At 40.2% G+C, this 71,672-nt stretch overlaps 5 protein-coding genes across 12 annotated transcripts; 3 read left to right on the top strand and 2 right to left on the bottom strand.

Moving 5' to 3' along the window:
• The first annotated feature begins 5,896 nt into the window (after positions 1-5,896).
• On the top strand, positions 5,897-7,085 carry LOC138901483 (uncharacterized). The gene is made up of 2 exons (XM_070189252.1): positions 5,897-6,035; positions 6,622-7,085. The coding sequence occupies exons 1-2, from the start codon at positions 5,897-5,899 to the stop codon at positions 7,083-7,085; spliced, it is 603 nt and encodes a 200-aa protein (XP_070045353.1).
• Positions 7,086-19,950: 12,865 nt separating this feature from the next.
• On the top strand, positions 19,951-20,580 carry LOC138901482 (uncharacterized). The gene has a single exon (XM_070189250.1). It carries the CDS (start codon positions 19,951-19,953, stop codon positions 20,578-20,580), a length of 630 nt encoding a protein of 209 aa, XP_070045351.1.
• A 9,094-nt stretch (positions 20,581-29,674) lies between these two features.
• Positions 29,675-37,770, top strand: LOC104104378 (ras-related protein Rab5-like). 6 transcript variants are annotated; one of them, XR_011412000.1, is made up of 8 exons: positions 29,675-29,937; positions 30,217-30,294; positions 30,386-30,553; positions 31,093-31,141; positions 36,828-36,901; positions 37,036-37,129; positions 37,207-37,341; positions 37,564-37,770. XR_011412000.1 is itself a non-coding variant. In XM_070188271.1 (8 exons), exons 2-7 carry the CDS (start codon positions 30,232-30,234, stop codon positions 37,327-37,329), a joined length of 549 nt encoding a protein of 182 aa, XP_070044372.1. In that variant the 5' UTR covers positions 29,700-29,941; positions 30,217-30,231; the 3' UTR covers positions 37,330-37,341; positions 37,564-37,770. The 6 variants fall into 6 exon arrangements, 5 of the variants coding, with proteins under 5 accessions (XP_070044373.1, XP_070044372.1, XP_070044371.1 ...); XM_070188271.1 differs by having other exon boundaries at positions 29,700-29,941; positions 37,229-37,341; XM_070188270.1 differs by having other exon boundaries at positions 29,705-29,937; positions 37,229-37,341.
• Positions 37,771-51,648: 13,878 nt separating this feature from the next.
• On the bottom strand, positions 51,649-52,693 carry LOC104104377 (uncharacterized). Its single transcript, XM_009612443.4, has one exon. The coding sequence runs from the start codon at positions 52,691-52,693 to the stop codon at positions 51,887-51,889; it is 807 nt and encodes a 268-aa protein (XP_009610738.2). The 3' UTR covers positions 51,649-51,886.
• Positions 52,694-53,641: 948 nt separating this feature from the next.
• LOC104104374 (uncharacterized) lies at positions 53,642-59,006 on the bottom strand. Of its 3 annotated transcripts, none has more exons than XM_033658221.2 (6): positions 58,615-59,006; positions 58,404-58,520; positions 57,852-57,955; positions 55,841-55,985; positions 55,636-55,764; positions 53,642-55,425 (listed from the first exon to the last, which is right to left on the bottom strand). In XM_033658221.2, exons 1-6 carry the CDS (start codon positions 58,615-58,617, stop codon positions 54,016-54,018), a joined length of 1,908 nt encoding a protein of 635 aa, XP_033514112.1. In that variant the 5' UTR covers positions 58,618-59,006; the 3' UTR covers positions 53,642-54,015. The 3 variants fall into 3 exon arrangements, with proteins under 3 accessions (XP_033514112.1, XP_009610736.1, XP_009610737.1); XM_009612441.4 differs by having other exon boundaries at positions 58,404-58,536; positions 58,615-59,005; XM_009612442.4 differs by lacking the exon at positions 58,404-58,520 and having other exon boundaries at positions 58,615-59,005.
• Positions 59,007-71,672: the final 12,666 nt, after the last annotated feature.

The following is a 71,672-nucleotide window of genomic DNA, read 5'->3' as shown; positions in this document are numbered from 1 at the left end:
TGCGGAGGTTCATTGCAGGGTAGCACTCTGGTATCCAGGACACTATGACCCGAGAGGTTGAGATGGGGACTTCTTACGAGCTAGTTGTAGAGATAGTGCAGAGGATTGAGGGTGTTCAATAGCTGGACAAGCGGTTTCATTATTCTGGAGGGTTCAGTGGTGCTCCATCTGGGGTCAGAGGTCAGTTTGGGATAGGTCAACCTAGCATGACCACATATCCAGCACCACCGCCTTATCGTGGCGCTCTAGTGCGGCCCTAATTCAGCACCATGTCAGAGAGTTCCTACCGCCCACCAGCTATTCAGAGTTCCTCCAGTGGGTATTTAGGTCATCAGGGTCAGACTTCAGTTCAGCAGTCCTCCGTTTCGAGGGGTTGTTACAAGTGCGGGGATCCTGGCCACATGAAGAGGTTTTGTCCTAGACTTCGGGGCAAGGCAGTACAGCAGGGTCATCAACCAATGATTACAGCACCAGTTGCCGCACCAGCTGGCTCGCAAGTACGGTGCTTTACAGCATGTTTACCCAGTACTGGGCTTGGTGCTTTCCGAAGAAGCGGACCTTTGTCTGAAGAAGCGGTGCCGCAGGTTCGGCCCAAGGTCCGCAGAAGCGGAATCACTGGAGGCAGTGAGGTCTTTTAATGTCGGGATTTAGGCCATTTTTGACTCATTTCTTTCACTTCGTGGGAGATTTTGGAGCTTCTTTGAGAGGGGTTTTCACCTTGATATGTAAGGTAAGTGATTCGTATCCAATGTAAGTTAAATACATAGATTATGGATATATTTTAACCTGTAAAATTGTGAAAATTTTGGGTTTAGTTGAAAAGCCAAGGTTTTGATAAAAAAAAAAAGATTTAACCATGAAAATGATTATGGAATTGGGAAAATATTATATATTTGAATTCGTGAGGTTATGGGTAACACTTATCTTTAAAAATTTCCGAAATCCAGGCACGTGGGTCCTGGGGTGAATTTTAGGAATCTTCGAATTAAGGGCGGGTAATTGCCCTAATAGTTAAATTATGGACTTTTGAGTATATATTGTGTAGTGGGGAGCCTTGACAGAAGCTAAAGCGCAGGAGTTGGGGGTCAAGCTGGTAACTATGGGGGCTTGGAGGAGTAGTGGGGATGCAAGTCTATGTGGACCACGACTACGTAGTGCATTAGGGAAGCCGCGAGAGAGATATTAGCGGTCTTAAAGGGTTACTCTAGTGGTCACAAGAGAGACTGGTGGTGGAATGGAGAGGTGCAAGGAACAGTGGATACTAAGAAAGCAGCGTATCTGAAGCTAGTGGAAAGTGTAGACGGGAGGAGAAGAGGGAGAATAGGGAGCATTATAAGTTGGCTAAGAAAGAGGATAAGCTAGCAGTTACGGCAGCCAAGACTATAGCTTTTAGTCGTTTGTATAACGAACTCGAGGGCCGAGGTGGATAAGAGGTTGTTCTGGTTAGCCAAGGCACAAGGAATAAAGGCGCGTGACTTGAACCAAGTGAAGTGCATCAAGGACGAAGAAGGTAGAGTTTTGTTGGATATGGGGCTTATCTGTCGGAGATGGAAGAACTACTTCCATAGTCTCTTGATCGAGGAGGGGGACATGAGTATTGTACTAGGTGATTTGGAACTCTCCGGGAGTCGTTGTGACTTTGGGTATTGTAGGCGTATTAGAGTTGATGAAGTTGAGGGGGCTATGCGTAAGATGAGCAGGGGCAAAGCGACGGGCCGGATGAAATCCAGGTAGAGTTTTGGAAGAGTGTGGGAAAGGCAGGCTTGGGGTGGCTCACTAGGTTCTTTAATGTCATTTTTTGAACGAAGAAGATGCCTGAAGAGTGGAGGTGGAGCATGATGGTTCTTGTATGCAAGAACAAGGGTGATATCCAAAATTGCAATAATTATCGGGGTATCAAGCTGCTTAGCCATACTATGAAAGTCTAGGATAGAGTGGAAGAGCTAAGGGTGAGAAGGAGTGTGACTATTTCTGAGAACCAGATTAGGTTTCTGCTGGGGCGTTCGACTACAGAAGCCATCCACCATGTTAGGAGATTGATGGAGAAGTATAGAGAGAGAAAGAAGTACTTGCATATGGTGTTCATCGACTTAGAAAAGGCGTATGATAAAGTTCCGAGGGAGGTTTTGTGGAGATATTTTGAGGCTAGAGGTGTATATGTTTCCTATGTTAGATTGATTAAGTACATGTATGATGGAGTAAAGACCTGAGTGAGGACGGTGGGTGGGGACTCGAACCATTTTCCCTTTATGATGGTGTTGCATCAGGGGTTGGCACTCAGCCCATTTTTGTTTTCTCTGGTGATGGACGTACTGACGCGCCGTATCCAAGGGGAGGTGTCGTGGTGCATGCTATTTGCAGATGACATTGTATTGATTGATGAGACGCGAGACGGTGTGTACGCACAATTACAGGTATGGAGGCAGACCCTGGAATCTAAAGGTTTCAAGTTGAACATGACCAAGACAGAATACTTGGAGTGTAAGTTCAGTGGCGAGACTCAAGGTGGGGAAGGGGAGGTGAGGCTGTACTCGCAGGTCATCCCTAGGAGAGGGAGTTTTAAGTACCTTGGGTCTATTATTTAGGGGGATGGGGAGATTGATAAAGATGTCGCATATTATATTGGGGCGAGATGGATGAAATGGAGACTCACTTCCAGTATTTTGTATGACAAGAAGGTGCCACCGAAACTTAAAGGAAAGTTCTACAGAGTGGTGGTCAGACCAACAATGTTGTATGGGCCTGAGTGTTAGCCAGTCAAGATTGCTCATGTCCAGAAGATGAGGGTAGTAGAGATGAGGATGTTGAGATGGATGTGTGGTCACACCAGGTTAGATAGGATCAGAAATGAGGTTATTCACGATAAGGCGAGAAGTGCGGCTTAGGTGGTTTGGTCATGTGAGGAGGAGGAGCATAGATGCCCCGGTGAGGAGGTGTGAGAGGTTGACGTTGGAGGGCCTACTGAGAGATAGAGGTAGGCCAAAGAAGAGGTGGGTAGAGGTGATTAGGCAAGACATGGCGCAGCTTCAGTTGACCGAGGACATGACCCTTGATATGAAGGTATGGAGTAGAGGATTAGGGTAGTAGAGTAGGTAGTCTAGAGTCTTCATAACACTAGTATTAGCATGCAGTCTCGCTTTCTGTTGGTAGTAGGTTTTTATGACTAACCGTTGTTTTCTTTCATTGTTGGTCACCTTACTATCTTGTTGTTTTTTTTCTGCTTTTATATGGCTTTTTGGTACTGTCCCTTCTTGCCTATATTTTCATTAATGTGGTGCTTATGCTATCCTGAGCTGAGGGTCTACTGGAAATAGCCTCTCTATCCTCACATGGTAGGGGTAAGGTCTGCGTACATACTACCCTCCCCAAACCCCACGGTGTGAGATAATACTAGGTATGTTGTTGTTGTTGAGTTTATTTTGAGTTATTTATATAATATTTGGCTAGTTTCGGGTTGTTTGGCACCGAGTTGAGGATTTAAAGCGTATTTGTGGACCGGAAGTGAGCTTTGAGACGAGGTAAGTCTCTTGCCTAACCTTGTAAGAGGGAACTCATTCCCTTAGGTGTATTTTGTTGTGAATTACTTGTGTGGGGAGCTATGTACGCACTAGGGGATGAGAGTCTGTGCGTAGCTATATTTCATGTGATGTCCAGGTAGTCTTAGATTTACATCATGCTTCGTTTGCACTGTTATGTTGTTTATGCAGATTAATTGCCTTAAATAGAGCTGAGATTAAGGATTTTAAGATTTAAAGTCTCCAGTTTAGATTTCTTATTTTTGGAAAGAATTGAAGAATTATATTATAATTTTGAGAAATCCATGTCCACTCGCGTCACAAGTATTTCCAGGAGTGAGGTAAATTCCTCTACTCTCATGGGAGTGGGCCATTCGCCTCGGCAGGTTAATAGATGCATTCATGGTTCATGTCGTTCGACCCTTGGCAGTGCACACAGTATATATTTTGGATCGGGCCATACGACCTCGACATAAATCGTGCGTGATAATACTTGGAGCCTAATTATACTTGACATTATCTTATGGCTTGAGAGGTTATAATTTATTTAATGACAGAAAAATGAATTGGGATTAGTAGGTGATGGTTAAAGAAACTCTTGGAATTTATTATCAGTTAAGGAATCATTTATTCCCTTCTTGGAATTGTGTTATTATCCTTATTATTTCCATGTTTCATATCTGGTTATAATTCCTGCATGTTATTATTGGCCCATATAATGTGTCGATGTCGACCCCTCATTACTACTTCTTCGAGGTTAGACTGGATACTTACTGGGTACCTATTGTTTATGTGCTGACGCTGCACTTTTGCACTAACCGTGCACGATCTGAGGCAAGTGCATCTGGTAGTCATCCCGGCGGGCACTCCTGATACTCCGAGACTTAGTGGTGAGTTGCCTTCCGAGTCCGTTCTGTAGCACATGAAGTCTCTATTTTGTATTTACTTTCTGTCTACATTATTTCAAACAGTAGTTTAGTGTTTTTTATATTCTATTAATAGCTCATACACTTGTGACACCAGGTCTTCCAATTATGCTAGTAGACACTTGATGATTTTCAGTAATTATTTCCCCTCACATGTTCTTATAATTGTTTATAGTTTATTTTATTAAATTTTATCACCTCTTACTTATTTAATAATTCAAAAAATAAATTATTTCTACAATATTAAAAAGAATGGATACATGGCTAATTCACCATTGGCTTGCCTAGCGGCGACATTGGGAGCCATCACGGCCTATAGGAAATTGGATCGTGACAACATGGTATCAGAGCACTAGGTTCACGTAGGTCTCACAAGTTATGAGCAGGCCTAACAGAGTCTTGCAGATCGGTGCGGAGACGTCTGTACTTATCTTAGAGAGGTTATAGGGTGTTAGTAAACCTCTCTTTCTTCATCTCATATAGTGCAGTTGATGTTGTGCTAAGTATCTTTCTCTTATTTTCTCATAGATGGTGAGAACTCGCGTTGCAGATGTACCCGACCATGGAGGGGCTACTCCCCCTGTTGCTAGAGGCAGAGGCCGAGGGAGGGATCCAGCTCATGGTAGAGGAGGAGGATGTCCTAGAGCTGTTCTAGTTATGCCACCAGTGGATCCAGTAGAGGATCCTATTATTGAGGAGCAGGGCGAGGTGCCTGCAGCAGAGCCAGCCCCGATAGATTTCATGTCCGCACCGGGATTCCAGGAGGTCAGAGGCAGTATGCTGCGGTTCATGGATTTTATGACCCAGGCTGGTTTATTTCCAGCAGACCGAGCCACATCTCAGACGGGAGGGGGAACATAAACCCCTACCGCTCAGGCTGCTGGGAATGCAACTTCCATATATCAGACCCCGGGTGCACTACCCGTGGGCAGAGCCCATCCAGTTGCAACAGCTATACCTGAGCCCAGACTAGCTACGGCTGCCGAGCCACAGAAGCTATTGGACAAATGGATCAGGCTACACCCTCGTGTCTTTGGAGGTGAGCGACATGAGGATCCCCAAGACATTCTTAATCGGTGCAGGGACAGACTACACAACATGAGGATATTGGAGTCCCACAGGGTGGACTTTACTACTTTCCAGCTGGAGGGCAGGGCCCGTAGGTGGTGGATGTCATATCTATTCGGCAGACCAGCAGGTTCTCCTCCCTTGACTTTGGAGCAGTTCACACATATTTTTCTGGATAGGTATATTCCACCCTCTCAGAGAGAAGAGTTGTGGTTTCAGTTCGAGTAGCTCCAGCAGGGTCAGATGTCAGTGACCGACTATGAGGCGAGATTCTCTGAATTGTCTCGCCATGCACTTATGATACTTCCCTCAAATGTAGAGAGAGTGCAGAGGTTCGTTGCAGGGTTGCACTCTCGTATCTAGGCCACTATAGCCAGAGAGGTTGAGATGGGGACTTCTTATGAGCTACTTGTGGAGATAGCTCAGAGGATTCAGGGTGTTCATCAGCGGAGCCGAGAGCAGATGCCGCGGGACAAGCAGTTTTGTTATTCTGGAGGCTTTAATAGTGCTCCGTCTGGAGGAAGAGGTCAGTTTGGGAGAGGTCAGCCTAGCAGGCCCATATATCCAACATCGCCGCCTTCTCGGGGTGCTCCAGTGCACCCCTAATTTAGCGCCATGTCAGAGAGTTCCTACCACCCACCAGTTATTCAGAGTTCCTCCAGTGGGTATTCAGGCCATCAGGGTCAGACTTCAGGTCAGCAATCCTCTGTTCCGAGGGGTTGTTATGAGTGCAGGGATCCTGGCCACATGCAGATGTTTTGTCCCAGACTTGGAGGCATGGTAGTCAGTAGGTTCATCAGCCTATGATTACAGCACCATCTGTCGCACCAGCCATCCGGCCACCTATAGGCGGAGGGCAGGTGGGTAGGGGCCATCCTAGAGGTGGAGGCCAGTCAGGTGGCGCTCCAACTAGATTTTATTCTTTTCCAGCCATACCAGATGCAACGGCCTCAGATGCCATGATCACAGGTATTATCTCTATCTGCGGTAAAGATGCTTCGGTACTATTTGATCAAGGGTCTACATATTCATATGTTTCATCTTTGTTTGCTCATTTCTTGGGTGTTCCTCGTGAGTCCTCAGGTACTCCTATCTATGTGTCCATACGGTAGGCAATATTGTTGTTGTGGATCGGATATATCGGTCCTGCATTGTTACTTTCTGTGATTATGAGACTAGAGTGGATCTTCTGTTGTTCGATATGACCAACTTTGAGATCATACTAGGCATGGACTGGTTATCTTCATATCACGCCATCCTTGATTGCCATGCCAAGATTGTTACCTTGGCGGTGCAAGAGTTGCCTAGATTGGAGTGGAAGGGTCTGTCTGCCAGTGCATCTAGTCGGGTTATCTCTTTTCTGAAGGCTCGACACATGGTCAAGAAGGGTTGTTTGGCTTATCTTGCTTATGTTTGGGATACTACTGCAGAGACTCCGGCAATTGATTCAGTGCCCGTGTTCCTGGAGTTCTCTGATTTGTTTCCTTCTGATCTTTTAGGCATGCCACTAGATCATGATATTTATTTCTGTATTGATTTGGCTCCATGTACCAAGCCTATCTCTATTCCACCGTAACGCATGGCTCCCAAAGAGTTAAAGGAACAACTTGAGGAGTTTCTAGCAAAGGGGTTCGTCAGACTGAGTGTATCACCTTAGGATGCACCAGTGTTATTCTTGAAGAAGAAGGATAGGACTATGCGGATATGCATCGATTACCGCCAGTTGAACAAAGTTACCCCTAAGAACAAGTACTCGTTGTCACGTATTGATGATCTGTTTGACCAGTTGCAGGGTGCCAGGGTGTTCTCTAAGATTGACTTGAGACCAGGGTACCATCAATAGAAGATTCGTGATTCAGATGTTATGTAGAAGGCTTTCCGAACTAGATATGGGCACTATGAGTTTCTAGTGATGTCCTTCAGATTGACTAACTCTCTAGCGGCGTTTATGGATTTGATGAACCGGGTGTTCAGGCCGTATATTGACTCATTTGTCATTGTCTTCATTAATGACATTTTGATCTACTCGCGTAGCATGGAGGAGCACAAGAAGCATTTGAGAGTGGTGCTTCAGACCATGCGGGAATAGAAGCTATATGCTAAGTTCTCCAAGTGTCAGTTTTGGTTAGATTATGTGGAATTCTTGGTGCATGTTGTATCAGGTAAGGGTATTAAGGTAGATCCCAAAAAGAACGAGGCAGTTTAGAGTTGGCCTCGTCCTACTACAGCGATCGAGATCAGGAGCTTCTTAGGGTTAGCAGGTTATTATCATCGGTTTGTGCAGGGCTTCTCATCTATTGCAATACCTTTGACTAGATTGACTCAAAAGGGTGCTCCGTTTGTATGGTCCGATGATTATGAGGCGAGCTTTGAGAAGCTCAAGACCGCATTGACTTCAGTATCGGTGTTAGTGTTGCCATCTAGTTCAGGGATGTATACTGTATATTGCAATGCTTCACGCGTTGGCCTGGGTTGTGTATTAATGCAGGAGGAGCGAGTTATTACATATGTTTCACGTCAGCTGAAGCCCTACGAGAAGAATTACCCAGTGCACGATTTGGAGTTGGCCATGATAGTTCATGCTCTTAAGATATGGAGGCATTATCTTTATGGGGTGTCATGTGAGGCGATCAATGTAGCTTGCAGCATTTGTTCAAGTAGAGGGATCTCAATTTGAGGCAGCGCAGATGGCTTGAGTTACTAAAAGATTATGATATCACCATCCTTTATCATCCGGGCAAGGCAAATGTGGTTGTTGATGCCTTGAGCAGAAAGGCAGAGAGTATGGGTAGTTTGGCATTCATTTCAGCAGAGGAGAGGCCATTAGCTTTGGACATTCAGTCCCTGGCTAACAGACTTGCGAGGTTGGATATTTCAGAGCCCGGTCGAGTTCTTACATGCGTCGTCGCTCAATCTTCACTATTATAGCAGATTAAGGCTTGCCAGTACGACAATCTGCACTTATTAGTTCTTAGAGATATGGTACTACAGAGTGGTGCCAAGGAGGTTACTATCGGTGAGGATGGTGTTATATGACTCCAGGGTCGCCTATGTATTCCTAATGTTGATGGCTTGAGGGAGAAGATTCTAGAGAAGGCACACAGTTCTCGGTATTCTATTCATCCAAGTGCTACAAAAATGTATCGCGACCTGAGGCAGCAGTATCGTTGGCGGTGGATGAAGAAGGACATAGTCGAGTATGTGGCAAGATGTCTAAATGGCTAGCAGGTTAAGTATGAGCACCAAAGGCCAGGTGGCATACTCCAGCAGATGACTATACCTGAGTTGAAATGGGAACGCATCACTATGGACTTTGTAGTTGGGTTGCCGCGGACCTTGAGGAAGTTTGATGCAGTTTGGGTCATTGTCGACAGGTTGACCAAGTCAGTTCACTTCATTCCAGTGGTAACTATGTATTCTTCAGAGATGTTGGCTCAGATTTATATTTAGGAGATTGTTCGGTTGCATGGTGTGCCTGTTTCCATCATCTCAGATAGAGGTCCTCAGTTTACTTCACATTTCTAGAGGGCAGTACAGAGTGAGTTGGGGACCCGGGTAGAGCTCAACACAGCCTTTCATCCGCAGACCCACGGGAAGTCGGAGCGGACGGTACAGATCTGGGAAGACATGCTCAAAGCATGTGTGATTGACTTCGAAGGGCAGTGGGATCGATTCTTGCCTTTGGCCGAGTTTGCTTACAATAACAGTTATCAGTCCAGCATCGAGATGGCTCCATTTGAGGCTTTACATGGTCGGTGATATCGTTCGTCCATCGGATAGTTTGAGCCCGGCGAGGCTAAGTTATATGGTACTGATTTGGTGAAGGATGCCTTGGAAAAGGTAAAGTTGATTCAGGAGCGACTTCGCACAGCATATTCCAAACAGAAGAGTTACGTGGATCAAAAGGCGCGTGATTTATCATTTATGGTGGGCGAGAAGGTTCTCTTAAAGGTCTCGATGATGAAGGGAATTATGAGGTTCGGGAAGAAGGGCAAGTTGATCCCAAGGTTTATAGGTCCATTTGAGGTGTTGAGACAAGTTGGGGAGGTTGCTTGTGAGGTTGCTTATGAGCTTGCTTTGCCTCCCATTCTATCGGGAGTTCATCCAGATTTTCACGTGTCTATGCTCCAGAGGTATTATGTCGACAGGTCGCATGTGTTAAACTTCAGCACGGTCCAGCTGGACGAGAGCCTGGGTTATGAGGAGGAGCCAACTACTATTGTTGGCAGGCAGGTTCGCCAACTGAGGTCCAAGAAGATTTATACAGTAAAATATTGGTGGAGGGGCCAACCAGTCAAGGAGGCGACTTGGGAGGCCGAGGAGGACATGCGGAGCAGATATCCACACTTATTCGGCACTCCAAGTATGATTCTAGACCCGTTCGAGGACGAACGTTTGTTTAATAGGTAGAGAATGTAACGACCCCACCGGTCGTTTTGCTTTCTAAAACCCCGTTCCCCTAAATAATACTCCCCGTATGTGCTTTTACTGTTTTATGACTTGTGGGGATGGTTTGTTCGGGATTGGGAAGGGTTCGGGTTGAAACCGGAACACTTAGTTTCTTAATATTGTCTTTAAAGGGTTAAGTTTGACATGGGTCAACATTTTTTGTAAACAACCTCGGAACCGAGATTTGGCGGTCCCAATAGATTCGTATGATTATTTTGGAGTTGGGCGTATGTTCGGATCAGGTTTTGGATGACCCGGGAGAGTTTCGACGCATAAAGTTTAATGTTGGCACATTGAAGGTTTTAAAGTTCTTTAAATTTGGTTTGGAGTAGGTTTTGGTGTAATCGAGGTCTATTTGGAATTCTGAGTTCGCAAAGAGTTCCGTATGGTGATTTAAGACTTGCACGCAAAATTTGGTGTCATTCCGAGTAGTTTAAGTATGATTCGATGCGTTCGGAGAAAGTTGGAAGAACTTAAAGTTCATAACTTGATTCGATTTGGTTTTTGGGTTGTGATCCTTAGTTTTGATGTTATTTTCCACGTTCCGAGAGTGCAAACAAGTCTGTTGTATGTAAGGGTGGCATATGGGTCGGCCCCGGTCCTAAGTGGACTTCGTGGTCCCGGTCCTAAGTGGGCCAGTCCTAAGTGGTCCCGGGCTTCGCAGGCTTCTTGTTGGAACCGGCCCGGGATCGGGACCACGAACTAACGGTCCCAGGTTAAGTGGGCCGGTCCTGGGCCTAAGTGGGCCCAATGGATACTTTTTATTTTTTTAAATTTTATAGAAGTGAGAGAAAAAAATAGTAATAAAAATATCTAAGGCAATTCCTTGTAAATTATATTATAAAATTGTGACCTAAATTTTTTAATTCAAATTTAAAGACAAAAATATTTTAAAGAGATATTCAAAGCAATGTGTTATAATTTTATTATAGCATTAAAAAATATGGCAATATCTTTCTTAGTCTTCCTCCCCCCTATGGAATGAGCACAACAATGTGCTAATACCACCATTGAGAAGAAAAAGAAACTAGTCAAGATGTGCCAAAATACAAGTTACATATTAATTTTTGTTCATATAAGTTACATGGTATCTCTTACAAATTTTATAAATCCTTCAAGGTCCGGAGGAATTTCCGTTGGTGGTGGCGGAAAAGAATCTTGGTCATCACCGCTTCCGGGCGAAGTAGCATCCTCCACAAGTTCAGCTAGCATTTCTTCGTAAGCTTCGTCTACCTCTGGTTGTGATTCAGCAAGTCCAAAATTTCTTCTTTCCGAACGGATCCAATCTCTGAAAATTACTGATTTTTCCAAGTTCTCCCTCATAGACGCTCTATAATCACCGAGTTGAAGTCTTGTTTGACTGAAAGCGCTCTTCGATGCCACTATTGAAGCTTGAATAGTTAAAATGTCTCGGGCCATTGAAAGAATCGAAAAGTATTTTTCTTTGTCCTTCCACCATTCCAAAATATTAAAGGAGCCATCGGGATTCACTTCCTTAATTCCCTGTGACAAATAAACTTCAAGCTCATTTAGTTGTGAAAAATCACTAGTACTAGAACCTTGAGAAACCCTGAACCCCGCCCAAGCACTAAGTGCTCTTACTCCCGCAGTTCTTTTAGATGATTGAGAACTAGAAGAAGAAGGAGTTGGAACATTTGGTCTAGCATGATCTAATGCAACTTGATAAGTATTATAAATAGTTTGAACATTTATTTTAATTGAGGCTATTGCGTCCGGAAGTTTAGACAACTCCTCATCTTCAAGTGCTAAACCATTATAAACAGTTTCATACCAAAATTGAGGACCTCCTAATTTTATAGTAGGATTTAATAATGCAGCAACACCATAAATAGGGGGAATAGGAAAAAAAATATTTTTTAAATTTTTTTCTCATAGAATCAATAGCAAGTTGATAAATTTCCCCACCCTCTGAAAAATTATCAAACAAATTTGCAAGTTCTGCAATATAAACTAAACAGTTAGAAATAGTAGGATAATATTGCTTAGAAAATTCATTTGTAGCCATATGAAATTTTCTAAAAAAATCTACAAGCATTGTAATATTAACCCAATCCGCATTTGTAAGGTGCTCATCATCATCACTTACATGACTATTAAACGTTGAGTTTATGGGATTTTTATATTCATATGCAACAACTAAACTTTCATACATGTAATTCCATCTAGTTGGACAAGGTTTAGGAACATTTCTTTCTCTTAGGCTAAATTCATCGCATCTTTTAAGATATTCTCTAAGTCTACTTCTACGGTTTGAATAAAAAAGCCAATTAAGAGCCATTTGAACCTTTTCAATTACAACATTTAAAATTCGCATACCATCACCCACAATTAAATGGTAAATATGACAAATACATCTAACATGAAAAATGTTACTAAATGCAGGACTTAGTGTAGTGGTAAGCAAGGCTACAGCATTTGTGTTACTTGTAGCATTATCCATTGAAACTGATATTATTTTATCGCTAATGCAAAAATATCTTCAAATATCCGTAACCGTGCAAGAAATAAACTACCCTGTGTGACGTGAATTTATTATTCTATAAGCAATAATGTGCTTTTGTATTATCCAATCCTTATCAATCCAATGACTGGTAACAGTAAGGTAATCACACTCATTACCACTTCTACCAATATCAGTTGTAATAGCAACACGACAATTTATATGAGTAAATAAATAGCACAAATATTGTTCATATTCATGTTTATATTTATAAATATCGCTCTTTACGGTTGTGCGAGAGGAAAACCTTTATAAGTAGGATTATAAACTTTTCTAATATAATGCATAAAGTGAGGGTTAGAAGGAAATCTATAGGGTAAGCACATAACAGTAACCATTTTTGCCAATTCTTCCCGATCTTTTTTTGGATCATAATATAAAATATCACCGGTAACAGTGTTAATTCCCGGTTGAAATTGATTTGACCCGGTACTAAGGTCAGCCTGACTAGGTGCACTTGTCCCCTCGGCTAAAGCTTTCATACGAAAATATCTAGCTTTATCTTGATGGTGTAGCAATATGTGTCTAGTCAAACTCCCCGTCCCTCCCCGACTTCCAACATATTTAAAAACTAACTCTTTGCCACAAGTTTTACACTTAGCCCTATTGTTTTCTCTTAGTTGAGTAAAAAATGGCCAAACAACAGATGTTTCTGCCCGTTTAGAAGGTTGTCTAGAAAAAGTAGGGGCAGTAACATGAGGGTCAGATGGGGTATCATTTGGATTATTATTAGTTGGGTTAACTTCAGGAGCAGGACTAGTAGGTGTATCGTCATCCGGTTGCGTTTCATCAAAATCTATTTCTTCATCATCATTTTCATCAATAGTTGGATTACCATAAAGAGCATTCATATATTCATGGTTTAATTATTCACCGGGTGCAATATTATAGCAAAATTGACTCTCGGTAAATTATAATAAATTATTATCACTATCAAGAATAGGAAGTGTAGGACGGGTAACAGGTTTGGGTCGGGGAGCCGGGGGAAGTGGAGGAGGAACAGATTGGCCACTAGATTCACCACTCTTGGATTTTCTCTTATTTTTACTAAACATTTTTTTAAGGAATAAGCCGTCTTAACTAATCAAGCAAAGTAAATAAAATAAACAAAACTATAATATTAAAGTTTAAGAGTTGGAACGAGTTTACCGAATTGACGAACAACTTATTGAAAATTAATTATCGTTGAAGACTTGAAGACTTCAATTCACCAACTTCACAATTTTGTACAAATTGTAACAATAAAGTAAACAATTATAAAAGATAATTAGAGAGAGATTGATGATTTTGTGACAAAAATGAAAGAATGAGGGGGTATTTATAGTTGCAAATAGGGAAAAAATATAATTATAAAACGTTTGGGGTTAAAACAAAGTTTGGGGGGTTAAATGGCTATTTTTCAAATAGCCAACGGCTATTTTGGCAGACCAAACGGCTAGTTTTTAAATGGCCAAACGGGCAAAAATTATTTTTTTAACAATCTGGCCATTGGGACCGTTTGGGACCGTTTAGGCCTGCTAGGACCGGTCCGGTCCCGGTCCCAAATGGTCCGGTCTCGCGGGCCTCGCGTCCTGGACCGGCCCACTTGCAGGCCCACCTCCCCCGGTCCCGGTCTTAAACGGCTAGGACCGTATAGGCCCACTACCCATATGGGCCGCGGTCCTGGGCTAGTCCCGATCCTGGACCGGCCCACTTGCCAGTCTTAGTTGTATGTTTACGAACCTATTGGTATGTCTGGTCGAGGCCTCGGGACCCCGTACAGGATTCGGAGAGTCGATGGAGCTCGATTTCTCTTTGGAGAAGGGCTGTTGGTGCGGCGCCTGGCTCGCAAAAGCGGAAAGAGGAGAGGAATCAGGGCGATCGCAGAAGCGGACTCGCTTCTGCGATGTGTGGATCGCATGTAAGAAGGAGCCAGCGTGGGGCAAGGGTCGCAGTTGCGATACGCGAGCCGCAGAAGCGGGCTCACAAGTGCGGAGCTTTACCGCAGGTGCGCCTAGTGCTGGGTTTGGTGCTTTCCGTAGAAGCGGACCTTTGTCGCAGAAGCGGCACCGCAGGTGCGGCCCAAGGTCCGCAGAAGCGGAATCGCTGGAGGCAGTGAGGTCTTTTAATGTCGGGACTTAGGCCATTTTTGACTCCTTTCTTTCACTTCTTGGGCAATTTTGGAGCTTCTTAGAGAAGGGTTTTCACCTATCTATTGAAGGTAAGTGATATCTATCCAATTGTAAGTTAAATACATAGATTATAGGTAGATTTTAACATGTAAAATTGTGAAATTTATGGGTTTAGTTGAAAAACCTAGGTTTTGATAAAAATGAGATTTAACCACAAAAATGATTATGGAATTGGGTAAAAATTATATATATGAGTTCGTGAGGTTATGGGTAACACTTATCTTTGAAAATGTTCGGAATCCGAGCACGTGGGCCCGGGGGTGAATTTTAGGAATCTTCCAATTAGGGGTGGGTAATTGCCCTAATAGTTAAATTATGAACTTTTGAGTATATATTGAGTTATTTATATAATGTTTGGCTAGGTTCGGGTTGTTTGGCACCGATTAAGGATTTAAAGCGTATTTGTGGACCGAAAGTGAGCTTTGAGATGAGGTAAGTCTCTTGCCTAACCTTGTAATAGGGAACTCATTCCCTTAGGTGTATTTTGCTGTGAATTACTTGTGTGGGGAGCTATGTACGCACTAGGTGACGAGAGCTCGTGTATAGGTATATTTCATGTGATGTCCGGGTAGTCATAGATTTACATGATGCTTTGTTTGCACTGTTATGTTATTTATGCATATTAATTGCCTTAAATAGAGTTGAGATTAAGGATTTTAAGATTTAAAGTCTCCAGTTTAGATTTCTTATTTTTGGTAAGAATTGAAGAATTATATTATAACTTTGAGAAATACATGTCCACTCGCGTCACAAGTATTTTCGCGAGCGAGGTTAATACCTCTACTCTCATAGGAGCGGGTCGTTCGCCTCGGCAGGTTAATAGATGCATCTATGGTTCGTGTCGTTCAACCCTCGGCAGTGCACACAGTATATATTTTGGATCGGGCCATACGACCTCGGCATAAATCGTGCGTGATAATACTTGGAGCCTAATTATACTTGACATTATCTTATGGCTTGAGAGGTTATAATGTATTTAATGACAGAAAAATGAATTGGGATTAGTAGGTGATGGCTAAAGAAACTCTTGGAATTTATTATTAGTTAAGGAATCATTTATTCACTGCTTGTTATTATGTTATTATCCTTATTATTTCCATGTTTCGTATCTGGTTATAATTACTGCATTTTTTTATTAGCCCATAGTAAGTATCGATGTTGACCCCTAGTCACTACTTCTTCTAGGTTAGACTGGATACTTACTGGGTACCTGTTGTTTATATACTCACGCTACACTTATGTGCTAACCGTGCAGGATCTGAGATAGGTGCATCTGGTAGTCATCCCGGCACGCACTCCTGATACTCCGAGACTTAGTGGTGAGCTGCCTTCCGAGTCCGTTCTGCTGCACCCGAAGTCTCTCTTTTGTAATTACTTTTTGTCTACTTTATTTCATATAGTAGTTTAGTGTTTGGTATATTCTACTAGTAGCTCATACACTTGTGATACCAGGTCTTGGAATTATGCTTGTAGACACTTGATAATTTTGAGTAATTATTTCCCCTCACATGTTCTTATAATTGTTTACACTTTATTTAATTAAATTTTCTTACCTCTTACTTATTTAATAATTAAAAAAATTAACTATTTCTAAAATATTAAAAAGAATGGATACATGGCTAGTACACCGTTGGATTTCCTAGCAGCGACGTTGGGCGCCATCACGGCCTATAGGAAATTGGGTCACGATGTTGAATCCCTAGTTTTTGCACCCTGCTTCCTTGAGCATTGTTGCTTATTCTGTGATATGAATTGATAAGTTTGAATAAATGGATGATTAAGTATAAAAAAATGGTGACCAACGATAGCTGAAAAGTGATGAAAAGGCCCTCTTGAAAAGAATTTGACAGAAAAAAAAAATGAAAAAAAATTGCTTTGAAAAAAAATGAAACGTTATCTATATAAGGGAAATACTTGTGAAACAATTGATGAAGAGAGGGCTGAAAAATAAAAATTAAGAGATGAAAAAAAGGGGTGATGAAGTCTAATAGTGCAAAGTTCTTAGGGAAGTGTAAGTCACTATTATATAGTTCTCCTACCGGTCCTCTAGCCAACATTACAACCTGTTAAAGTCCTATTTGATTATATTCGAGCATATTTAATTAGTAGAGATGTACACAATGGGCAAGCCTATGGTTCTTTGTTCATACATGTGAATTCATTTGTGAGTGTGAAAGTTGTTCTTTGGTGCTAAGTCCTTAAATTATATTCATTCTTTGATTTGAGTATATGGACTATTTATTCTTGTGAGGGCACTGATTTCATGATAGATAGGTGATATTATTAGCTTTATTTGTCAGAGTTGGTGAGTGAGCTTAAATTTGGTGAGTTAGAGTCCCTCTTTGAGGTTAGGAGGCTAGAAGTTTGTTGTTTGTTTGTGACTTGTATATCTTGCACGATGATCATGAAGTGTATATCTGATAGTTTGAGTTGCTATAGAGCCTAATTGTTAGTATCAACCGAAGTGGTGGTGTTTCCAGGCTTGATTTATTGAAAGTGATTTTATACTTAGTCGAGGACGAGCAAGAGTTTAAGTGTGGGGTGGACATGGACGAGCAAGAGTTTAAATAAATATAAGCCCACATATATTTAATTATTGTTGGCTCACATTCTAGCACTTCTAATCATCTTTTGAGCATTAATTATATTATTTTATGATTAATATTATATTTTAATTGTGTAGGAATAAAGCGTGTGAAGATAAAGAGGTTTGGAAAACAAATTAAATAAAACGCGAAAGAAAAAAAAATAAAAATAAACAAAAAAAAAGGAGACAAAGGGGGGACACCATTTGGTGTTTGTCTCCCTAGGTGGAAGATAAAAAAAGGAAGAGATACATTCAAAGCAAAAATTGAAAGAGGAGGCGTGAAAACGCTACTGCCTCCAGCACTAGGCCAGCACGAGGTGCTGGTCTGAATGATATGTTGCGGGATTGTTTTGTCTTATTTCCTACGAGACAAGATTATTTCAGTCCTACACGGTCTCAACTCGTATAAAACGAGTCCTAAACCTAATTTGACGGAGCTAACATACCTTGGAGGAGACTTCACGTTCAGGAATACAGACCATGCTTAGAGGAGGCTTCTAACTAGTTTTTCTTCTCTTCTCTTCTCTTCTCTTCCTTTAATTTCATAGCTTATTAGTTCTAGAGTTGTGGGATGCTACATGAACATTGTATTTTGAAGTTTAAATTATTTTTATTAATTTGTCATATTGGTGTATAGGGTAAAATACGATATGACACGTGGTCATCAAAAGGAAGGACACGTGGAACCCAAGAAGGAGATGGCCACCGAACGCAGCTATTCCGCTTATCACCGAAAGGAATAATGATCATAAAGGTGTATTAAATACTCTGCGCCCAGTAGTATTTAATATAGAATATTCTGGAGCATTAAGGGCGATGGCCCGTTGCAGGGAATTTGGCATTTATGTCCACCGTTACATCTTCATGAATGGTCCTCATAATTGTCATTAAAGGAGGGCACGATCCTAGGACCTCCTTCCCTAGACACAGCTATAAATAGAGAGCTCAGTTATCATTGTAAAGGACACGAATTTTCTAGCTAACTTATACTGCATTTTATACAAAGCTTAATATAGTTGTACTTTCTTGCTTTTGATCTCATCATTATTGTGCCCGAAAACCTTATTCTCGGATTCGTCAACTCTGCCATTTCATCTATATTTTAAGACTAAGTATTGTATATTTCTTCAGTATTTCTTTATTTCAGGATCAAATTAGTTCCCTTGTCTAGAAATCACGTATAAATTCAACTGTACCGTTTTACGGGTAAACAGTTTGGCGCCCACTGTGGGGCCTAGATAGTCGTGTAATTAAATTGATCCCTGCATTTCTTACTAACGTGCTTTGATTATTTTGTCTTAGCAAAGAAAAACCATAAGAAATGGAAGATAACACCGTTAACAACATGCATAACCCTGAGATTCGAGGAGATCAGCCTCACTTCAATGATTCAATTAGTGACACCCACAACGAGGGGAATGACGCCCTGCCGGTGCATCACAAGCAATATCCTCGACATGTTCGGGAGACAACTCCTGATGATGCTGATGAGGAGCACGTCGTTGACGCGGTAAGGGTTTTACAAGAGAAACAGGCAATCATCCTAGGCCATCTCACTCGGCAAAACAAGGTTATGACAGATTTGAAGCAGGCACTGTCGGGTGCTTCTAATAATGCAAACATACGAAATCCAATTCCTCCCGGTGTCCCCACACATCAAAAAATGCAGAGGGTCGACAACAATACTCCCAGGGGTAAAGTTGGCACCGACGGAGATGGGGGGAGCGGATACGGTCTCAATAACGAGAACGATCTTTTCAAGAATGAACTTTTACGATTTATGAGGGAAGTAAATGCCCGCATGAACCAAATCCCGGGCGCGCCACCAGTATTGAAAGGCCAAGACTCGAAGAAGTATACTCAATTGTCGTATAAGCCGAACGCGGCACTGAAAGTAATCTCGAAGCAGTTCAAAATGCCTGAAGTGCCAAAGTATGATGGGAATTCAGACCCACAAGAGCATATTACCACTTACACGACGGCAGTAAAAGAAAATGATTTAGCGCCTCACGAAATTGAATCTGTGTTGCTAAAGAAATTCGAGGAAACTCTCATGAGGGGATCTCTGACATGGTATTCATTATTACCCAAGCATTCCATAGATTCCTTTGATATGCTCACAGATTCTTTCATTAAGCCCCATGCCGAGGCTAGAAAGTACAAGCCCGGAAGGCCGATATATTCAGGATTGCGCAGGGAGAGTCCGAGTTACTACGTGAATTTGTCACCCGATTCCGGAAGGAAAGAATTGCTCCTGGTTGTCCCAGATGAATGGGCGGCTGAAGCATTCACTAAGGGACTGAATCTGAGAAGTTCAGATGCTTCCCGGAAACTGAGGCAAAGCCTACTTGAGTTTTAGGCAACAACTTGGACAGATGTCCCCAATCGGTATGAGTCAAATATAAGAATCGAAGATGATCAGGTTGTCTTTCCATCGCCGGTCAAGGGACGGGAGAATAATAAATAAAAATCAAAAGATAACTACGACGCAGACAGATGGACTTTGAAGGGCTAATTTTTGCCCTATGAGCGGATCGAAGGTCGTGGCAGAGGCTTCCAGACAGCCAATAAGTTCACCATTGACAAAAGGACCGATCATGGCCGGAACAACAGATCGTTGCAGGATAAAGAAACGTCGAGGTCACGGGATTCTTCTTGCCCCAAGTTATGAGAGTATAAATTCAACCTCAGTATAGTGGAGTTGGTATCAGCCATGAGAAACATCAAAGAAGCACAATTCCCGAGACCTATGAGATCTGATTCTAGCCAGAGGGATCCCAACTTATGGTGTGAATACCATGGGATGAACGGCCACCGAACAGTGGACTGCCGACACCTCCAGGAAGAAGTGGCAACACTGTTAAAGAATGGTCACCTCAAAAAAAATTTAAGTGACCGAGCTAAGAACAATTATGGTCGGACCAAAGATAACGCGGAACCCTCGAAAGCAGGAGACGAACCCCCACGCCAAATGATCAATATGATCTTCGGAGGGAATAAGATTAATGGGGTCACCTTTTCGGCTTCAAAGAAGACGAAAGTATCAATAACTCATAGTAAAAGGCTCCGGGAAGATGATATCACTTTTACGGAGGAAGATGCAGACGAATTGTTGCTACCACACAACGATGCACTGGTAATTTCTTTAAATATATTAGATTTTAAGATTAAATGTGTTCTATTGGATCCAGGAAGTTCAGCTAATATCATACAATTGAGAGTATCAGAACAAGCTAAACTCATCGGAAGCATTATTCCGGCAACAAAGCTCCTCGCTGGATTCAACCTCACGAGTGTGACAACCCGGGGAGAGATTTTGCTGCTCACAATGCTGAAGGAGTAATGAAAATAACTCTCTTCGAAGTTGTAGATAGGGACATGGGATACAATATCATCCTGGGAAGGCCATGGTTACACGAGATGAAAGTTGTGCCTTCAACGTATCACCAATTGTTGAAATATTTGACACCCAAGGGGATCAAGCAGATAAAGGGTGATCAACCTGTAGCAAGGGAGATGAATGCAATTTCGGTCTCCAGTAGCAAGGGAAAGGAGCACACGGCATAGAAACTACAGGAACCGGCGCCTACCACCGAATCAGAGGAAGTTAGCCCGGGGAAAGAGGAATCGGAATAGTATCAGGTGCCAAGGTATTTCCAAGTTCCAGAAGAGACGGACACAACAAAGTCCATGGCGGAAGAACTAGAGCAAGTTGAATTATTCAAAGAATTCCTATGAAGGAAATTCCATTTAGGAATAGGACTGCACCCGGAGCTTAGGTCTGATTTTATTGAATTTCTTAAAATTAATGCCGATTGTTTTGCATGGTCGCACGAGGATATGACAGGTATTCCGGCGGAGGTGGCCGTGCACAAGTTAAGCTTAGATCCCAACATACCTCAGGTAAGACAAAAGAAGTGCCCTATTGCTGAAGCTAGGAATAAATTCATCAAAGAAGAGATGACCCGCTTACTCAATATCGGTTCAATCTGAGAGGTAAGATATTCGGACTGGCTAGCTAATGTAGTAGTAGTTCCTAAGAAAAACAATAAATTTTGCATGTGCGTAGACTATAAGGATCTTAATAAGGCGTGCCCGAAAGACTCATTCTCATTGCCAAATATCAATCAAATGATTGATGCCACGGCTGGGCACGAGCTAATGAGTTTTCTCGATGCTTATTCTGGGTACAATCAAATCAAGATAAACCCAGAAGATCAGGAAAAGACTTCGTTTATAATGAATTTTGGTACATATTATTACAATGTGCCCTTTGGGTTGAAAAACGCCAGAGCCACTTATCAACGGCTCGTGAATAAGATGTTCGAAAAGAAAATAGGAAAGACTATGGAAGTATATATAGACGAGATGATCGTTAAGTCTTTGAATGAAGGTGACAACCTTAAGCATTTGCAAGAAACATTCGACATCCTGAGGAAGCATAACATGAAACCTAACCCCGAGAAGTGCGCGTTCGGGGTTAGTTCTGGTAAGTTTCTGGGATTCTTGGTTGCACAAAGGGGAATTGAGGTAAACCCCGACAAAATCAAGGCCATAGAGGATATACCGGATCAATTGTAAACATAAAAGAAGTCCAGAGGCTCACATGTAGATTAGCATCTTTGAGCAGGTTCATTTCCCGATCGTCGGAAAAATGTCATCGCTTCTTCGCACTTCTCAAAAAGAAAAATAATTTCAAATGGACAACGGAGTGTCAACAAGCCTTGAAGGACTTGAAGAAGTACTTGTCAAGCCCTCCGCTGCTCTCGAAACCAAAAGAAGGTGAAACATTGCTAGTCTACCTCGCAGTTTCAGAAGTTGCGGTAAGTGCAGTTTTAGTCCGAGAGGACGAAGGTACGCAATCTCCCATTTATTACGTTAGCAAAATTTTAACGGGAGTAGAAACTCACTACCCACATTTGGAAAAACTGGCCTTAGCTCTCGTAGTTGCCACTCGGAAGCTGAGGCCCTACTTCCAATGCCACCAGATAGTTGTGGTGACTACTTTCCCTTTGCGGAGCATCCTCCACAAACCCGAGCTCTCAGATAGGTTATCCAAATGGGCCGTCGAAATGAGCGAGTTCGACATAGAATATAAACCGAGGACTGCTATTAAGTCGCAAGTCTTGGCTGACTTCGTGGTCGATTTTAGTCTGGGACTATTGCCTCTGGCGACCAAGGAGGCAGTAATGGTGTCGGAATTGACATCGAGGGTTTGGACCTTATTTACGGATGGAGCTTCCAATATAAAAGGTTTCGGGCTCTGAATAGTCTTAATCACGCCTTCAGGGGAAACCTTAAGGCAAGCCATCAGAACGATCCCCTTAACTAAAAATGAAGCAGAGTATGAAGCTTTGATTGCAGGGCTCGAATTGGCATGGGGACTTGACTCTGAGGTCATTGAAATCAAATGTGATTCGCAGTTGGTGGTAAATCAGGTCTACGGGATCTTTGACACCAAAGAGGAACGTATGCAACACTACGTGGTAAAGGTCCAGGCTCTGTTGCCACGATTCCAGGAGTGGTCAATTACTCATATCACGAGGGAGGATAACACGAAAGTAGATGCATTGGCAAACTTAGGCTCATTGACAGAAATCAAGGGATCGGAATCAGGGATGGTAGTACAACTGATGAATTCAGTCCTGTTATAGATGTTACTATGAGGTGAATTCGACTAGTTTAATCTGGGACTGGAGAAATGAAATAATCAACTATCTCGAGCACGGGAAGTTGCCCAAAGACCCCAAAGCATCACGGGCATTACACGCCAAAGCTACACGTTATAGCTTCAAGAAAGGCCAATTATATAGAAAATCCTTCCAAGGCCCATTGGTCCGGTGCTTAGGAGCGTTAGAAGCTAATTACATCATGAGAGAGGTCCATGAAGGGATATGCAGCAACCACTCGGGCGCATATTCTTTGGTGCTGAAATTAGTTCGGGTAGGATATTACTGGCCCCGTATGGAACAAGATGCCAAAATTTTATATGAAAATGTAATAAGTGCCAACGCTACGCACCACTAGTACATCAACCGGAAAAACCCTTACATTCGGTTCTGTCCCCATGGTCGTTCATGAAATGGGAGATGGACATCGTCGGACCGCTGACACCGGCTCCTAAAAAGGTAAGATTTCTTTTAATTCTGACTGACTATTTTTCTAAATGGGTGGAAGCAGGTCCTTATCAGAAGATCGGAGAACGCGAAGTGGTCGACTTCATGCGGGAAAATATAATTTGCAGGTTCGGAATACCAAAAGAGATAGCATGCGACAATGGGCCGCAACTTATCAGAGCAAAAATTACAAAGTTCCTTGAAGATTTGAAGATAAAGAGGATCACCTCTTCACCTTACCATCCGAGTGCAAACGGTCAAGCAGAGTCAACAAACAAAGTAATTATTCAAAACCTCAAGAAAAGGTTGGAAGTGGCAAAAGGCAATTGGCTCGAAGAATTACTCGGAGTTCTATGGGCCTACCGAATAATAGCCAAGTCAAGCACAGGAGAGACTCCTTTTTCCCTTGTGTATGGCGCAGAAGCTCTAATCCCGATGGAAGTAGGGGAACCCACCTTGAGATATTTTCAGGCAGATGAAGAATCAAACAATGAAGCAATGTTAATCAACTTGAAGCTGCTCGAGGAATGCAAGGACTTGGCGCGTGTAAGAATGGCAGCTCAAAAGCAGAGAATGAAGCGATATTATAATCGGAGAGGCAATTTCCGTTATTTCAAAGTAGGAGATTTGGTTCTGAGGAAAGTAACTCAAAATATCCAAGAGCTCAATGCGGGGAAGCTGGGTCCAATGTGGGAAGGACCCTACCGGATTTCAGCTATCACTTTTAAAGGTTCGTACGAGTTGGAGAACCAGAATGGAGATAAGTTGCCTAACAACTGGAACGTGGCACACCTCAAAACATATTTTTGCTGATGAACATTATCCAAGCGGAAAGTATGTGCTGCACTCTTTTTTCCTTCATTTAGAATTTGTCCCAATTAGGTTTTTCTGGTAAAGTTTTTAATGAGGCGGCGATAGAAAGCATACTACGAAGACAGCAGCAATAAGACCTTCGATAGCAAGGCAAACAAACAAGCTTCCACTCGAGGACGGTTAGATAATCTTTGGCTCGATAGCAAATTCCCACTGGGAAGTTAAGTTTGCTATCGGACAAAGGTTACCCGACCATTCACGAGCACAAACCACTAGGGGATTGTTAGATAGTCTTTTGCTCGATAGCATGGACTCCTAAGGGGAAGTAAGGTGTGTTGCCGAGTTAAGGATTATCTAACAATTCATTGGTGGAATCTTTGAAGGCAGAAGACTTCCAGTGTTCCAATTCGCATTATTCGCATTCGAACACTGGGGGGAATGATATGAGGATACGGTAACACTGACTGTCACATCGATCGGGAATAAAAATCCCGAAACAAAATACGTCATCAGGACTTAGGACTGTGCATCCATCCCCATATAAACAAGTTGTACAAGATAGCCACAAGTAATGTCAATTTATTTTTAGCATAACAAATGCTTTTGTACTTTTGAAAATAGAAGGAATTAAATGAAATGAAATCCTTTTGTTTTTATCGTGTTTCTTGTTTGAACGATGAACTAACTTTGTCATTTGAAAGTTAAACAAGTACTTCAAATGCTAGTGCCATAATGAACAGGAGACGTCCTCTTCAATGGCACCGTAAACATAAGAGGGCCCTATCTTATGAAAACCCTCACGTTAAAGGGTTGGTTTTGGACGAAAATCCGAAAACAAAATGCGTCATCAGGACCAGGGACTGCGCAGCCAGCCCCGTAGAAACAAGTTGTACAAGATAGCCACAAGTAATGGCAATTTCCTTTTAGCATAACAAATGCTTTTGTACTATTTAAATTAGAAGAAATTAAATGAAATGAAATCCTTTGGTTTTTATCTTGTTTCTTCTCTGAACGATGAACTAACTTTGTCATTTTAAAGTTAAACAAGTACTTCAAATGCTAGTGCCGTAATGAATAGGAGACGTCCTCTTCAAGAGCACCGTAAACATAAGAGGGCCCTCCCTTATAAAAACCCTCACGTTAAAGGGTTGGTTTCGAAAGAATTTATGCCCAGAATCAAAATGCCTTCGGGGAAAAATGCACCCGAAGACTACACGAAAGGACGCAAAAAAGTATACATGCGCAAAAACTTAAAGAAACCCTCACATAAAAGGGTTAATGCTCGGAACCAAAGCGCTTCGAGAAAAGTGCATCCGGGACTACATATAAGAAAGCGCGAACAGAAAAACGCGTGTAGAATTTTTAAACAAATGCAAAAGTTAAAGACTTGCATGGATATTCAAAAGAAAGTAAGACTCAAATAGTAATTGAGCAAAATACATGTCTTTATTTACACAAAAGTGCCAAAAAAGGCAAAGATACAAGAATGGGAAAAGAAAAGGAAAGTTAAATTGCAGCATCTCCGGGACCAGGAGAAAGAGAAGTGTCTATGTCTCTGGGAGAAGCAGATGGATCCACCGGTGGGGTATTGTGAATGGAATGCACCGCTGCGGAATTGTACATGGCATTGTTCAACAAACACTCTCCCGAGAGTGCTTGAATCTTTTCACAATCTTTTTCTGAAGCCAAATGCTTCAGATAATTAGTAAGCTCTACCGGCCGGGAAAGCAGGTTGCACCTGGTAGAAATCGAAAGGATAACATTCCTCCTCCTCTGTGGATCTTTAGAAGGGGCAGCATAATTTTGCCCCAAATTCTCATGAACTAGGGACTGGGGAAGAGGGGTACCCTCTCCATGATCAGGTGCGGACGGCAGAAATGATGTAGCAGTTGCTGGTGTTGGTGAAGGTGGAGATAAAGCTGATGGAGTCGAAGGGTGAAAAGCAACAGCATCAAATGCAGTGCTGGCGGATGGATGTTCGCCAATCAAAGAAGGCAAGGATTCGGTACGCAACCCTGCAGTACCGAACGCAGCAATTGGGACCCGAAAATAGGAATTGGTGTTATCCACAAAATCAAACTCTCCTCAAAGTGCCGAGACATCGTCTTCGGTTGGTGTAACTACCTCAATAAGTCGAGCATCCTGTTGAGACGATGAGGATCGTCGCCTTCTATGAAGAGAAGCTCCTTCATCACTAGAATCTTCATCATTATCAATCATCACGGTGTCTATGACCGGCCCGAAAGGAGAGCCAGTCACCATCACCACCGGAGATGATTTAGGGGCATCAGTCTTTGCCTTATTCTTTTCCCCGGTCGAAGAGAAACGTCTTCTCTTTGATTGTTTGTCCTCCGGCCGGGGACTCCGTAAAGAAGCGTTCGCGCCCGAAGCAGGCCCGAAGATACCTGTTCGAGTAAGTGCCTCCTGAAGCAACCTTGCAGGATCAGCCAAGACGTCCTCCTCGGGGACAGCAACCGAGCCCGCAGGTAGACCTAATTTCGTGAACAAGTCAGAAGGGTTCAACCAAGTTCTTCACATAAACAATTGAGGCAAGGTAAGTTAAAATTACCATGATTTTCGGCCTTCCACCCGTACTTAAGGGCCAGTTCTTTCCACAAACGAGTTTCAGGCGTCATAATGTTTAAGATCTTCTTAACACACCGGTCCAAGCCTTTCACCACCAGTGGGGTCCATTGAGTTGCTGAAACATACGAAGGATGAAGAATCAATACGGTCATAGAAGAATATTTAGTGAAAGAAAATATACTAAATGGAGGTCTTACGAGTACGGTTCCAAGTGGCCTGAAAGGATGAAGTCGTTGACGGAATGATACTATTGGTGGCGATTTCAACGAACCGTTTCGTCCACCTACAGTCGTCACCATCATCCATGCTAGTCAACAGAGCATGGTAACCATGTTTGCAGAGGCTTATCATACCCCTCCCCCCCCCCCAAAAAAAAAAGCTTGGGGAGTAAAGGTTCATCATACGAGCTAATGTTAGCTCTTCTCCAGTCTCTTGGCACAAGCGTCGAAGGCAGGCAACCGTCCTCCACACTGAAGGACTTACCTATGCCAAGCACACTTGGTAGCGAAGGAAAAACTCCGCAATCACGGTATCAAGCTCTCCACTCAAAGAAAACGCATCCAAAGTAAAGGGATACATATAAAAATATGTAAAACCTTCCCTGGGAAAGGTCACTCGCTCCGATAGATCAGGAGAAATGATGCCCAACTCATGGCAGGGGAAGTCTTCCTTCACAGTAGGAATATTGGAAGGACGAATGGAAAAAGGATACCTACTAACTGCCTATGTACGAGGGTAAGCAGTAGGGAATTTCTCTTCAAGATCCTTTGTGGTGTTGAGTCTTCTTGGGATGATGGATCCCACCGTTGGAGGAGCAGAGTCCTCGGCCTTGCTCTTGTTCTTTGAAGAACCAATGCATTTGGAAGAAGAAGCCATTAAATAAGAAGAAAGAAAAAGGTTTTTGTTTGAAGAGACTTAGAGAGAAGATTGAAAATAAAGGTGCAAATCAAGAGCTTGGAAACTTATGGAATACAAAGGAAAAAAGGATGATGCGTATAAGTAAAAGTTTGGCAGCTAAATCCATGGCCATGATTACTTCGATAATCGGCAAAGATTGTGCTGAATCGTGGGATTACGCATGTTTTGGGGCATTAAATGCGGAGAGACATGCATCTAATCAACCGTCAGAAGCCTGCAAAGGGATTTATAGTAATTTCCGCCAAAAAGATTGTTTCTACCAACTTCCCGGTAATACAAAGTTATGTCATCGGAAAGCATGGGGACTATATGTATAGGGTAAAATACGATATGACATGTGGTCATCTAAAGGAAGGACACGTGGAACCCAAGACGGAGATGGCCACCGAACGCAGCTATCCGCTTATCACCGGAAGGAATAACGATCATAAAGGTGTATTAAATGCTCTGCGCCCGGTAGCATTTAATATGGAATATTCTACAGCATTAAGGGCAACGGCCCGTTGTAGGGAATTTGGCATTTATGTCCACCATTACATCTTCATAAATGGCCCTCATAATTAACATTAAAGGAGGGCACGATCCTAGGACCTCCTTCCCTAGACACAGCTATAAATAGAGAGCTCAGTTATCATTGTAAAGGACACAAATTTTCTCGCTAACTTATACTACATTCTATACAAAGCTTAATACAATTTTACTTTCTTTCTTTTGATCTCATCATTGTTGTGCCCGAAAACCTTGTTCCCGGATTCATCAACTCTGCTACTTCATCTACATTTTAAGACTAAGTATTGTATATTTCTTCAGTTATTTCTTTATTTCAGGATCAAATAAGTTCACTTATCTAGAAATTACGTATAAATTCAACTGTACTGTTTTATAGGTAAACAATTAGTTTATTTATTTAACCTTGCGTTTAATTATTTGATTGCTTGATCACCAATTAAATACTATCTATGAATCTAGGATTGAACTCGGGAGAGGGAATTCTAAATTGCAAATAAGATTGAGTAGAGCGAGATCTTGAACCTGAATATTGGGGAACAGATTTGCGATTAGGATTGGGATATACCTAATCGTCTTGCTTGGTTATCATACGAGAATTATTAATGCGTTCTTGTTATCCTAATCCATAGGAATATAGGCGGTAGGTTAGCTTGAATAGGCGAGTAGTACTTCGGGAGAATACTACGAGTAATATTAACCCTGTCAATCAATATTCCAGATAAATTAAGCAGACAATTTAAGTGGAAGACTCAACGAGATTGTTAGCTAACCATAGCTCTAGAATATTTTTCCCATTGAATTCGTCTCTATGATTGCCAAGTTGTTTATTTGTAATTGCTTAGTTTGGTACTGTAGACTAGTTTTAGTTAAATATTCATACTTTAGAAAATCGCTTGAATATATTAATTGTCTTAGTTTAATTTAGTAAATAGTTAATCACAAGTCCATGTGGGTACGATATCTGGACTTACAATCCTATATTACTTGTGCGACCACGTATACTTGCGTGTGCATTTGGGAGCAACATGCACTTTTCGCTTACTGAAATTTAAACTATATGAACATTGATAAACATTTTAAAAGGTATTTTTCATCATATTGATATAATAAGGATTGTAAATTATAGTACTTTTTGTATAGTTTTTGAATATCGAAATTTTTATTTATAAAATATTAAATTAATTTAATTCAATTTAGCTTCAAAGACTAGTCAAATTGACTTTTGATAAGCAAAAATATCACATAAATAGGGACAGAGGGAATAATACTTTTTCCAACTAATTGGTAGATAGGTAGAGAAGTTTGAATTCAAGAAATTAAAGGGTAGGAATATCTACGAAGATTATTTCTGGATTCAATCATGAAGCAAATTAATATTGGTTAGACGAACTTTAAGAAGAAATTCAAATTCGATTCAACTACCTACTCGAAAAGTTGTAATGCTGAAGGTATGTAAGTTTTTTTCTCAGTATCTATTTATCTTCTCTTGATGATAGGAAGGAGCACAACCTAACAGTCAATATTCACAATCATATATTTTGCTAAACCTAACATTCCACGACGTACGCTACCTCATATATAAACCTTGAAATCCTTTCTCGTCAACCAACTTTAAGAAAACACAAATCTTTCGTCTGCGGGTCTATCTCTCTCTCGTTCTTGCTGGTTCATGCTTTGTTTTTCTATTTTCTTCATTCAATTTTCTGGGGTTTTATTGGATGGCAACGAGGAGGAACAAAAATATACAAGCCAAGCTGGTAGGTATGTTCTTCCCTTTGTTAACTCTTTTTTGAATTCTCTTATTAACGTTATTCGGTTTTTGTCCCTTTCATGAGTTTTTACTTCTCGCTTTCTATGTTTATAACATTAAGCATGGCTTGGTAAAAATTCAATAGGCTCCTGCAGAGGTATTTATTAATCATACGAATCTCAGTCAAAAACAACAAGAAGGGGAAATTAATGATGCAATTTCGATGAAACTAGATCTTGTTAAAATGATCAGTTTATATATATAATCAGATTTTCTAATGTTTCAGGTACTGCTGGGGGACATGGGCACTGGAAAAACCAGTTTAGTGTTAAGATTTGTCAAAGGACAATTCTTTGACTTCCAGGTTTCGTCTAATGCATGCATAACCAATTCTGAATTAGTTTCCGTGAATATCTTTCTTTTTATCACATGAGTACTGTTATTGAAACTTGTAGGAGCCAACAATTGGAGCAGCCTTCTTTACTCAGCTACTTTCTCTAAATGAAGCAACCATAAAGTTTGACATATGGGACACTGCAGGACAAGAGCGGTACCACAGTTTAGCTCCCATGTACTACCGTGGTGCAGCAGCTGCTGTTGTAGTCTATGATATCACTAGCAAGGTACCCTGGATCGATCTGCTCTCCTGTTACATATTTTTATTGCTTAAAATCTTTAATTTTACACATTTCTTTATTTAAAAATAATTTAACTTTAAATTCTCGTTTTATTATTACTAAAATGATTTATAAACACACTCTGACTTAGGCCACAAGTTAAAAAAAAATCAAAATATAATCACATAAAATGGGATTGGGAGGGAGTACGTACCTGCAAAGAGAAAAATGCACCTCCAACTAGTCGGTATAGGTTAGGGGTTCGAGTACATGAAGAATCATTATTTATCCCCTTAGGTAGCTGGGTGAAAGGTAATATTATTATAAATTCAAAAAAATGGGAAATCTTGGTGGAAAAAAATCTTCAAGTTGCTAGATGAACCAACAAAAATTTCTTCTCGAACGACTTGATTACCTTGCTAACTTTATCAGTTACATGCCTTTAACACTAGATTAGTCGACCATGTATGAATAAGACATTTTCTTGGTGAATACTTTTATCAAATTTGTCATTTAACTGGATTAAATCAATCTATTGGGTTCAGGATTCATTTGAAAGAGCTAAAAAGTGGGTGCAACAGCTCCAAAGACAAGGTAAACAAAATTGGTACACTTTGACTGGCTTACGTTTTGAATCTAAAGAGACGAAAATGAAACAGTTCCGATGTGGAAAATGAACATAAAGTCCCTCCATTCTGCTTTATGTGGCAAAATTCGAAATACTAGGGTCGAGGTACTAAATTTTCGATGAGTTTGGACATAGAGTATATTTTTAAGTTCTTGAAAACAAAATTTACATATTTAAAAACTTCACAAAAAGTACTTAAGTTGTAATACTTAATTATTCGAGATATTTTTAAAAAAGAATGAAGAAAAGCATGGTCAAAGAACGAAGAATCTCTTTGACTCCTTAAATAGTAACATAGTCACATATAATTAATTAATTGGAATAGAGGGAGTATTATGGTGTCCGATTCAGGAATTTAAGTAAAGGGTTCAAAAGATAAAAGAAGAAAGCATATTAAGAAGTTAAGGGGATTTAACATCTGTATAAATATATATTTATCTATACTATATTAAAAGAACGAAGCCCCTTAGCGAAATATCGTTCGCTTTTTTTATTCTTTTAAAATAAAATTCACATTAGATAAAGCAGCCATTTAATTATTTTCCTAGTATTTAGGACTTGAAAATTCGTTAAAATATGGTTATTGAATCTTTCCATATTTAAATTATGTACCTAAAAGTTAGGACTGTAAATTTGATTAAAATTTTACCTTAAATAAATATCTAAAAAGTCAATTATTTGGAATGTTAGTACATATGTAGTAGACGTTCTTTTGAAGAAGTTTCGACAATTACGTGAGACACCCTAATGGTATGAACTCAATAATTTTTTAACATCAATGAATTATTTGTTTTGAAGAATAATTTTACTTCACTTAGTACTTGCAAAACCTTATATTAATTTATTCTAATTATTTATCTATTTATATTATTATAAAACAACGAATGTTTTATACTAAATGTTGAATGACAAAAATATCCTTAAAATGTTGATCGACTTTTATACTATTATATTTTATCAAAAAGATAGTTCCATATTTGATAAAATAGTAATATCTAATACGAATTTTGCCTAATATTTGGGAATCTGACACCAACTAATAATAGAACTTTTTAAAATTATAATTGAATGAAAAGTTCTAATACTATACTAATTGTACCTGGACAATTACACGGAACAATAGTAGAATCCCATATGCTTTGAGTTTCAAACCCATAATAATATCCCACGCATGAAACACATATGGCCTCTATATAAATAATTTCATTGTATTCACGCTATTGCAACACAAAACATCTATACGCGGATCTTTTAGAGGTAATTTTCGTCTCTTTCAGTATCATATTTTATAGATTATATTTTGGCTCTCTAACATAATCAAAGGAAAGCTACTGACAATTACGAAGTTGAATGTTTAATTTTGTGCATGTTGGCTAATAATTCATCCACATCTTTATGGGTTGTTAAGAAAAAATTTTGTTTGTTTGTTTGTTGGAAGGGGTATTGATGTAAAGATTAAATTAAGTTACACTCAGAATAGTGGAAATATGGTCTCTACATCCCATCCCATCCAAAAGAACTATATTGTAATAGGAGGATACTTAAGGAGGAAGATGAGAATATATTAATTAACAGAAAAGGTTTAATTTGCGGCATCAACCGATGAGAATGGATGAGGAAGTTAGAAGGAATACTGAATGGTATATTTTTAAACAACAAACTAATCCATTTTTATCGTACTTTAAATAATTTTGTTGTCTAAGATGAGAGTCATATAATTTAGAATTCTTCTTTACTTAAATATTCAAACGTATACACTACTAGAAATCCGGTAAAAATTGACCAAAAAAACCAACCAACGTTGGTCGGTAATGGCCAAAAACCGACCAAAACGTGACCATTTACGTGTGGACGGTATTTTTGTGGTCAGAAAGGAATACCGACCAAAGTTGGTCGGAAATTATCGACCAACTTTGGTCGGTCAATTAAATTCAAAAAAAAAAAATTGCAAAAACAACCGACCAAAGTTGGTCGGTATTTTAATTATGTAATAAAAAGATTCACCATCTGAGAATCGAACCGGGGTCTGTACTGTGGCAGGATACTATTCTACCACTAGACCATTGGTACATTTTGTTTTAAGACTGTCTTTTATTTTATTTATACTCTTTAATTGTATTTTCACACGAAAATAACCGACCAAAGTTGGTCGGTTTTATTAAAAAGTAAAATTACCAACCAAAGTTGGTCGGTTTTTTTAAATGGCCCGCCGAATTAACCGACCAATTTTGGTCGATTTTTTTAATATTAATTTTTATTTATTTTAATTAAAAAACCGACCAAAGTTGGTCGGTTTCTTGAAACATAAATTTTGCGGGACTCAAAAATAGTTTTTCGCATTTTTGCGCCAAAGAAAACCGACCAAAGTTGGTCGGTTTCGTAAAAAAAATAATAATAATTTTATTTTTTGAAAAACCGACCAACTTTGGTCGGTTTTTTGACCGACCAAAGTTGGTCGGTCGACTTGGTCAGTTTTTGCCAAATTTCTAGTAGTGATGCTTAACTCCGGCCTTCAGCTACATCTCCTACACAAAATTTCAGGTAAAATAATTATACCAATAATCTACTTGATTATTCTTTTATTAAATAACCAAATATTAAAATTTTGATTTGGACAATATCAATCAAACCATGTTTTATTGATTATTTCAGAACGTTCTCAATAGACGGCAAGTACAGACATACCTACAAAGAATTCACATAGTATTATGTTTGGAATCCTTAACCGATAATATGAAATAGAAAAAAGATTTGTATTCGATCTAATCGCTAAATATCACATTTTTCCTACATCATTTGCATGAAAAACAATTCTTTCTTTTTGTAATATTTTCCAAAATTTTAATTTGGAATTCTTTCATAAATTATTGACTTAAGAATCTCGTACAATGCACGAATCTAGAAACTAGTATTATATTAAAAGCACGAAGGCCCTTAGCGAAATGTCGTTCGCCTTTTCTACCCTTAATAAAAAAGAATTCACACTAGACAAAATAGTCATTTTAATATTTTTCTAATATTTAAGAATAATCATTTTATTATTGTCCTAATATTTAGGACTTCAAAATTAACTATATTTTGTGTACCAAGACCTTCCTTATTTGAATTATGTGTAATATAACATATTTGAAAAGGAAAAGTAATAACAATTTTAAAAAGAAAAGGAAGAGTAAGATTAGTCTTTGACTGTTTTTCGTTTCGCCCTTTAGATTCCGTTTGCTCAATTTCAAAACTAAAAATAAAATACAAAATAAATGTTTTAGATTCACTCAAATTAAATAATTGTATTGCCACCTTCCTTTTTTTACTTTTTCTAAGTGGATATTTTACAGCTAATGTTTCATCATAATTACAAAGATTAATATTACAATACTTAGCAATTCGTAGGAATACTATAGTAATGTATTAAAATGTTCACACTTTAAAATCAAATAAAATTTTCAAATTATTAAATATTTCTTAATTTAAACTATGTTAGAAGTTCTAATATTTTGAAAATTTTAAAATCAATTAAAATAACATATATTAGTCTGTTACAAGAAAATTATATTGTATATTAATTTTATTTATTAACTATTTTTTTCTATAATACCTATAATTTATAATTAAAAAAATTGACAAACTAACATATTAAGACAAAAATTAAACAGTTTGACTTTCGTATTAAGAAGTTGATTGGAAAGTAAAGGAGAGTTTTCTACTTTAATATATTTAATGTAAATTCCTAAATTTGTATAGCTATTTAATTTTGAACTATATTTTATGATCTTTTGTTTTAGAACATTGACTCAACATATTTTATTTTTAGCCTTATATTCATCATTTTCATGAGTTTATTTTCAATTTTATTTTATATCTCAAACACATTTAAAATTATTTATCTAATTTTTATAATTTTATACTTGTTGTTATCGGTTCACGCGCAATACACATACTCTAATGCTAGATTGTGTTTAAGTCACTGAAATACAACGAGGCATTAGAGGACTTTTGCGGGGTATGATTTCTTCCTTTATCAAGTTAGGTAAATATGATCAACATTCATTATTCCCAAAAACTTACACTTTTACTTTAATTTTTATTTTATAATTCAAACATATTATTTAGTAATATATGTGATTTTTAAGATCGTCTTGTCATTGAGACGAGGATCACGCGCAAAGCGCGTACCCTAAGACTAGTGTTATAAATAGTGTGAGACTAAAATTAAAAACTATTAAATATATAAGAAGATAATATTTCACTTTTCTTTTAATTTTGTCTTCTTCAATCAATCTAGACTATTATAAAAGCATGAAACTTCAACGCAAAATTGATCGACCTTTTTATCTTTTAAAAAAAAATTACAATCGGCAAACTTATCATTTAATTAATACTTTTTAATATTTATGACATTGAAATTAACTAAAGATCTGACTATTAAATCTTTTCTATTTGAACTATATAGGAACTCCTAATATTTAGGAATATAATCATAGTAAGATTACTCATATAAGTCGAGTAAGTTAATTTTCACAAGATTCATAACTTTAGAAATTATTATTTTCACCGGAACAATCCAGGTGACACTAGAAGTCTTCCACTTCAAATTACTAAGAGACAAAAACTTAAAGCAAATTGTACTGAAATCATACTCACGAGCTCACGATTATTTTTAGATTGCTAAAATAAAATTTAAGGTTGGTAATGTTTGAAAATGTTAGCTATTTTAAGCTATTTTTGTTTTAAAAAATATTAATAGAACATTTCCAGAAAGTGTTGTCATAGAGTTTCGTAGTTTCGTAGTTTCTTGTAGTATCGATAAATCTATCTAGCGGATAGATATTGCATGTAGTCGCAAATAAATATCAAGTTAGGGATATATGGCTAACTGATATTAGCCCATCATTATTGAGCTAAAGGAAGTAACAATATATATTAACATGTATAATCTCTTAGCTTTATCGTGATAATGATCGAATCTACCTAGAAGGATGGCGTGAGAACCTAAATCTATCCCTAAAGAAAGTTCAAATAATAAGGTATTTGTAGAGTAGAGATCTTCTTTTATTGAGTTAGATAAATGTGATTACATTCATGATTATTTTTCAAGAATTTGAATTTTTTTAATTTTCTTTTTGACAATTTAGGCACCTTTGTGAATATCATTTATGTAATTTTCATAAAATCTGTATTCATTGATATGAAACTCTAAGACTCGTGTATATATATAAAATTTTAACCTAGTATATATAGTATAATTTTCCGGCGAAGGGATTCGGATGAACTCCTTCCATTCCCTAGCTCCGCCCATATATATATATATATATATATATATATATATATATATATATATATATATATATATATATATATATATAATTTTAACCTAGTAAATATAGTATAATTTTCCGGCGAAGGGATTCGGATGAACTCCTATATATATATATATATATATATATATATATATATAATTTTAACCTAGTAAATATAGTATAATTTTCCGGCGAAGGGATTCGGATGAACTCCTTCCATTCCCTAGCTCCGCCCATGAGTATTATGTACAGAAACACTGAGCTTGTGCAGTCGAAAATGAAAAATCCAAATTGTCGTCATATCTGTTGTACTTTTGGGACTTGTAGGAGCGGTCTAATGCTGTGTTTGTGGTACTAGGAAATCCAAATTTGGTGACTGTTTTAGTGGCCAATAAGGCTGACTTGGATTCAGAAAGAATGGTGGACAATGAGGTATTTCAATTAGTACATTTTACTTGCGGCTTTTCTAATAATGAGGTTTAGGCATATACTATTCAATATAAGTGATATTGCATAAGAAATGAAGGAAGATGAAGTATCTATACCATCTCCAACTGATTGCACAGGAAGGAAACCAATATGCTAAAGAGAATGGCTTGCTATTCTTTGAAACTTCAGCAAAAACTGCTCAGAATATAAACGAGCTCTTCCATGTAATAGGTAATTGTTAAACATCACTTTCCTGATGAGTTCCCAATATAATGTCCATGCTTTGATAGGATTTTAAAATTTTCAAGCCAAAACAAATGCATTATGCAGCAAAGAGATTAGCTAGTGCTGCCCCAGCTCACCTAGGTGGAATGAAACTACACAACAGAACAGGGGAAGGAGTGAGGAGACTATTCTGTTGCTCTGCATGAGATTACATTCCAGTGAGTTCTTTCTTGGTAAATAATACGTACTATGTTTATTTTGCAATGGTCATGGGATGGTAATTCTGTACTGAATGTGCAGTGTTAATACGATTCCTTGTCCTTTTGCATCATTTAAGTTTGACATAAAGACAGTTTCGAAATATGAAAAAATCAGAAAGATGTGATGCATCATTGTTGATCGTTCCCGACCATTTAGGTGCTCTTTGCTTTATCCTACAGGAGATACATGATATATAACTCCTGCAAAGAAAATAAGGCCCTTCATGACTGAAACAGGGTACAAGTCTAAGCGTGAGTAACGATTATGGTCTTTGTGGTGTATCTAATATATACTACTAAGGTTATTATTTTACTACTCTTGTATCGGATATCTTTAATGATATGTGAACCTTATTTGCGCTGTTAATGTAGTTAAATTCATGTGAACATGGCATTTGGATGATTATGTCGAGTCAAACTGAAATTATTCAAGTGAATATTTGTCCGGCTGTTAGGAACATATATTCCTAGTTATGTTATGGTAAATATAAGTTGGAAAAAATAGTTTTGTAGCTCATAGTTCGAACATGTTAATTGAAAGAAATTTGATTCACCCTCTACCCCTAAAAACAAAGTCTACCATGTTTTATGCCAAAATGTGTCTTTTGGAAGCCAAGAGCTTCCACTTGCACATACTAAATACCAATAAGGGAATACGGCCAGATAAATGTGTATTGGGATTAAAATAACAAGATGCATGTGGAAGCTTACAATGCAATGATTGATGGACGATAAATTAGAGTATAAAGAAAAATATACTAAACTAGGCATAATAATTTATTATGATTTGGTCAATCGACCTAAATATAATCTATCACTAATGTAAATAGAGAATATTCTCCCCTAAACGTGATTCTCGTAAGAACTACATTATAGATGCTATTGTTATTGTTCTTGTTGTGAGAAGCGAACGACGATTTATAGAAGTACAAAATTTCTCCTCCAAGAAAAGGATAAGGTACATGAAGGAAATTTATTTATTTTAGGAGTCTTTTTCTCGTCAAGTAAAAGAGACCTAATAGATACGGAATTTAGGACAAAATCCTAACAATTCTCCTCTTGCCCTTAATTTTCTTGATAAAATCTGATCCACTTTCTTCATATAATCTTCATTACTGCTACTTGGCATGATTAAAAATAAGTACAGGTTGAAAAATCTTGGTATTGGTTGAAAGAAGACCAAGAATGCGTTAAAAGGAGCCCGCGCATTAAGAATAAGTATGGCTTTAAACTAGGGGCGGCAAACAGGCGGGTCGGGTCGGATATGGACGGGTTGAAAGCGGGTAATGCAAAACGGATAAATTATCCTACCCGATCCATATTTGATACGGATAAAAAATGGGTTAACCGGCGGATAATATGGATATCCAAATTATCCATGGCTTCTTAAATATGATCACCTTTGGAGAAATTCTTAATCTCCTAAACTTGAGGAATCCCCAATTTGAGGCTTTACAAATGTAAAAGCTAAGCCCATTAATTATTCATTGGTTACCTATTAGTTATCCATTTTCTAAGTGGATAATATGGTTCTTATCCATATTGGACTCGTTTTTAAAAAGATCATTATCCAACTATTTTGTAATGGATAATATAGGTGGATAACTGTTTTCTTTTAACCATTTTGTTATCACTAATTTAAACTGTTATTGATTAAAAGGAGCTCATACGTCACAAGTAAGCATGAGTTAAAACTGGCATTGGTTAAAAGGAGCCCAAATATGGGTTATAAAAGAGTTTTTATTTCTATAAAAGATGCGGCAACAGGAGTTTTGAATATTTATGATTGTAATTTATCTCCACATGTAGCATTACGTCCAAACTTTTTGGATAAGTCTTCATTATCGTCAAATTAGTTGCGGCTTGATTTGAACCCCCATGAATCTGTCTTCGATCTTGCTTCGAACCATTGGCTCTGATATCACTTGTTGGGATCAAAATAACAAGGTGCATGCGAAAGCTAACAATGAAAAACTTGATGGACGACAAATCAGAGTATAAAAAAAATATATACTAAACTAGGCATAATAATTTATTATGGTTTGATTAATCGACCTACATATGATCTATCACTATTATAAAAAGAGAACAAAATTTTTGAGAGAATAATCTCCCCTAAACATGATTCTCGTAAGAACTATATTGTGGATGCTATTGTTGTTGTTCTTGTTGTGAGAAGAAAATGTCAATTTATAAAAGTACAAAACTTCTCCTCCAAGAAAAGGATAACGCATATGAAGGAAATGTATTCCTTTTAGGAGTCTTTTTTCCTTCATTCAAGAAAGAGAGTCCTAATAGATTAGAAATTGTGGACAAATTCCTAACAATGTGAACCGTAATTCTTATAAATAATAATCCCTCCATTTTAATTTATGTGAACCTATTTCCTTTTTAGTTCGTACTAAAATGGATCAATCCATTTCCATACAAAATATATGTGACTAATTTTACACTACAAACTCAAATGGCTTTTTTTTTATTTTTTAAGCTCCGTGTCCAGTCAAATAGATTGATACAAATTGAAACAAGGGATTAAGAAAACAGTAGCAGCTCAAACAAAAGTATCAGTTCATGTTAGATAATGAAGCTTCTTTATTTCATGGGGGTTCAAGCAATGCATAGAAACCATCAGAAGTCGTCCTTTTCTAAGAGGACAACAGACCCCACAAGGTTCCTCTCTTAAGCTTTAGTTTTCTTGTCCAAACTTCGTCGAATTCAGCACAAAGAGGTCCCTTCTCATGAAAAATGGAGATATTTGTTGCCTCTTCTTTTGGTCCACCACCTCTTCGCATGCACCTTTTTAATCCCAACACACCATATGCATTAAGAAAAAGGAAAAAAGAGATGCTTGTTTCCTTCGCTCAGATAAAGAGGGACTTTGACAATGCACAAGCAGGCTTATCTAAAAACAAGAAACAGAAAGAAAGCAGAAAGGAACACTTAGGCATGAACTTGGTTTAAGCGCCCCCATTAACACGCCTCAAACTTTGTATGTTTCCAATGAGTCTAATATTAGTCTTTGTCAGCAGTCTTTTGCATCCCTGTTACAACAATTAATACTACGCAAAACTAACTAACCATACACTAGTGCAGCTCACAAGACGGCAAAATAACATTAGAACAAAGGCCTAATGAATGACCGCATTCTATAACATGAACTACCAGTTTACCCTTAAAATTGGATAACAATTAAACTTATGATGTGATCCAAAGGATACGTGATTTCACTTAATACCAATTGATAAATATGAAGAATAATAACATAAATGAATTATAAAGTAAGGCAAACCAGAGTTAAAATGGAAATCAGCCCTCAAGTTTGGATACCCTCAAACTGGTAGATGTAAGAATTATAAAAATATAACAAGCTAATGAACAATAGTATAAATGAGAAAGAGAATTATATTGCTTTAATATCTGTGAACAATGTGTCGTACAAATGATTAGAACCCCCCTTTAAATAGTAGAGGAATTCCACTTATGGTATAATTCTAATTACAGAAGGAAATCTCATGATTAGCTAATTAACCGTTTCTGATTTGATCCGTTCCGAGATTTACGTCATGATCCTCGACCAGTCACGGATATCTCGCCTTTTTGTTATTGTGATATCTTCGATCTTGCTCGATGTCTGTCTCATTTGGCTTCGATCGCTACTAGCCTCGATCTCGACAGGTACCTCGATTTTGAACTCGGTACCTTATCCTCGTGATTTAGTCTTTTCCGTTACGAGTCCATCCTTCGATTCAACCTTCAGGTCTCGGTCGAATAGTAAAATCGGATGGGCCCGATTTTAACCGTATACATATAGTCCCCATATTTTTTGGAGTAAAATGACAAGAAACGAATTGAGCCTTTGATTTTCTACCTCGACCTGTCATGACGTCATCCTTGTGACGTAAGCGACGGGAGTGACCGAAATATCCCGTCGGTACATTTTTTCAAGTCATTAATGATTGTCAGTTGGTGGTTGGCCACTAGTGCCTTTGAATCGTCGCCGTGAATCCAATAAATAGACCCATTCCTCATTTATTCAAACTTTACATTTACTTCCTTCTAATCTCCAAAGCTTTTACATCTCTTAAGTTCTTCCCTTTTACAAATCTTCAGGTTTTGCTGTTAGTCCTTTCTCAAACGTTAAGTCCTATTATCTTCCTCTTCTTTAAACTTACACAAAAATGGCAAAAATATCAAAAACGGTACCACAAAAAGAAGTTGCTTCATCTTCTTAACCGGCCGGCGGAAAAACGCCGGTGGAACCCCGTCTTGAGGAATGCATTCCTGGGGGTGCGTGATAAATTCCGATTTCAAGACCAATAAGGCCTCGTCGATTCCTGGTCAATGCGAGCCAATGTCGAGGTATGTATGCTTGATAACTGAGGGATTCCTTAAGCAGGTAAAGAAAGACTGCAACTGGGAGGGCAAAGAGGTGGTGATCCCGACTCCCGAAGAAGACATCACCACCCATGTGGAAAGGTTTCTAAGTGTTTACACTTACCCTTTCACATTGGCCCCTCTCGACCCCGTCATCGTTGATTTTTGCCGTCAATATCAAATAACCTTAGGCCAAATCCATCATTCCTTTTGGCGAATTGTTATTCTGCTCCGATTCTTCGTGAGCAAAGTCGAGGGGCTCCCTTTCACCCTCGATCACCTTATCAGATTGTATAGCCGCCTCTATCGAGGCGGTTTAATAAAACTCCAACGTCGGGCTACCAAAGTATTGTTCTCGAGCATAGACGAGGACAAGGATCGAGGCTGGATGGGCCGGTTCGTTCGAGTGAGGACTTCCGACCTAATCCCAGCCGAGAATATGCCATTTCCTGAGAAATAGAACATGGATCGTAAGTACCGTCTCACTGTTAGCTTCCATATATTATTTGTTCCTTTGTCTTTTCTCATCGATGTCTTTTTCCATGATGTAGGTGTCGCTTGGATGCCCCGTGCGATTCCCGACCTCGAGAGCTGGGTTCGGAACCTGGCCTCGACTTCTACATACGTCGAGCGCTCATGGCGCGATTTATCAAATGGCCGATGGGAGGCCAAGAATCATGGTAAGCCCACTTTTTGTGTATTTAATGATTTGATTAAGATTCCCTTCTTCTACTTATTCAATTTCCTCATATACAGGCCTGGGCAAGGATGCGGTCATGAGGTCCCCGTCTGGTGAGGAGGAGACTTCGACCCCGGTTCCGAAGCCGGCAAAGGACAAGAAGAGAAAAAGGACCTCAACCTCCGAGGATCAAAAGCCTAAGAAGAAACAGGCTCGTAAGCCGAAGAAAGACATTGTTGCCCTACCTGCAGATGTGATTCAACGGCTAAGGGAGGAAGAAGAAGAAGATGAAGACGATGGCTCAGAACTGGTGGCCCGAGTGAAGAAAACTATCGAGGCCCCAAAGGTCGTTGAGTCGGTGGTGGTTGAGGAGATTCCGCCTCGAGCCGAGGGGGTCTTGGAAAAGGACTCGGGCAAGGTCCCCGAGTCGTCGAAGATCGAAGATGCCTCCCGCCGAGATGGGCAAAAGGCGGGTATGTCTGAAGGGGCTGGCTCCGAGGCCCTTCGCAACGAGGAGAACGCCTCAAGTGGCTCACTTGGGACAATAGATATTGGAGACTCGCCGATTCTACCTGCATTTTCCGAGGAGGCAATTCGGGAGGTCCAAGCTATGAGGACTCCCGAAGTAGACAGGGCCCATGGAGGGGAGGACCCCTTCCGTGGTTACTTTATCGGGGTCAAGGATGCTACCGACCTGAATGAAGCATCGAGCTTCTTCGATGAAGCTCAACAAGCCTTGAATCGGGTGAGTCTTAACTCCCTTTGTCGATATCATACTTAGTTTATTTCTTCTCTTCCTGTCTAACTTCCCTTCTTTTTTCCGTATAGGCTTTGGCGCTCCATCAGGAGGCATTTTCAAAGTCCCGAGCAGAACTGAGCTGATGTGAGGCCGACCTCCGAGGGCTCACGGAGGAGAGAAATGCCCTTAAACTCCTTAGTGGGCAAAAAGAAGAGGAGATCAAGGACCTCCAAGCCGAGTTGGCCAAGGCTCACCAAGATCAGACCGAACTGATCGAGCAGGTAATGATAATCTTAAAAGCTCATGGGCTCGATTCGGGAACGGTGGTTAACATTTCAATCTCACAGCTGCAGCAAAAGGTCGAGAGGATCGAGCAATTCCGTGAGGAGGTCGACATGATGAAAGCGGAGACCTTGGGGTGGAAAGAAAGTATGGATTGCTTTGCTGCTGAAAAAGAGGTTGCTCGAGCCCAATTATCATCGGTCGAAAGTCAGCTTCGAGGCATGAAGGAGAAGGGCTCAGCTCAAGCAAAGAAAATATAGGAGCTCGAGGCTCGGTTGGCTTCCGAACATTCAAAGGCCAAATCTGAAGCCGAAAAGGCAAAGGTCGAGGCAGAGGCGATCGTGGCTGTCTACCGGGCCGATATTGAAGTCGCTCATGTCCAAGCGATAGAGGCAGCTGAGACTGCTCAAACTCGAGCACATTGGATTGCTGAACTCGCCAAATGCCAATCTCGGAGGGAAACCCTCGAGGAGATCCATGCTCGAGGTTTCGATCTTACCGACGAGATAATAAAGGCTAAAGAGCATGAAGCTGATGCTACAGCACTGGCCTCTTCCAATGATGACGATGATGATGGCAGCAAGAGTGGGTCCGAGAATAGGGAGGACCTCGATGGAGAAGAAGGTGCCTCTGAGAAAAATTAGGAATCCTAGGCTTTTTCTTTTTTGATTTTTTTTGTGCGGGACCTTGATCGGTCCTTGTAAATATTTTCGTATAGATAAAAGTTCTTTTTTCTCTTTGACTTGCCTTTATTCTATTTCCTACCTTGTGAAAATTCTATTTCATTCATGCCTTCATGCTGGGACTTTAGGCAACTAGACCGAAGTCGGACCAGTATAGTCTTTAAAATCGAGTGAGTACTTGCTCGAACTCGAAGTAGAGTGACCCTTAGGTTTTAGTTGAGTAAGGACGATTTCTCGAACTCAAAAAATAAAATGGCCCATAGGCTCTTGAATTAGGCCGATATGGCATCAAAAGAATGGCTTTTCCCCTTTTTCGGCTTGAAAAAGTAAAAATTTGTCATGCCTTAGTATGAGATAAATTTTTACCCATTAGGTTTTTCGAGAATTGGTGTTATCGAAATCCTTTACTTTGTTATGCCTTAGCACAAAATTGTTCGAGAGTTCAAACAATTCGATACCCCTTAGGATTTTTCGAGGGTCGATATTATTGAGACCCTTAGTAATTCAGCCAAGGGTTGCTTTTTTTAATCGATTTATGAGAATATTTGAAGGCCTGTTTTATAACGGAAATCGGACGTCTCTGAACCATGTCAATTTGGTCGTAGCCTTTAGTTTGGGATTTTCCCCTTAGGCTTGTTCCCTACTATACTTCGAACTCGTTTGAAGTGTCAGTCCCCGAGTAGGGTGGCCGTGGCCTATAAAATCGAGGATTGCCTTTTTAAGTTCTTACGATTTCAAGGTTTAGTACATCGATCATGTCGATTTTTTGGACAACAATCCCCGAGTATAGGGTAAATTGTTTGAACTTTAGCTGTGATCGGCCCTTAAGCCAGTTTCCACAATAGATCATAAGTATGAAATTGTAAAGTATAAATTTCTCTAAGGCACAGAACATCTGGTAAGGAAAACTACTTCTTTCAATAGATTATACATGCGTACATGTTTTGCCATTAGGGCTCAAGTAATCTACATGGACACGGTTCATTTGACCGTTTGGTCCTTTACCTATCGAGACCCTGTTGACACAGAGTATTTTCCTTGTAATATCCGAGGGTGATGCCCCCCAGTATTCGAGGTTGATTGTAAAGGAGCCTCGGATACTATTGAATTGCTCTAAGTTAGCACGAACAATGGTTGCCTCATTAAAAACCTCGCCGGAAAAACCCATTTGGGACAAAAACCGGCCTAAGGGAAAAAGAGTGCAACGCGTGTTTTCAGACTTAAGGGCTTTGTGTTTAAAGAATCCTTTGGTGTCTTCGATTAAACACATGCAAATGGTTAGTATAAAATATAAACGAAAATGGAGAAGGTCGTACCTTAGCAGTAATATCGTTTGAGGAGTGATATGTTCCAATTGTTTGGTAATTGTTCGTCGTTCATCGTGCCAAGTTTGTAGGATCCCTTTCCGATGATATCGAGGACCTGATACGGTCCCTCCCAGTTCGGGCCAAGTTTTCCTTCGTTTGGGTCTCGAGTATTGAGGGTGACCTTCCTCGGAACCAAGTCCCCGATTTTAAAGTGTCGAAGATTGGCTCTCCGATTGTAATACCTTTCGATCCACTGTTTCTGTGTGGCCATTCGAACGAGTGAGGCTTCCCGTTTTTCATCTAGAAATTCGAGGCTTGTATTTATAGCTTCATGATTTGACTCTTCTGTTGCATATCGAAACCTGACGCTGGGTTCCCCGACTTCAACCGGGATTAGAGCTTCGACGCTATATAATAAAGAGAACGGTGTTGCCCCCGTACTAGATTTTGATGTTGTTCGATACGCCCAAAGGACTTCGGGCAATATTTCTGTCCATTTTCCCTTAGCGTCGTTCAATCTTTTCTTTAGATTTTGAATGATGGTCTTGTTTGTCGATTCGGCCTGTCCGTTCCCACTAGGATGATATGGCGTCGATAGGATCCTTTTTATTTTGTGATCTTCGAGTAACTTTGTCACTTTGCTGCCGACGAATTGCTTTCCATTGTTGCATACGATCTCGGCAGGCATCCCGAATCGGCATATAATGTGGTCCCAGATGAAGTCTATGACTTCTTTCTCTCTAATTTTCTCGAAATTCTGTGCTTCAACCCACTTAGAGAAATAGTCAGTCATAAACAAAATAAATTTAGCTTTACCTGGGGCTGATGGTAGAGGGCCGACAATATCCATTCCCCATTTCATGAATGGCTATGGGGATAAGACTGAGTGGAGTTGCTCTCCGGGTTGGTGAATCATCAGCGCATACCTTTGACATTTGTCGCACTTTCGAACAAACTCTTTTGTATCCTTTTCCATATCGGTCCAATAGTATCCTGCCCTGATGACTTTGTGAACCAATGACTTGGCACCGGAATGATTTCCGCAAGTGCCCTCGTGGATTTCTCATAGGATGTAGTCGGTATCTCCTGGTCCCAAATATATTACCAATGGTCCGTCAAACATCCTTCTATATAGTGTTCCATCTTCGGCCAATGTAAATCGTGCGGCCTTCGTACGTAGAGTCCTCGATTCCTTAGGATCCGATGGAAGCTTCCCATTATTTAGGTACTCGATATATCTGTTCCTCCAATCCCAGGTCAGACTTGTGGAGCTGATTTCGGCGTGGTCTTCTTCGATTACTGACCTTGAAAGTTGTACGACAGTCCCCGAGCTAATCTCGTTGTCTTCGACTGATGACCCTAAATTTGCAAGGGCATCGGCCTCGCTGTTTTGTTCTCGAGGCACATGTTGTAGGGTCCATTCTTTAAACCGATGTAGAGTCACCTGTAGTTTGTCCAAGTACCTTTGCATTCGATCTTCTCGAACCTCGAAGGTTCTGTTGACTTGGTTTACCACAAGCAGGGAGTCACATTTGGCCTCGATGACCCAAACCTTTAGCTAGCTCTAGACCTGCAATCATTGCCTCATACTCGGCCTCATTGTTAGTTAACTTGGACGTTTTGATAGCTTGTATAATTGTATTACCCGTGGGCGGCTTCAAAACGATGCCTAGACTGGACCCCTTCACGTTCGAAGCGCCGTCTGTGAAGAGGGTCTACACCCCCGATGATGTACCCGACTTTAATAATATTTCCTTTTCAACCTCGGGTACGAGGGATGGCGTAAAGTCGGTCACGAAGTCTGCTAAGATTTGAGACTTGATGGTCGTTCGGGGTCGATACTCGATATCGTACCCACTGATCTCGACGGCCCATTTGGCCAATCAGACTTATGCAAAATATTGCGAAGGGGATAAGTAGTCACCACACAGATTGGGTGACACTGAAAATATGGTTTTAATTTCCTAGAGGCGCTTATTAGGGCAAGCGCTAATTTTTCTAAGTGTGGGTACCGGGTCTCGGCCTCTCCTAAAGTTCGACTAACATAGTAAATAGAAAATTGTGTACCTTGCTCTTCTCAAACTAGGACCCCACTTACCGCGATTTCCGAGACTGCTAATTACAAGTAGAGCTGCTCGTCCGCTTTCGGAGTATGAAGCAGTGGCGGGCTCGAGAGGTACCGCTTTAATTCTTCCAATGCTTGTTGGCATTCCGGGGTCCATGGAAAATTGTTCTTCTTTCTGAGCAGTGAGAAGAACATGTGACTTCTATCCGAAGATCTCGAGATGAATCGGCTTAGGGCGGCTATGCACCCTGTTAACCTTTGTACGGCCTTAACATTGTTCATGACTGTGATGTCTTTGATTGCCTTGATCTTATCGGGGTTGATTTCGATCCCCTGATTTGATACCATAAAGCCGAGGAACTTGCCTGAGCCGACCCCGAATGCACATTTCTCCGGGTTGAGTTTCATGTAGTATTTCCTTAGTATATCGAAGGTCTCCTGCAAATGTGTCAAATGGTCCTCTGCTCGTAGGGACTTAACTAGCATATCGTCAATATAAACCTCCATTGATTTACCTATTTGTTCTTCGAACATTCGATTTACTAAGCGTTGATAAGTGGCACCAGCATTTTTTAGTCCAAACGACATTACATTATAACAATAGGTGTCGTACTTAGTGATGAACGAGGTCTTTTCCTGATCCTCCGGGTTCATTTGTACTTGATTGTACCCAGAGTAGGCATCGAGAAAACTAAGGATCTCGTGGCTGGCTGTGGCATCGATCATGCGATCGATATTCGGCAGAGGAAAAGAGTCTTTAGGACATGCTTTGTTTAAATCTTTATAGTCTACGCACATTCTAAGTTTATTTCCCTTTTTAGGGACTACGACAATGTTTGCTAACCATTCGGGATATTTTACTTCCCGAATGGATCCTATTTTGAGATGTTTGGCTACCTCATCCTTGATGAATGCATGTTTTACCTTGGACTGGGGCCTTCTCTTTTGTTTTACCGGGCGAAACTTCGGGTCCAAGCTCAGTCAATGTATAGTGATCTCCGGCGGGACCCCTGTCATATCTAGGTGGGACCAAGCAAAATAATCCATATTATTGATAAGAAATTTAATGAGTTTTTCCCTGAGCTCAGGGGTTAACCCTGTACCCAGGTATACCTTTCGATCGGGTAGATGCTCGATCAGTATGACTTGCTCCAGCTCTTCGACTGTCGCTTTGGTAGCGTCGGAATCCTCGGGGATTATGAAGGATCGAGGGGTCTAGTAGTCATCGTCCCCGTCCGTTCCCTGCTTCTCCGACTGAGTCGAGGCTAGTGGTTGTGGTTGCTATTTAGCTCCCTGTTTTCCTTTGGATTCCGATCCCTTTGTTGATGAAAGCGCCGACACCGGTATTACTTCGTCGATCGCGAACATCTCTTTGGCAGTATGTTGTTCCCCATACACTGTTTTTACTCCATCCGGTGTTGGGAACTTCAGCATTTGGTGAAGGGTTGAGGGGACCGCCCTCATGTTGTGAATCTAGGGTCTTCTGAGCAGTGCGTTGTATCTCATATCGCCCTCGATCACATGGAACTTTGTTTCTTGAATAGTTCCGGCTACATTTACCGGTAGGATGATTTCATCTTTAGTTGTTTCACTAGCCATGTTGAAGCCATTGAGAATCCAAGTTGCGGGTACGATCTGATCTTGTAGGTCGAGCTGCTCCACGACCCTCGATCGAATAATATTGACCGAGCTTCCTAGATCAATTAAAACACGTTTAACTTGAATTTTATTCATAAGGATAGAGATTACCAAAGCATCATTGTGGGGTTGTGAGATCCCTTCTGCTTCCTCATCATTGAATGATAAAGTGCCCTCTAGCACATAGTCTCGAGTTCGTTTTTCCCTGGTGATTGATACTTTAGTGCATTTGAACATGGGCCCATGTGGAATATCGACCCCACCAACGATCATGTGAATCACGTGCTGTGGTTCTTCCTGCTCGTTTTTCCTGTTTGCATCCCTGTCGCTGAAATGGTTTTTAGCTCGATCGCTCAAGAATTCTCGAAGGTGACTCTCGTTGAATAGACGGGCCACCTCCTCCTTTAGTTATCTGCAGTCTTCGGTTCTATGACCATGTGTACCATGGTATTTGCATATTTGATTGGGGTTTCTTTGGGATGGATCGGTTTGTAGTGGTCTGGGCCATCTAGTATCTTTGATTCTCCCAATGGCTGACACAATACCTGATGTGTCGATGCTGAAGTTATATTCTGATAATCGTGGTGCTTCTGTGGGATCGGTATGTTTATCGAATCCACTTTTGCTCATGAGCCCTCGAGAGCTTTGTCCTCGATCGTTCCTTCGATCATTTCAGATGGGATTGCGTCCTGGGTCGCTGTTTCTACGATCTGCATTGTATGGTTATTACCGATCTCTGTTCGACCGGGGTTCTCTGTCGATATCCCTTTGAGTTCTGCCGACGGGCCTGTTTGGATAAACGGAACCGGAAGGGGTCCCCAATTGACTATCCTCGACCCTGATATTTTACTAGTACCGATTATGTACATCAACCCAGGTTACCGCTGGATATTCAATTAAATTCTGCGTTAGCTGTCGTGATGCCACCGAATTTCGTTCGTTCAAACCTTGAGTAAAAGCTTGAACGGCCCAATCGTCTGTGGCCGATGGTAGTTCCATGCGTTCCATCTGGAACCAAGATACGAATTTCCTCAACATTTCGTTGTCTTTTTGTTTCACCTTGAAGAGGTCTGACTTCCTAGTCACAACCTTTATTGCTCCGGCATGTGCCTTTACGAAGGAGTCTGCAAGCACGGCGAAGGAATCGATGGAATTAGGTGGCAAATTGTGGTACCATATCATTGCTCCTTTCGACAAGGTTTCTCCAAATTTCTTCAGTAGAACAGATTCAATCTCATCGTCTTCCAAGTCATTCCCTTTTATTGCGCATGTATAAGAAGTGATATGCTCATTAGGGTCGGTGGTCCCATTGTACTTAGTAATTTCTGGCATTCGGAATTTCTCCGGAATGGGTTTCGGAGCCGCACTTGGAGGGAAAGGCTTCTGTACGAATGTTTTTGAATCCATACCCTTTAGAATCGGCGGTGCCCCCGGTATTTGGTAAACCCGGGAGTTGTATGTCTCTACTTTCTTGTCATTTGCCTCGATTTTCTTTTCTCCCTATTTAATCCGTTTAGTGAGCTCCTCGAGCATTTTCATAATGGCGGGGTCAGTCCCTGATTCGTTGGCGTTCGACCTTTCCGGCACAGGCTCAGTCCTGTGGACGACTTCTGGTTCGACCCTACTCAGTGTTCGGTGTTGATTTTGTAGTTGTGCTATAGCGGCTTGTTGAGCCTGTAATATTTCGAATATCAATTGGAGGCTAACTCCACCATCTTCTCCGCCCTGCGTACCTCGACCACCTGATCGAACTTCCCTGCGTACACTACCTTCGGGATCAGCGCCCAAATTTGCATTTAGGGCGACATGTGAACTGACATCTACGAGATTTGCAATTGGTGCTTCCTCGAGGTCAGCCTGAGGCGCCTCGATCCCTGGAGCGGCTATACTGTCATTTTCCCCATGAAAACCGAGGCCCGTGTCACCATGTGTAGGCGCTACTTGTGAGTTTGACATGTTTATCCTGAAAACAAAGATTCTTACGAGAACAAGTGTAAAGCAGTGTGTGTTATCGGAATCAGTATTAAGCAATCACTATTATCCTTGGCCCCACGGTGGGCGCCAAACTGTTTATCCTTCAAATTGGATAATAATTAAACTTATGATGTGGTCCAAAGGATACGTGATTTCGCTTAATACCAATTGATAAATATGAAGAATAATAACAGAAATGAATTATAAAGTAAGGCAAACCAGAGTTAGAATGGAAATCAGCCCTAAAGTTTGGATACCCTCGAACTGGTAGATGTAAGAACAATTAAAATATAACAAGCTAATAAACAATAGTATAAACAAGAAAAAGAATTATATTGCTTTGACATCTGTGAACAATGTATCCTACAAATGATTAGAACCCCCCTTTAAATAGTAGAGGAATTCCATTTATGGTATAATTCTAATTACAGAAGGAAATCCCATGATTAGCTAATTAACCATTTCTGATTTGATCCGTTCCGAGATTTACGCCATGATCCTCGACCAGTCACGGATATCTCGCCTTTCTGTTATTGTGTTATCTTCAATCTTGCTCGATGCCTGTCTCATTTGGCTTCGATCGCTACTAGTCTCGATCTCGACAGGTACCTCGATTTTGAACTCGGTACCTTATCCTCGTGATTTTGTCTGTTCCGTTACGAGGCTATCATTCGATGCAACCTCCCGGTCTCGGTCGAATAGTAAAATCGGGTGGGCCCGGTTTTAACTGTATACACTCCCTAAACTAGTTTTTGAAATTCATCATGAAGGAGAAGTGCAAGGAGATCCTGAGGCTGAGGATAACGAAGTGTTGTTACTGTTGGAACTTCCAGAAGTGCCGAGTGACCTAGCATCTCTTAGTGAAACTGAACATGCCACAGCTGGAAGTTTCTTCATTGGAGTTAATGGGAGTGAAGAGGGACTAGATAATGATGATTGGCCACTACCATTGTCGTCTTTCCCAGAAGAATGAATTGTTTCGAGACGTGAAGGCGATGAATCAGGCGTTTCAAATAGGGTATCACCTTTGCTAGGCCTGCAGGCTTCGTTATCGTAAATGGGATTGGATATGTATACTAATTGCTTCTTTGTAGCACCACCGTCAACTCCTTCAATGTTGCTGCATTGGAGTGGAAATTGATGGACTAATTTAGGGGATAAATTCGAAATGAAGGGATGGGAATGTGGTGAAGAAAAAATAAGCCCAACTTGATGATGAATGGAGGAGACTTGCGCAGAGCTTTGCATTTCAAGGTCGAACTTGTCGTTGCGAGTAACTGCAGGAATGAGAAAGTTTCTAGGAGCATGAAGAACCCCTTGCGCATAGAAGTCACTGAGAGTTGAAGCAGTTGATTGGTTTTGTTGTTGCCGGGGTGGTTCCTTGGAGCTTTGGGCCGCAGTAGCGGAGGTGGAGGAATTCAGGGGTGTCTTTTGGAGCTGTCGTCGTTGACGAATTAAGAGTGAGCAGTAGAGCTCAGCAAGTAGAACTAAGACGAGGCCTAAAACTATTGCGAGGCTCACCACCATTACTAATGTTGCTGCCATTACAACTTCTGAATTACCCTTCATTCTCTCTCTTATATATCTATATATATATATATATATATATATCTGCCATTACAACTTCTGAATTACCCTTCATTCTCTCTTATATATATATATATATATATATATATATATATATATATATATAGGGATAGTAGTGTGTACGCATACCTTACTCCTATCTTTAAGAAGGCAGAGAGGTTGTTTCCGGTAGACCCTCGGCTCATGAAAGATAAAGGAAGGGGCAATGATAAGCAAATCAATCAGAAAAACCAAGCGAAAACACAAAACTAACACTAGGTAATGCAAATAGAAAACCAAAGCGAAGGCAACAAAAAGTAATAACAGAAGTCTAGAAATACAAAAACACATGAAAGACACTAAGTGACGTACTAAAGCAACTATAACAAACAATGACAAAGCTCGGCTACCTAATCCTCTACCCTAATCCTCTCTCTCTATATATACATATATTATCTATCTGTGTGTGCTGATATGGGTGTTGAGAAACAAGAGAATCTTGTAAAATAAAAGTGACTTTGGAAGCGTGAGGAAATTTTGGCGGGAACATAACATTTTTACTCGTGTGTGAGTTGAGAAAAGCAATGCCAGATAGAAGGAATCCAAGGGAGTAGTAGGAGAAAAGCTTTCGTATGTACATGCCCAAGCTTTTGCTCAGAGCAAACGAGGGCTTTCTGACAGCAAGTCAATTTGGCCAACTTTTTAAAAAAACAAAACATTTGTCTGTGCTCTTTACTTTCGAGTTGAAACAGGGCGGGCAGCACCATGTTGGTCTCCTTGCTGACAAAAGAAACCACGTCTAAGCTGCCACTAAACGAATAATACCAGTCAAATGCTTCCTTCAATAGTATTTTCAATCTTTAACGCAAAAGACAACTTTATCTTAACGTCCACGAAAGCAGCACTCCAGTAGAGCACGCATACGTAGGAACAGTAACTCAAAGAATCTCATAGCCTCAAAGATCAAGGTTACATATGAATCATGAATGGTTACAGTTTTACAATCAACTAGTACGCAAATGGGATTTAGAGCAAGGAACAGCTAAAGCCGTAAATGTGCCTGGACATCATTTACGTCATGAAACATGTTATATGATGCAGCTCTATGCCTCCTACCTGTAGTATTTGGAAACCTGTGCCTATGAGAACATCAAGATGAATATTTTGGGTACAGGTTGTCAAGTAATACAGGTTACAAGTTAACAGGTTCCAGTCAGTAAACAGCTAAGGACAAGATCAACATGTGTAAATGAATGTGAAGAGGTAACACACACCAGAGTAAACAAAAATGGTTACCACTCCCCAAGGTTAACCTATTATTAAAATTATCGGCCTCTTAAAGCAGCAAATCGGGCAGTCAAATCATCATAATCTGGTAGTTTTGGATGCACATGACATGCCTGGTTGTCTGGCTGAAATGAATTGGCACGAGCAAATACCTTTGTTGCCTCTGATGGAGCAGTTTGCTCATGTGGGAGGGAAATAGATCTTTTGGGGAAAGGAAGCATATCTGATCCCATTTGATGTTGATCTCTGTTGGTTTGATTATTTGAGGATTCACCAGTATCAGGAGTTGTCAGATGTGAAAGATGAGCTTGTGGCTTTTTCCTCAGAGTCTCCACATCACATTTTGATGGTTTTTTACTGTAATGCAGCAACAGTTTATCTATCATTCTTTCCTCATCATCTTTCTGATGGCTTTCATCCTCAAACAAAATCTGCACGCCTTTCCTCGAATGTTCCCTTCTCCGGCTACTTGAACTTTTCTTGACCACCCTGGCATCTTCAGACTTCCCCTCTTCGCCGCGATTTGACACTGATTTATGGTGCTTTCTCCTTACAGATCTTGGTTTTGGCAAGGTCAAACCATCCTTATGAGATAATTCTTTCTCATGACCGTGACTATTTAGTACAGGGGGTTTAATAGTTTGAGCCTCATCATCAGGAAGATCTGATTCTTTATTGGTCTTGTTTGTATCAAGTTTATTGCGTGGAGAGGTGCTTCTGAAATGCCCATCAAATTCAGAAGCAGACTGCTTAGAACCCTTACGGGCTCTTTCTTTGCTATCACTTGGTTTTACATAGGGAGGAGGAACGGCTTTCTCTTTGGACTTAATATATGGTGGAGGGAGAACAAGGTTGGCATAGGATGTCAACCTATTTCCATTTTCCTGCTGAACCATTCTTGTTGAGTTAACAGTATTCTTTTCAATGGCTGTGTTCCAAGCAGAAGAGACACCATCAGTTTTGAAAGGGAGTCCCCTACTCTCTGATCTTTCCATGAGAATCTGACCATGATTTTCATTGTATCTAGTGAATTTATTATCAAAACCTTCTAGCCTCTCTCCATGTGATGAACTGCCTGATTTTGCATTCTTTATTGAATTATCATCTTTCTCTAGGACTGCTTTGTTTCTTATCCTTGTCTGTTCCACCTCTTTATCAAACAACATATCATGTTTTCGCCCCTTGGAATAACTAGCTTCCTGCTTTATAAGCGGTTTATTTCCATGCATACTTGATTCTTTCGTTTCAGAGGAATGAAGATCCCGCTGCTCTTTCTTTAAGACAATACCCTCTCTGCCATTCTGTATATTATGTTGATCATTAAAGCCCTTGTGCCTTTCACCAAGTGCAACATCGAGTTTATCAGTTTTTGAACCACCACCCTTGCCATTTGGTAGGATGTTGTTGCCAGTAGAAGAATGTGAAGATCCACTCCTGATTGGTTTGGCCTACAATTATCAAGGAAAAGGCAATGGTGAAACTTCACTTGTATCTATATTTGGGGAAAAGTTATGTTTCACTTCCCCAGATAGTTGTTGAGAGAAGTAGCAAATTAGGATACTTAAGGATGAACGTTTATTTTGGAGGCAAACACTAACAACAATTTTACACCTTTTAGCAGCCAATGGTAATCTCAGTTTTGAACAAAAAAGATGTACCTGTGCAAGTGCCATCCTTTGTTGAAATCCCATGGAATCCCACCTTATAGAAAATTCTAAAGCTATACCTTGCAACAGCTGAATTCTCTTCTCCATTGCAGGGGGTCTTGAAGATAATTTCTCAACAAACTAATTGCACTGAAGGAAGTCAGATATAAAAGACAGATAAAATAAGATGTGCAGGACAGTATAATAAACAAATCACCTTCTGGTTAACAAAACATTCCAAGGAGTTCCCATATCTCTCCTGAAATAAATCCCTTAGCTCTCTCAATTCTGGCAAATCAGAGAATCTTGCTGCAGCAAACATCAATGATGCCACAGCTTCTCTGCAGTCCTCAGGACAGTCCCTGGATATAGACAGTATGTGTCAATTACTTACTATCATATTTGGGGAACAATGGTTTTGTTAAGTGTCCTGCATTCGTCAAGGATAGGATTGTTGTCTCCTTCCATGATCTTGGGTTTTCTCACCTCATAAGCTACCTTTTGCGATTGAGTTAGGCCCAGTGTTGTCAAAGGCAAAAAATGCTAAAAAGTGCTCGAGGTCTATTTGGTATTAAGCGCAAAGCGCAGTTAAAGTGTGAGCTTTAGTTAAAAAAGGCGTAATGAAGAAAAAATAAAAATATATTTATAATGCGAGAAAAAAGTGACAACTTCATTAACAATGATTTCCTTAAAAATTAATATATCTTTTTGTCAAACATATTTGTTGCTTAGTACCTGCTATATTCAAGATAGAACTCATGGGCAATGAGGTGCACGCCTCAGTGCCTTGTCTACACTAAAGCGCAACCTAAGTGAGATGAAGCATCGGCCTTGAGCTTCTTTGAGCTTCAAGGCTTAAATGCGCCTCAAATGAACTTTTGACAAAACTGGACTAAGGCCCAAGGTCTATTTTCTTAATATGGAACCAGAACCAGACCATTCCTCCTATTCTTGGTTTATCCAAAATTGGGCTCCCATTTATATTGTCCAAGCACCAATGTCCAGCTTAGCATGGGGGTGTTGTTAAGTGTCCCACAATGGTTGAGGGGGTTGTCATCTCTTATGTAATCTTGGGCAATCATCATCGCATGAGCTCACTTTTTGAGTTGATAACAAACCCAAGGCCCATTTTCTCAAACAAGTTTCACCTCTTTGGCCAGTTGCGATGTCCAATAGTATAATCAGTGTGTTAAAAATAGAAGTGAAACGGTTGTAATTCACTGTAAGATCTTTCTAAAGAGACAAGAACTCACTGTAAGACCTTCTAAAAGAAGCAATATTTAAGGATACAATTTACGGTTAACCTTTAAAGCCTTACACGAGCTAGATTTGGCACAGAATGGAAGTTTCAGTACAATCCCATGAAAAATGAGGATGTATGGAGAAACTTTGGTTTGTCTAGTCAACAAGGCATTTCACTGGGGGCACCTTGGTTGGAGATCAGATTATACTGCTTAAATGACTAGAAAAAAGTGAAACGGTAAGAAACCGGTGAACTCAACCACACTCTACTTGACACTTAACTTACTAAAGTTCATTGATGGTAAGAAGTGCGGAACTTTCTGAGAATTTCCATCAGTCAATTGATGGATCTTTCAAAGTCTATGCCATGTCACCTTCGTCCCAACATAAGATGCTGATAAGTTATGGTCCAGTTTGCAATAAGATGGCACTTCCAGATTAAAGATAGTTAGGCCCAATCTACAGAAAAGAATATTGTCTATGATGATGTATTTGGTACTAAATCTAGCCCTTGCTTTTGAGAATTCACAACAAACAACTGGTTGAGCTTGAAATAAAATGCATGGACCAGTGGGTGATCCGTACATTGTGTAGTTCCCTTTTAGCCAGTTAATTTTACATGAAAATATTTTTTATCACTTTGAGTAACAACAAACTATCAAATATGAATATTTAAACAAGTTCAACAAATTGAACTCACATTCTTCATAAGGTTTCAAGAAACTACCAAGTCCTTTTGCATTGTGTTGCATCATGACTCATGTAAAGGCTCATGTGCGACTTGCTTAATTGAAGCCTTAAGGTAGCTCATTTTCCAATTTAGTTAGATCTCTCGTGGTATCCTATTTAAAAGAATTACTCATATCTGTTACAAATCAGATGTTCCCAAGTAGAAACTTTTTCCTTAACCAACCATTTTTTTTTATAAATAATTGTGTAATCCACTATAGAGATTAAAATTGCATAGAATGAAAGTAATGATATACCTTAATTTCTGCATGTAGGAGAGCTGCTTTACAATATATTCACAAGATTGTTCCACAAAGTCGTAGCAGGATAAGAGGCTCTGCCCTAGCAAAATTTCTTCAGTCTGCCTCACCTCGTCAGAAATCATTTAACCACATTAGATTCTAATTTTTCAGGATATAAAAGAGTGTTCAAAGAAAAGAAAGAATGCAATAAGCCTTGTCTTTTCATTCGCCTTCACCAAATCCAATTCCATACTTCTTCTGGCATTAGAATATTTTTGTTCGGATGATTCTAAAAGGAAGTTCCTAATGTTATACTAATGCTATAAATTCCAATCAATTAAACTGCATCCATCCAGAATTCCATTTTCATCATGTTCTTCTTTTTTCACTTTTTTCAAAGCATAAGAACGGATCCGAACACAATTGCTTTCAGAAAAAAATTCAGTCAAATAACGAACTAAACAAATAGATAGAACGCAGTAAATTCAAATCGGAATAAAATTATTGTAGAAAAAGAACTTAAAGCACGAAAAAGCTTTTTAAAAAAAAAGAATAGAAATAAATCACCCTTCCAAAAGCATTAATATCGAGGCCATTATCAAGCAATTTGGCAAGATCTTCCTTCAAAAACCTTTGTTTCGCCTCTGCTCTCCGTCTCACCACCTCGATTCGCGTTCTCGTTGCCTTTATCAACGATTTGCTTCATTCGTTTCAAAACCAAACTCAAAACACAAATCTGAATATCCATATAGAAAAAGAAAAAAATAAAAAGACTAACCATTTGGAGCTGAATCCACGGTTTAGTATACCATCAAGCATCTCTGATCTCAGTAGTCCTTCACTTCCAAATAAGTCCCTCTTCACTTTTCAGCTTTAAGTAATCGTGTGTATATATATGTATATATTTGTGCAAGTCATGTAAACAGATCTATAAATACACAAAGTGAGCTTCAAACACGAGATTTGTAAAAGTATGGCTGTCTGTAAATGTATGGTTGTTTGTATGTATAAAACTGTGTATGTGCAGAGAGCAGTGATAAGTGTAGCAGAGACTTTGGATTTGGGGAGTTTTTTAGGGGACTTTCTGGAATATTTTTTTTAATACAGAAATAATGACAAAGGGGGTCTAACGGATTTCAAGCTGTCCTTTTCTCGACTTTTTATTACTCCTTTTCTATTTCGTTTTCTTACCGTTTTAATTTTCGTCTATGTTTGGTTAAACTAGTCTCACGTTATTGCTCGTCAATCATCACACATAAGTATTTAGGTGATAACAAAATAGACAAGATTTCTAGAAACATATGAGAAAACTTGATAACGAACCATAAGAACTTGCTGAAAAATCCTGAAAGGTGACGATTTCTATCCAAATTGGTTCTGATGCTTGCTTCATGTTGTGACTTCTTACCATATGAAGAAGAAGTTTTTTGGATTATCTACATGTATTATTTTTAATATTCTTCTTATTAATTGATCGTCGCTCTTTTTTTTACTTTTCCTCCTTTATATGATACTTAAGATTGGAGCTTTGGCATGTTATATTACTATATTATGTTCTCAATGAAACCTGTGCTCAATGGTTTGTCTCGATTAATAAATTCACCTTGAGAATTTAGTTAATTTTGAGAAATGATCACACCCAACTATGCCTTATAAAAAGGATTAAGCGGTCGTTGTAAATATAGTTCGGTTAACAAGTCCGGAGTCGAATCCCACAGGGAGTTAACCTACTAATCACAGCTACTAGACTCGCACCAATTCACGCAATCAATCTTCAGAAATATTAAATAACAAATTGGATGTTTACTAACTAAAGATCAAGTAATGAAAATGCAGTAATTAATAACTAACTACGAACAGGTTGTAGACAAGATTTGGAATGATCTAAGGTTCTAATTTTCCCTATTGTCGGATTCCTTTCCGCTACGTTTCCTATAAATTTGCCTAAGTTTTCTCTACCGATCATGAGCGCTTTGAGTGTTGTAATTCTCTCCCGAGTAACTACCACAATTTACTAGACATATTCTTCCGAACTACGCTAGCTGGCACTAAGTTACAGCTCACTCTTATCGCACCAAGATTTCGTTATTCCTAATCCCACCTTTAAACCCTCTGTATTGATCCCTCACATACGTTAGGAGTGATGTTGTTCAACAACTACCTAAATATGTACTCTCTTCCGAGTAATACACACTAAATAGGCACAGTCGATTGAGAGCTCTTCAACCAACCACAATATAAACATAGTTGAACAAATAGAGAAAAAGCTACGGCAAATCTATATTAAACGTAACCAGAAAATCATCCTCCAATAGGTTCCATCAAAACCCTAGATTAGAAGTTTTAGCTGCTCATACTCATAGTAACAATATCCCAAGTATTTTGCATAAATAAATCACAAAGTAAAGATGAAGGAATGTAGAAATCGATGATTCTTTCCCCCAACGGGTATTCCACGAGTTATTCTTGCCTTCGGTCGCAAAACTGCTTCAAAAGTAGTGTTTAATGTCACGCCCCGACCTGGGAGCGAGACTGGCACTGGGTGCCTCAACTAACCTAGTGTACCAAATTGCGACTAAGGGACTCTGAACATATAATGTCATAATTTGGCCATGGGGCCACCTTGCAAGACAATTTGCGAAGCAAAATATAAAACTGAATGGAAACTAACGCTGACTAAACATCAATATAAAGTTGGGCCGACAAGGCCTCATAACTACTGCAACTGACAAACCACCAAAATATATATACCAGGCCTACAAGCCCAACATAGTGCACTAACTGACAGGATATGTCTACAAGCCTCTACTGATAGATATATTGTGATCGGAACAGGGCCCCAACCTACCCATAATATATATACATACACACAGAAGATGTACACGAAAACCTAGACCCGATAACTCCGAAGGATGTGGAGCTTACCGATCACGCTGAACTCTGGAAACACCTACTGAGGAGGTATACCCGTCTGTCTATCTGAACCTGCATGCATGAAATGCAGTATCCCCAAAAAAAGGACGTCAGTACAAAATAATGTACCGAGTATATAAGGCAATAACATAACTGAAAGTTAAGCTGAACTGATAATATAATAACTGAAAGTAATTGGGAGTCAAAGATGATCTGGAGATATACTTACCTGCTGATACTGACTCAACTCCTTCAATATAGTAAGTAAAATAATTGTACGGCCTTATAAGGCTCGGTATATATAACTGCTCTGCCATAGTAGGCTCGCTCATAGGCGCTCGGCCATACTAGGCTATGTATCTCGACCATGCTGGGCTCGCTCATAGGCGCTCGGCCACAGTAGGCTCGGTATATAACTTTCCATCTGATCAGAGGTTGCCCAATAGGGGCCTGCCCATCGATTATAACTCGATGGTAATGAAAATACTGTAATACTGTATATATAGGCTTGCTGCTCTCTTGACTGGAAGAAGACAATACTAAATTGAATATAGAGTCTCGATAAGGAATAATATTGTAACTTATGAGACTAGAATAGTTTGAATAAATTCATGAATATGAACTTCTCTTTTTGTCTCATTACTAACACATGTAGCTACGAGATCATGCCAAAATGAAGGAAGGCTTAGCCTTAACATACCTTATCACACTCTTTTCAATCACCAAGTTGAACTCTCCTCTTCTCACCTTAATCTACAATAACGATAATACTATCATTAAGTTATGAAACGTATAACTATCGCACAACGAACGCCATGCTTATTTTGTATTAAAACGGACAGCATTTCCCCTATAATCCTTACTTCCTCCAAATTCAAGATAATACCAACAACACCAAAAACAACAATAACAACATATATACATTATTTTCCAATCTTATGTACCCCACACAATACTACAAAACAGCCCAACATACCCCAATCTCTTCATACATAGTAGTGTCAACAACCCCGAAAATGTTACGACGAACGAACAACCCAACATCTTGCATTTATGTGGTGTTTCTCCACACCCTTCCTCCTCTAAAACTCCACAAAACAGTAGTAAATCATGCAGCTCAACAGCAATACCAAACAGTCCACAAAACAATCCATAAAATAGTCCGCTACAAGTGAATAACTCGAACTCACGGCTTCCGATCACCGTCCCATGAGTTCTTACAAATATAGAACAACTTACCATGCATCTACAACTGTAAAGAATGGATGAAAGAGAGCAGTAAACTTACCTTATTTGTGGGATAACTCAGCTCCTATCTTGGTTCTTCAAACTCTAGGCTTTACCTCCAATTAGAACTTGAAAGGGAGAGAAAATCAATTGGGGTTTGTGGGAAATGTTTGGGAGGATTTTTGCAGAGATTAAGTCTGGTTATTATGCCCTATTATCATCCTAATATATGAAGGGGATAGGGCTTTAAAAAGGCCTCTTTGATTGACCCGAACTGGCCCAGGTTTGGACGACCCGAACTGGCCCAGTTTTGGATTCTCGTTTAAGCAAGTAGGTGACAGTCTGCGCAGTCTCGCCAAAATACCCATATCTCTCTACTCAGATATCGTATTGACAAACGGTTTAATGCGTTGGAAAGTAGACTCATAGATATTTAATTTGATGGGTGGAACACCCCATAACTCTAAGTATATTAGGAGAAAATCGCAGTTACATTTGAACCAAAGTTTCAGTAAAATTTATGAACGTAACTTGTGATGACTTTCATCTACTTTTGTTCCACCACTCGCTTGACTTCAAAACATAACATACGACTATCATACGAATAACATAACTCGTAACATAACCTCCTTATCATGTAAAACACCCTGATCTCATCCCAAAAGTACATGCTATAACATTCCCAATTTGTCGGCTTTCGACGAAACATTATTTTCTTCAATTTCTTTAGCTTCTAAACCTTCCAACCCTCTTTGTACTTGTTGTTCATGATATTCAATATTTGTAACTTCCGAGGTAACATAATTAACTTGATTTATATATTTTCAAAGATGATCTCATTTTTGGGTCCTACATTAGTTTGCTCACGACGCAGTTTTACGTATAAAAAAATATAGGGTGTAACATCATTCCCCCCTTGGGAACATTCGTCCTCGAATGTTTACTTTTAGAGACTTTGAAAAAGATTTGCCAGAGTTTCCTCCGTACACTAGACTATAACCAACTTGCATGCAGCCAGAAAACATATTATGCATGCCACACATGGCCAATGTCTATAAATAACAGCACTTTGCGTCAAAGAGTCGTAAATCATAAATACTGAAAGTCAGAAAATAAGAGCTTACTTGATGACCTACTAGCCTGAATAGAGTTGTGTTGTAGCATCCCATCTCGAGCCATATCTTCAGTTTGAAATAGGTGGGGGTATTTATACTTCATTTCTTCCTCCGCTTCCCATGTCATCTCTTCCACATTATTGCTTCTACATAAAACCTTCACGGAGGCTACCTCCTTATTTCGTAGCTTGCGAATTTGTCGGTCTAAGATGGCAACTGGAATTTCCTTGTATGACAAGTCCTCTGTAATTTGTATATCATCTGTGGACACCACTCTGGTAGGATCGTCAATGCACTTCCGTAGCATAGATACGTGAAAAACCGGATGGATTGACTCCAATTCTGAGGGCAATTCTAACTCATAAGCTACTTGGCCCACTCTCCGAATAATCCTGTAAGGCCCAATATACTGTGGGCTAAGCTTGCCTTTCTTGCCAAACCTCATCACGCCCTTCATAGGGGATACCTTTAAGAATACCCAGTCATTAATCTCAAACTCTAAGTCTTGTCGCCGCATGTCAGAATATGACTTCTGGCGACTCTGAGCTGTCAACAGTCGCTCCCGGATGAGCTTTACTTTCTCTACGGCCTGCTGAACTAGGTCTGGACTATGTAACCCAGATTCTCCAACATCAAACCACCCTATAGGAGATCTGCACTTGCGCCCATACAAAGCCTCGTACAGAGCCATCCGAATACTGGAGTGGTAACTGTTATTATATTTAAACTCGACAAGAGGTAGATGTTCATCCCAACTTCTTTTAAAATCCAACACACATGCTCGTAACATATCCTCGAGCGTCTGAATTGTGCGCTCGGCTTGTCCATCAGTCTGTGGATGAAAAGCTGTGCTGAGATTCACCTGAGTCCCTAGACCTCTCTGAAATGACCTCCAAAAATGTGCTGTAAATTGAGCCCCACGGTCAGATATAATAGATACCGGTACTCCGTGTAGCCGCACTATCTCCTTAATATATAACTTTGCATAATCTTCTGCTGTATATGTAGATCTGACCGGTAGAAAATGAGCTGATTTAGTGAGCCTATCGACTATCACCCATATAGAATCGAACTTACGATGAGAACGAGGTAAACCCGTAACAAAGTCCATGTTTATCGCCTCCTATTTTCATGTCGGGATCTCTATAGTCTGCATTAGCCCTCCGAGCTTCTGATGCTCTATTTTCACCTGCTGGCAACTAGGACACTGGGCGATAAACTCAGCAATGTTCTTCTTCATATCGTTCCACCAGTACACATCCTTAATGTCATGATACATCTTCATCGACCCAGGATGAATGGAGTACCACGAATAATGTGCCTCTGACATAATCCTGTCTCGTAGCTCTACTACATCTGGAACACATAAACGACCCCTATATCTGAGAACCCCCATCTCCCTTGAGCTCTAACAATGGATTCTTCTGCTGCGGAACTCGCTCTCTCAACTCGACCAACTCTGGGTCATCGTACTGCCTTTCTTTGACTTCAGCTATGAGAGATGATTTTGCAGTGTTTTGGAGTACAACTCCACCATCGTCGGAATCTACTAACCGAACCCCCAAACAAGCCAATTGATGAATCTCTCTAGTTAATTGTCTTTTCTCGACCTTTACATGTGCTAAGCTACCTATAGATAGACGACTTAATGCGTCTGCTACAACATTAGCTTTCCCTGGATGGTAGAGAATATTAACATCATAATCTTTCAATAACTCAAGCCATCGCCTCTGTCGCAAATTCAACTCTTTTTGCTTGAATATATATTGCAGACTTTTATGATCGGTAAATACATCAACATGAACACCATATAAATAATGCCGCCATATCTTAAGTGCATGGACAACTGCAACTAACTCGAGATCGTGGGTTGGATAATTCTTCTCGTGCTTCCTTAACTGCCTTGAAGCATAAGCAATTACCTTCCCATAATGCATCAGGACACATCCTAACCCAATACCTGAGGCATCACAATACACGACATAACCCTCTGGACCCTCTGGAAGTGTTAGAACTGGCGCTGAGGTCAACCTGTTCTTAAGCTCTTGGAAACTCCGCTCGCAAGCCTCCGTCCACTGAAACTTAGTTGATTTCTGCGTCAACTTTGTCAATGGTGCCGAAAGGGAAGAAAAACCCTCTACGAACCTCCGGTAGTATCCTGCTAAGCCTAGAAAGCTACGAACCTCTGTCAGAGTGGTAGGTCTAGGCCAAGATTTCACGGCCTCAATCTTTTGAGTATCTACCTTTATACCTTCATCGGATACAATATGCCCCAAGAATGCTACAGACTTCAACCAGAACTCACATTTAGAAAACTTAGCATACAACTTACGATCACGACGGGTTTGGAGTACCGCTCGCAAGTGGTCCACATGCTCATCCTCTGAACTTGAATAGACCAGAATATCATCAATAAATACTATCACGAACAGATCTAAAAATGGCCGGAATAGGCTATTCATCAAGTCCATAAATTAGGCGGGTGCATTCGTCAACCCGAAGGACATGACAAGGAACTCGAAGTGGCCATATCGGATCCTGAAGGCTGTCTTTGGAATATCTTTCTCCCGAACTCTGACCTGGTGGTATCCCGATCTCAAATCTATCTTTGAAAAGAATCTAGCCCCCTGCAACTGATCAAACAAGTCATCAATCCTTGGAAGTGGGTACTTATTCTTAATAGTTACCTTGTTCAGCTGCCTATAATCGATACACATCCTCAACGAGCCGTCTTTCTTCCGCACAAAGAGTACCAGTGCACCCCAAGGTGAGGTACTGGGCCTGATGAAACCTTTCTCTAGCAAATCTTTTAACTGCTCCTTCAACTCCTTTAATTCGGCAGGTGCCATTCTATACGGAGGGATGGATATTGGTTGAGTTCCTGGAAGCAAATCGATGCTAAAATCAATCTCTCGCTCTGGAGGAATACCTGGAATCTCATCTAGAAACACATCTGCATACTCATTGACTACGGGAATAGACTGAAGTATAGATATTTCAGCATCTGCATCTCTAACTTGCACAATATGATAAATGCACCCTTTTGCAATCATTTTCCTCGCCTTTAGATAGGAAATAAACCTACCTCTGGGTGCCACTGTATTACCTACCTATTCAAGGACTGCCTCACTTGGAAAATGAAATCTAGCTGCCTTTGCTCGGCAATCAACTGTAGCATAGCAACCTGACAACCAGTCCATGCCCATGATAGCATCAAAATCTATCATCTCTAACTCAACTAGGTCGGCTAAGGTCTGGCGACTACAAACTGTCACCGTACAACCTCGGTAAACCCGTCTAGCAATAATCGATTCTTCGACCGGTGTAGATACCGCAAAAGGATCACTTAGTATTTCAGGCACTATACCAAATTTCCCCGCAACAAATGGGGTAATATATGATAAAGTAGATCCTGGGTCTATCAAGGCATAAGCATCGTGAGAGCAAATGGTCAATATACCTGTCACAATGTCTGGTGAAGACTCCTGGTCCTGTCGACCCGCTAAAGCATAAATACGGTTCTGATTAACACCTGAACTGGAACCTCTACCTCTGCCTCGACCTCTACTAGCCGAAGATTGAGACTCGCGCCCAGAAGGATGCACAGACATAGATGATCGTGTCGCTAAACTTATTGGTTGTGCCATACCCCCAGAATCTATATTTGGGCAATCTCGCATCATATGCCCCGGACGCCCACATGTATAACAAGCATCAGAACCTGCTCTGCATTGGCCCAAGCGTCCTCTACCACAGATGTCACACCGCGGTGAAAATGACCATGTCTGCCTTGAACTTCGTTGTTGTTGCGAAACTGACGCCCGTGAGCTCTCACCTGGTCCTGACTGAGTATAGCGGTCATACCTGTAACCCTCTAACTGAGGTGGCGGAGGCCTAGGTAGCCGTCCGAAGTATTGGGGCCTATAACTACCTTGAGACTGCTCCTGAGACCTAGGAAATCACATCCTCTTACGCTGCCCTTGCTCAGTCCTCTCTGTACCCTGCTATCGACGCCTACCCCTTTTTATATTCTGAGCGAATGCCTGAATCCGGGAGATATCCATATTATCATGCAATACAGTGGTGGCACATGCCTCGGTCAACTCTGGGGCTAACCCTGCTATAAACCTGTGGATCCTGTCACGCATAGTAGCAACTATGGATGGTGCATATCTGGCTAATGAGTCAAAACGGAGACTATATTCTCGAACATTCATATTGCCCTGCTTAAGGGCTAGAAACTGATCGACCCGAGCCTGTCGGATCTCCTGCGGTAAGTACTGGTCAAGGAAAGCATCTGAAAAATTCTCCCAACTAGCTGGAGGTGCATCATGTGCCCTGGACCTCTCCCATCCCTCGCACCAAAGGATGGCTATATCTCGGAGTCGAAAAGTTGCTAGCTCAACTACTTCTTTCTCTGTGGCATACATAACCCGAAAGATCCTGTGAAGTTTATCTATGAAATCCTGCGGGTCCTCCCTCTGATCTGACCCCGTAAACTCTGGGGGACTCAAAGCAATAAACTCTCGGACCCTTGAACTCCCAGACCCCTCAAACAATCCTGCACTAGTTGATGCCCTAGCTTGTTGCTGGGTAGCTACCAATTGTGTCAACAAATGCACCGCAATCCTCAAGTCCTGATCTGGTAGAAGTGGAGGGGGGAACTGGATGTGCGGTATCCCTAGGAATCTCCTCAGGTGGTGGAGGAGGCGGTAATGGCTGGGTAGGGGTCTCGCCTTGGGCCTCAAACTGGGACCCATCTACTGGGGGGTACCCTGTAGGTCCCCTCACCTGTTGTTGTATCTCCCCTCTGGCTAGCCATAGTCTTCCTAGTCACCGTCATCTGTGTATGAAAACACGAACACGTAAGTTTAACTCAAATTTCCTATAACTCAGTTCTACAGCACGGTTTAGATTTGAAAGAAGGGTAACCAACTCCTAAATGCCCTGTAGCTCCCTGCTTATATAATGTGGTGCACAACACATCTATAAATAAGATCCTACTAGACACGGCTTGTAGACTCCCTAGGATAGAACTGCTCTGATACCAAGTTTGTCACGCCCCGACCTGGGAGCGAGACTGACACTCGGTGCCTTAACTAACCTAGTGTACCAAATTGCGACTAAGGGACTCTGAACATATAATGTCATAATTTGGCCATGGGGCCACCTTGCAAGACAATTTGCGAAGCAAAATATAAAACTGAATGGAAACTACCGCTGAATAAACATCAATATAAAGTTGGGCCGACAAGGCCGTCATAACTACTACAACTGACAAACCACCAAAATATACATACCAGGCCTACAAGCCCAACATAGTGCACTAACTAACAGGATATGTCTACAAGCCTCTACTGATAGATATATTATGATCGGAACAGGGCCCCGACCTACCCATAATATATATACATACACACAGAAGATGTACACGAAAACCTAGACCCGATAACTCCGAAGGATGTGGAGCTTACCGATCACGCTGAACTCTGGAAACACCTACTGAGGAGGTATACCCGTCTGTCTATCTGAACCTGCATGCATGAAATGCAGCGTCCCCAGAAAAAGGACGTCAGTACAAAATAATGTACCGAGTATATAAGGCAATAACATAACTAAAAGTTGAAGCTGAACTGATAATATAATAACTGAAAGTAATTGGGAGTCAAAGATGATCTGGAGATATACTTACCTGTTGATACTGACTCAACTCCTTCAATATAGTAAGTAAAATAATTGTCCGGCCTTATAAGGCTCGGTATATATAACTGCTCTGCCATAATAGGCTCGCTCATAGGCGCTCGGCCATACTAGGCTATGTATCTTGACCATGCTGGGCTCGCTCATAGGCGCTCGGCCACAGTAGGCTCGGTATATAACTTTTCATCTGATCAGAGGTTGCCCAATAGGGGCCTGCCCATCGATTATAGCTCGATGGTAATGAAATTACTGTAATACTGTATATATAGGCTTGCTGCTCTCTTGACTGGAAGAAGACAATACTAAATTGAATATAGAGTCTCGATAAGGAATAATATTGTAACTTATGAGACTAGAATAGTGTGAATAAATTCATGAATATGAACTTCTCTTTTGTCTCATTACTAACACATGTAGCTACGAGATCATGCCAAAATGAAGGAAGGCTTAGCCTTAACATACCTTATCACACTCTTTTAAATCACCAAGTTGAACTCGCCTCTTCTCACCTTAATCTACAACAACGATAATAATACTATCATTAAGTTATGAAATGTATAACTATCACACAACGAACGACATGCTTATTTTGTATTAAAACGGACAACATTTCCCCTATAATCCTTACTTCCTCCAAATTCAAGATAACAAAAACAACACCAAAAACAACAATAACAACATATATACATTATTTTCCAACTTTATGTACACCACATAATACTACAAAACAGCCCAACACACCCCAATCTCTTCATACATAGTAGTGTCAACAACCCCGAAAATGTTACAACGAACGAACAGCCCAACATCCTGCATTTATGTGGTGTTTCTCCACACCCTTCCTCCTCCAAAACTCCACAAAACAGTAGTAAATCACGCAGCTCAATAGCAACACCAAACAGTCCACAAAACAATCCATAAAACAGTCCGCTACAAGTAAATAACTCGAACTCACGGCTTCCGTTCACCGTCCCGTGAGTTCTTATAAATATAGAACAACTTACCATGCATCTACAACTGTAAAGAATGGATGAAAGAGAGCAGTAAAATTACCTTATTTGTGGGATAACTCAGCTCCTATCTTGGTTCTTCAAACTCTAGGCTTTACCTCCAATTAGAACTTGAAAGGGAGAAAAAATTAATTGGGGTTTGTGGGAAATATTTGGGAGGATTTTTGCAGAGATTAAGTCTGGTTATTATGCCCTATTATCATCCTAATATATGAAGGGGATAGGAATTTAAAAAGGCCTCTTTGATTGACCCGAACTGGCCCAGGTTTGGACGACCCGAACTGGCCCAGTTTTGGATTCTTGTTTAAGCAAGTAGGTGACAGTCTGCGCAGTCTTGCCAAAATACCCATATCTCTCTACTCAGATATCATATTGACAAACGGTTTAATGCGTTGGAACGTAGACTCATAGATCTTTAAATTGATGGGTGGAACACCCCATAACTCTAAGTATATTGGGAGAAAATTGCAGTTACATTTGAACCAAAGTTTCAGTAAAATTTATGAACGTAACTTGTGATGACTTTCATCGACTTTTGTTCCACCACTCTCTTAACTTCAAAACATAACATACGTCTATCATACGAATAACATAACTCGTAACATAACCTCCGTATCATGTAAAACACCCTGGTCTCATCCTAAAAGTATATGCTATAACATTCCCAATTTGTCGGCTTTCGACAAAACATTATTTTCTTTCAATTCCTTTAGCTTCTAAACCTTCCAACCCTCTTTGTACTTGTTGTTCATGATATTCAATATTTGTAACTTCCGAGGTAACATGATTAACTTGCTTTATATATTTTCAAAGATGATGTCATTTTTGGGTCCTACATTAGTTTGCTCACGATGCAGTTTTACGTACAAAATAATATAGGGTGTAACATTTAATGCCTATTTATATGTGTAGGAAAAGACCTAAACGACATAGCCCAATTCCAAGTCAAACAGGGAGACGAAATAAGCCTTCAAAATCTGGATCAGGCTCGCTATGGACCGTGCCTCGCGAGGTAAAACACGAGATGCATCTTCCCTTAGACCGTGTGGCGCAAGACATTCAACGCGCTCATCCTTGCCTTACCCCTCGCGTCGCATGCTCCCACGCGAGCTCAGAGGCTCGCCTCGCCAGCTCTAACATGAGCTTCTAGGCGTGCTTCGCCTGTTGCTTTATTTTTTCATTGCTCAATTCTTTATTTCTTCTTTCCTACTGTTTTCAAGCATGCTTTATACGTTAAATATTCCTTTTGCTCTAATTTCATCTCCAATGTACCTACACATAAAATAGACTCCATTACGCTCAAATAAAGTATAGTTTAGCATTAAAGCACCTAAAATGTAAGGTAAATAATGTACTAAAATATAAAATTCTAGCCAAACATCAATACCCCACACTTAAACGTTGCTCGTCCTTGAGCAATCAAACTACACTTATAGACACGACCTTTTTAAGCAATTCACTTAACTCGTCACACCAAGAATCCTTAAAATATACTAAGCACAAAGGTGTAACATCCTCACCTCAAGAATTGACTCACAAATACCATGCATTATTCATAATTCACTTACTTACTCTAACATGGAGGTCAATGACATTACCTTTCCGTCATGAATCACGTGCCCTCACACAACAAAAGAGATTAGTTCCACACACAATAAGTTTAAGACCGTAGGAACTCGCGATAGGAAGAATTCACTCGCTCTCAGAAATAACATTCATATGCCACAAATGATGCACCGTAGGCTTACCCGTAGTGTAATACTCTACTAATCGAGCTCATTCAGTCTAGGATCAAGTAGGACTTTATTTGGTTATAATGTAGGCTGCGGGTCGGGTATGATACATTTAGATATGAGTGATTACACCTCCCT

The sequence above is a fragment of the Nicotiana tomentosiformis genome, chromosome 11 (assembly GCF_000390325.3).
Source record: "Nicotiana tomentosiformis chromosome 11, ASM39032v3, whole genome shotgun sequence".
NCBI lineage: Eukaryota > Viridiplantae > Streptophyta > Magnoliopsida > Solanales > Solanaceae > Nicotiana > Nicotiana tomentosiformis.
This window is presented reverse-complemented; position numbering and strand designations above follow the sequence as displayed.

Excerpts from the sequence above, each read along its gene's own strand:
- LOC104104377 (XM_009612443.4), bottom strand. The coding sequence starts at position 52,693 with ATGAAGGGTAATTCAGAAGTTGTAATGGCAGCAACATTAGTAATGGTG.
- LOC138901482 (XM_070189250.1), top strand. The coding sequence starts at position 19,951 with ATGAGAAACATCAAAGAAGCACAATTCCCGAGACCTATGAGATCTGAT.
- LOC104104374 (XM_009612441.4), bottom strand. The coding sequence starts at position 58,655 with ATGCTTGATGGTATACTAAACCGTGGATTCAGCTCCAAATG. Across the intron at positions 58,537-58,614 it reads CGTGGATTCAGCTCCAAATG|CAAATCGTTGATAAAGGCAA; the intron begins GTTAGTCTTTTT and ends AAACGAATGAAG. Across the intron at positions 55,986-57,851 it reads TCCTACATGCAGAAATTAAG|GGACTGTCCTGAGGACTGCA; the intron begins GTATATCATTAC and ends GTCTATATCCAG.
- LOC104104378 (XM_070188270.1), top strand. The coding sequence starts at position 29,899 with ATGGCAACGAGGAGGAACAAAAATATACAAGCCAAGCTG. Across the intron at positions 30,295-30,385 it reads GACAATTCTTTGACTTCCAG|GAGCCAACAATTGGAGCAGC; the intron begins GTTTCGTCTAAT and ends TGAAACTTGTAG. Across the intron at positions 31,142-36,827 it reads GCAACAGCTCCAAAGACAAG|GAAATCCAAATTTGGTGACT; the intron begins GTAAACAAAATT and ends TTGTGGTACTAG.
- LOC138901483 (XM_070189252.1), top strand. The coding sequence starts at position 5,897 with ATGGGGACTTCTTATGAGCTACTTGTGGAGATAGCTCAGAGGATTCAG. Across the intron at positions 6,036-6,621 it reads TGCTCCGTCTGGAGGAAGAG|GCAATATTGTTGTTGTGGAT; the intron begins GTCAGTTTGGGA and ends TCCATACGGTAG.